This window comes from Mastigoproctus giganteus, chromosome 10 (genome assembly GCF_048544385.1).
Source record: "Mastigoproctus giganteus isolate SK-2022 chromosome 10, ASM4854438v1, whole genome shotgun sequence".
NCBI lineage: Eukaryota > Metazoa > Arthropoda > Arachnida > Uropygi > Thelyphonidae > Mastigoproctus > Mastigoproctus giganteus.
Window position 1 is genome coordinate 148,408,075 of NC_143584.1, and position 67,738 is coordinate 148,475,812.

At 38.7% G+C, this 67,738-nt stretch overlaps 1 protein-coding gene across 1 annotated transcript; it reads left to right on the plus strand.

Moving 5' to 3' along the window:
- The first annotated feature begins 7,816 nt into the window (after positions 1-7,816).
- LOC150079353 (5-hydroxytryptamine receptor-like) lies at positions 7,817-30,637 on the plus strand. The gene is made up of 2 exons (XM_090382627.1): positions 7,817-9,460; positions 30,113-30,637. The coding sequence occupies exon 1, from the start codon at positions 8,112-8,114 to the stop codon at positions 9,285-9,287; it is 1,176 nt and encodes a 391-aa protein (XP_090238753.1). The 5' UTR covers positions 7,817-8,111; the 3' UTR covers positions 9,288-9,460; positions 30,113-30,637.
- Positions 30,638-67,738: the final 37,101 nt, after the last annotated feature.

Consider the following 67,738-nt stretch of genomic DNA (forward strand, 5'->3'; position numbering starts at 1 on the left):
AGATCCCAATTGGAACAAGGGAGGGGCTAATTGTGTACTTGATAACTTGCCGGATTGGAGTCTGAAAAATAAATTAAGGGTGTCCTCATTTAAAGCTAAGATGATATTTCATCGAAAACTAGACCATAATAGACCTCCGGTTGTCAACTTTAATGGAGTATCATTACCACTTATTACCACCCATAAGCATCTTGGGATGAAAAATTATCATTCTCACCACATCCAGAACCTTTCCAAAAAAAATTAAAACTCTTATGGTCACGTGGTTCAGAATCTTCGGCAGGATTGGGGTTTAAAAAAGAGAACTCTCAGAACTGTGTATTACACAGATTTTATTTCAATCCTTACGTATGTAGCCAGCATATGGTTTCACAGAACCAAACATTAAAATTCAAACCAAACTATAGCGTCCAACTGACCTTTTTTCTAGCTCTTCTAAGAACTTTAGCAGTTTCAACTGCATCTTTACAAGCTATTGCAGACTTATTAACTCTGGATCTATACCTCAGGTGCAAAGATTTTGCTTACTATATTCGTAAAGGCTATCCTCTAAGTTTTTTCTAGTAGTAATATTAGCATTAGCATTTATTTAAGCTGTCAACTTCCACAACGACAAATGGAAATTTGTTCCAGCAATCAACCACCCGCTGGCTAAAGTAAAATTTCCGTACATCTATTCTGCAACTGTGTCTCCTCAATTTGAATTTGTGCTCTCTCGTGTGTCTGGTCTGAGCAAGAATCTCATCAGCATCCAATCAAAACCTTATCCACCCCAATCACATCACCTCGAAGGTGCTTAGTCTCCAGACGCTGCAATTTGCAGAACTGAAGCCTTTCTTGGTAAGGGCACCCTCTTTTTTAATGCTAGCCCATTCGGGGCAGGATTTGCTGGTCTTCAGTTTATTAGAGACGAGATTTTCACCTGCTGGTACCCAGATTTGGGCTTTCTGAACTGCTGGCATCCACTAGCACTGCACCATCTCCAGTCGATGCAGGATTCTTTGTGGTCTTCCCCACCGTACGTATATACAGGAGACTGCTGCATCCATACAATTTGCGCTTCTTCCTGCAGATGCTATATAATACACCCATTTCTGACCATTGTACAAGTTTTTTATATCATCACAGAGAACCATTGCAGAGTTGAATTAACGTTTAAAAGCCACCTTATATACGACAGAATACATGTCACATTTCGATACAGTTGCTATGTTCCATAGCAACTGTATCGAAATATGACAGATTTTTTTTTATTTAACTCGCAAAAATAGTACAACATCCAAAAAAGCCAAGAAAAGATAACTGACTGGCTTTTGATAAGTCGAATATAAAATGGATCCACCAAATATTAAAGTACTCTCTTTTAGAAAGAACGAAGAGAATTTTAAAAGTTCTCTTGAAGTGTAGTTTGGAAATTCCAGAATGTTACACCACTAGAATCTACGTCCCTGGTGACATCCAGACGAATATCTGCTATTCTTAAACCTCGTTGACACAGAAGAACTCCAAGCGTTACTCTGTGAATCCAAATTTATCTTTTTGATCAAATGATGACTCGCAGTATGTTTGAGGTTAGTTCTACTAACATAAATATATTTATTTTGGACAAGGATGGACTGTGCCAAAGAAGATGTTGGGGGGATGGGGTGTTTCGTGAACTAAAATGATTCCGACAATCGATCAAAGGTCTTACAATCACATGAAAATCGTGCGGGACATCACAAACAGACAATGCATGCCGATTGGAATACCGAAATAAGGAAGAATTGTGTTCGAGTGTTTGTTGGCTGATCTGCGCCCGTAGTCATAAATTTGCTATTCGTCCCTCTCTCTCTAGCTGGTGTTATTCTTTTTAATGCTTATTCTGAGGCGTGGGGCCCCCAGGATAAAATGACACCAGTTCTCCACTCTCTCTGAATGCAGTCCGTGCATTGGCCATGTTGTTTCATGTCCGGAATAAAATATATACGACTGGAATTGTTGAAATCGTCCTAGACTACTTCTATTTCTTTATTTCCTCTCTTAGAAGTTTCCACGAAAGATAAACACAATTTCACAGGCGAAAGTTCGCTTCTTTCGCAATTTTCTTATGCACTCTTGTTTCTTGGTCGGGTTTTCTAAACTCCAATAAAACTATTCAAGCGTTGAAATACTTCAATTTGAGTTTATAATTTCGTGGTGTTGTTTTTTTATAATGAGAATTTAAATTCAATGATCAGCTAAGTTTCTCTTTAGGGATCAAGTATTTCAGGTCGCTGACGACTTAAATTAGATAGACCTAGTGACATTAAGAATTTGGGAAATTGGTTACAACCTATTAAGTACATCAATATATGAGATTTAATTTTTGTCAAATAAAAGTATGTGGTTTATATTTATTTATTATTACACATTTTTAAACAAACATTTTTTACACAATCGATTTTAAACTGACCACCCTTGAACTACACCTGTTTTGCATCGTGGCCAAGTTAGTCGGTCTTGGTAATAGTCGCATTGTTTATGCCAATGAATTCTAGTTTTTCATCCAACAAAGAGATAAACCGATCATATAATGCACGAAATGTCATACAATACACTGACACCTTAATAAACAAGAGTTTGTTCTTTTAGTAATTCATCAGAGGAATCTAACAACTATGAAGCATCAAGGTATTGGCGACTGCAGCTCAAATTGATTTTCCTGTTTGCTGGATTAAAAACATTCCTGTATTTAAAAACGATTCAATCCTCGCCAGAACCGACTAATAATGCCACAACGTGGAAATGCAAGGAAAAGACCTCTCGTCTCGACAAGATTCCATTCCAGGTCTTTCAGAAAATAACGAATAACAAGTAAAGCAACAAGAACTTCTAAAAACGTTGCGATAATTTTCGCACACAGTTTGTCAGTTAATTTAAGGTCTATCTGATATATGATATCGTTATATCATTCATCATTCCATATCAACATTCTCTGCGGATTTTGTATAATAACAAGTCATGGGAAACATTCGGCATTTCCTCTCTCCGAATATTTTAATCATATGCTTATTAATATTTATCTTATTTAAGGCTTTCTTGTCATACTATATCGTGCTTGGCACACAATACCCGTGAACAGTATCACGTGATGTGTGTTCAATTTACAGCCGAAGTGGAGGAATGAATGAAGCGATCTTGATAAATCTCTGCCACAAAAGATTCTCGAATATTTTATAATTTCTCGGAACCATTCTCTGTCGAGTTCTAATAAACACAAAAGTTAGTGACCCTTTTGTCTCGAACAGATTATTCCAGTCAAAGATATTTCAGATTGAAAACAAACATGCGACCAATTTGAGATTATATCCACCATAGAAAAGCTGCGTGTTTCGTACAAAGTACACCAGAAATAATCTTGTTCAAGTTTGCCTGTGTGAAGTCCGCAGAAATGACTGAAATCTCATGTTCAATTATTATACTCTGTTTACCTCTGAAAACTTGGACTTTTAAATTCCCCATAGCCTAAATTCCGCTGGAATCAAGTTCGGCTAATGTGGAGATTAAGCAATGGATAAATTCCAACCGATTATTTAATTAGATGCAAACATTTCGCGTAGTAGAGCAGAAACTGGTTGAATAATTCAAGGGTGTTCAGTTTAAAATCGATTGTGGTTTCAATTAAATTGATGTAAAGGACTTCCAGAAACTGTGTGGGTTATTTGTGAGCGTGATGTAAAAATTAAACAAATCCACCGCCCTATTGAACGAAAAATGTTTTTGTTCAGCCTAGAACCCATTTGCCAGCCAAAATGGTTCGGTTTCCATTTTATTCGGCATCCACTGGGTAAAAGCCACACGTTAAGGCTCATCTGCAGATAAGATTTGATGCACCCTTGTGATTTTATAGGGATATACGTGCATGTAAACTTGCAGAACCTCCCTCGCAGAGATCTATGGGATATCGACAGTTCAAGAAGCTATTTGTGTATTAGAAACGCTGCGAACTTTGGAGACAGCTGAATCTATCGATGATCAGACTATCTCTGATACAGCTTCCGGTCTAAGTGGAATTGGTATACAACAGCGATTCTTTTTTTTTTTGACATCTTCTAATCACGTTAATGAGAGACTTGTCTTAAACATGGAGGTCGTGTAGTATGTTTAAGAGGTTGAAAACTGCAGAAAACAGCAATAACGTTAAAGATTTGTCTGCAGTGGGAGACTCTGTAACATCGTAATGTGTAAATCTTGATCATCTGGTGGTGAAAACAAGAACTATTTTTTTCTTAAAAAGACCGCATTAAATTTTATGCCCGACTGTACAAGACTTTTCCCCATGATGCATCGTTTTAGGGGTGTTATTTATTCCACCAATATGCACTTAAAACCTTTATTCCTGAAAAGCTAGTAACTGATCACGGGTACACGAACGAAAAATGGGTGTACAACCATTTCCATCAGCACCTCCCCTAACGTTTCCCCTAATTGACTTAGCACAAGAGTTTCGCAGGCCAACTCAAGTAGCCACTGGCAAGTAAAGTGTAACGTAGTGTCGACTTCCTCCAACTTTAAACTTTCTTAGGTTTCTTTTCCAATTTCTCTGTAATTAGCGCTTCGTCTCCAAGACACTCCAAAAGCAGTCCTGTTGGCCATAGCAACGGAAGTGCTTGTCACAGATATCTCTACATGGCAATTCTCCCGTATTGCTACGGCGACTCTAATTGCCATTTTGACCTTACCATATTCTGACACTCTTACTTTGTTACCATGGTGATAACTTCTTGATTGGTAGCGTGATGCGCAAGGAAATCACTTTAGTTTTCCCTCTTAGCAAGCATTCCCCGAAACAACCTTGGCAGTTTTATTGGTCAGAAGAATTGGCATCGTTCACTAATAACGGGAGGTAACATTGCAAGCAGAAACATTTGGACCACACGAAATTGAACACGTGGTTGCCTTACAAAACGCTGAAAGGTATCCACTGCTTCCACCACGAATCTACGAATGAATTTGTAATTTCAGATATCGCAGGGTTGGGTTTAAGTGTGTGTTATGAGCCAAAGGCTATAAGGCGTCAGTGTAAAGTGTATGTAACTGCGTGTATCGAATATTCGGCTTGTCCGTTTATGAATAAAACAGCAGAGTTTCTTGGAGAAAAACCACGCAACCTTCGCCTGAGTCCTCACATTCCTGAAGTCATTGGGATGATTCGAAATTAGGCCTTTACCAGCCCGTGCAGGAGGGCTACCGCAAAGGCCAAAATACTATAATCAACAAGTTCAAATAAGTATTTGTTAAGAAGAGGTATAACGTAATATTAGACAAGTTATAACGTGTCTTTTAACAGATACCTCTACATGAAAATGCATAAATTCATTTCCGTTGAGGGAAATCTCTTTTGGATATATATCTCTCTTCATAATATATATTTCTTTACACCCAGATATCTATCTTAACGTCGCCCATACAGACGCAAAATTAGGGAAAACATTTGCAAATTAAGAACTCAAAACTGCAGGGGATTTAAATTCCTGAGATACTACAATGACAAATGCGTGATAGCACAACCATGTTCTAGACTGTCGTGAAGTATCGCACTGCGTTTACTCATTTGTCCCCAGCCAATACACCAATGCAGTCCAGACAGCCTTACACACTCTCATCCATAAGTAAACTTCATTTCCTGGAGTAATTAAGCTGCCACGCGCACTAAGATCAACCTACTCCCTGGAGTGTCACACTGATCGTTCTCACACGGTGGTATTATTTATTGTTCCCCTCAGTGCCAAAGAGACCACCTGAATTAAATTATACATTATAACTGGATGTTGAAGGTACACACAACCAACATCTATCCTTGTCTTTCTGATTGCAACGGTTCTCTTTCTCTTAGAGGGAAATTTATTGGTCGGATATAGCGTGTCATTCTCCACTGCGACTGCTCAAATTACTTGCGAAAACTATTTTCGTATTCGTGCGTTAATTTGGTATCTTTGAAGAGAATATATGAATTTTAATCCACCAAAGTGCTTTTATAATTCTCAGAATGTAACTTCGAAATTTGTATTATAACATATTTATCTTATTGTAAAATGCTTTCAGCAGATTACAATATTAATGATCCTACACGGATTCCATCGAAAATTATTATTTTATTAAAATTATATCCAAATTTCAGTATTTTGTAAGTGACCAAGGCTGGGAAGTCGTAAATATGGATGAAAAACTCTCAAAAATACAGCGAATTTTTTTTCTTAACCCATAGCAATCGAGGTTCTCTGATTGCCATCGGTTCTAATGAAAATATACTAGTAAAAACGATAAATTTACACAGCAGCATCAGAGTTATTCTCTTCCTGTAGTGGTCTCCTTGTAAACACTAAATCAAACTAAATCCATTATAGAATCAAACATCCATGAACTGCAGTGAATGTTTTAAGAGCCTCTTACCAATCTCGACTTATATGCAATTCACTCGCGATGCTTTTACATTGCATACAGTTTCCATAGCAACCTTAGGCCCAACGTATGTTCAAATGCACAAATAGAGAAAAACACAAGGGGGCAAAAATGTCAATAAATGCAGCAAACCACAGAAACAGCTTAAGACCATGAAAATTCGGTGCCTTGGCAATAAATTATAAAATTCCTCAATCTAAGCACGAAAAGAAATCATCTTCCCTCAATCCCAAAGGTGGGAATGCACGCAAAAGGAGTATCATGTAAGGGCTACTTGGATTCAAAGCAAGTTTCTAGAAAAGTCATTTCATTTTGTTTGAAATTTCAATATGAAACCAGAGTATTTGTTTATTGATAATCTACGATTCGCCTCAAATCCAAAAATAATATTCCAGTAATGGATTTCTGGGTCAATAGACATTTTTAATAAGTTTTATTTTAAATATGGTATAATTTATCAAGTGAGGAATATTCTAGCGTGGGGTTAGCGCACTTAAATCATCATTAAAAAGTTAATTCCACAGCGTGTTTAGAAAGATATCCAGAATTCGCGCTCCACAGAGACAGAACTGATAATTTCGCTTTATTTCTATAATGATCCATCTTGTGTCCACCAATGTTCTCACTAATATTTTTCCGGGCAATTAGACGATCGTGAATTACGTGTGAAACTACAGAATAAAGCACAGCGACAGAAATCCGTGAAGCATCCCCAGAGGGCATTTTGTATCCTGCTAATTGCAAGATGATTATTTAGCTAAGAGAAAGAAAAGACTGGCTTGATGAGATGGAAATAAAATAAGTGTATGTTCTTAGCTGCGTTTATGAACTTGCAGAAATAAAAGACTGCACACAGCATCTAAACGGTGACCTTAGGCGAGTTCTGTCAGCGAAGTCAGATGGTATTAAATGACGAATGAATTTCAAACCAGCTATCCAACAGTGACAACGACACAATAAAGTTGGACAGCCAATTACTCTGACTGCAATAGATTCAGGACTATTAATCAAGTCTTTGTCGGCCACGACTTACTGGAAGCCAACAAATGATTTGTTCTAATGTTCATAAAGAAAAATCTCTCGTCTCTCTTGTCGTTAGGATTGATATAGATATTCTGGATTTATGGGTCATTTTTGAAACAGCATTCAGAAGACATCTGAATACTATTCTCCAAGATTCAAGCATTTCTTATAGCTTACAGTTATTTTTGCTCAATCCACAACTATTGCAAACAACCGCGTGTATTCAGATTGTAAAACTACTCCACTAAGTAGTTTTACAATCTGTTCTGAAAAGAATTTTATTAAAAATATATTAATTTTTGTTATTAAGATTTAAATTTAAAAATAGATATTCGAGAAATAATAAAAACTCTTTTTTTTATTTCAGCTATTCGACGTTCTCGGAAACTGTCGCCCTGTCTTAAACCAGGGCCGTGTCCTTTCGAAATAGATGTCTACAATAGCTTCATCCTTTAGAGATTAAAAAGACCGCTTTGAATCATTCGTGCATGAACTTGTACATCAAAATCTACACCACCGGAATCAACACGACATGCAAAACTTAAAAATGGATTTCAAAATTCCACGAGACTTGATTTTTTCAAGAAGACATAAAACGTACGGATTTCTCAAGGAAATATTACCGTCGATACAAGAACTCGAATGATCTTACATCAACGAAAACCATGGCAAAAAACGCCACTCAGGAAAGCTACATTTTCAACAAACTGCCAAGGGACAACGCCATGCCTAATTTCACGGTAGAGGAAAGCTTGCCTCCATACACAGACGCCCTTTCTGTTGTTCTCATTGCCGTGACCTTGGGTTTCCTGACTCTAGCCACAGTCATAGGAAACCTGTTCGTTATTGTGGCCATATTACTAGATAAAAACTTGAACAATCTTAGTAACTATCTCGTGCTTTCCTTGGCAGTTGCTGACTTGATGGTAGCTTGTCTGGTGATGCCTCTAAGTGCTGTGTATGAGGTAAAACAAGAGTGGATTCTGGGACAGGAGTTATGCGATGTCTGGACTTCGTGCGATGTTCTGTGTTGTACAGCTTCCATCCTCCACCTACTAGCCATAGCGATGGATCGCTACTGGGCCGTCACGAGAGTGGACTACGCTAGACAGCGGAACGCCAGGAACATCTACTTGATGATCTTCATCGTCTGGGCGGTGGCGTTGGTCGTTTCGGTGGCTCCGATCTTCGGCTGGAAAGATCCCAATTTCCGACACCGAATCGAAAAAGAGAAAAAGTGTCTTATAAGTCAGGATGTTGCGTACCAGGTGTTCGCCACGTGCTTCAGCTTCTACCTGCCGCTTATCTTTATCCTTATCCTGTACTGGAGAATATATCAAGAGGCACGCAAGAGGATTCGACATCGACCGGGGGCGAAAGCGGTGCTGTTGATCCAAAAGCCGCCCCCTCGAAGGTTGACTCCTCCTTCCAATAGCGACATTCCCTTGTCGACGAATGAAAGTCTCCCTCCTTCTGTTAACGGCACCGCGACCCCTCAACAAGGGGGAGTTGGACGTCTCTTGCATCTGGCGAAACGGGACAAACGAGAGAAGAAACAGGAATCGGTTGAGGTAAAAAGAGAGAGGAAAGCTGCAAAAACGTTGGCCATCATTACTGGGGTGTTTGTTATCTGCTGGCTGCCCTTCTTCGTAACAGCCCTGGTGATGGCGCTCTGCTTGGCGTGTGCTCCAAGCCCTTATATATTTAGCTTCTTTTTGTGGCTAGGTTATGCCAACTCAATTCTCAATCCCATCATCTATACCATTTTCAGCCCGGACTTTAGGAGTGCCTTCAGGAAAATCCTTTGTGGGCCCCAACGCACTCCTCGACCAACTGTGTAAATTTACCCAAACCATATTCTCGTGGATTTTAAAGATGGCCCAGTTGAATCGCTCAGCCAGTTAGAAATCATCCTAATGGTCTTCGTTAATCACATCATTTCTCGTGCTATCAAAGAGTTCCGAAACTACACACCGATCTGGAAGGAAAGCGGAAAATTTTTCACCTTAGACAAGTAAGTGATTTATTTATTTATTTACTATCCAACTAAACCAACAATTTTAACGATTATTAACCTATTTTAGAAATTATCATTCCGATCTTAACTTTAGGATATTTATTGCAGGACCCTAATTAATTCTTTGATGAACTGCGAGTTTTTTTTTAAGACCTATCTGACAAGTTCATAAAAGGCGAAATGTTGGGTATTCGATTAGGTAATACAAGATGGATAAAATTGAATTTAAAATCAAGTCTCGTTTCGCCAAATGCAGGAGACGTCCAACTCCCTCTTGATGAGGGGTCGCGGTGCCGTTAGCAAAAGGAGGCAGACAATCGTTGATAAAGCTTTTATGCAACTATTTTTCTGTTGTTTTTCTTCAGATTCTCATATAAGAACTAAATTTAGAGCATGAGCAGCAGGAAAAAGTACACCAAGATGCTGAAGTTAGTCTGCATATCAGACAGTCATAAATTCCTCGGTATTCGCCTGACAAACTACATTAAGATCGTTCTCTTGTCGGTCTACAATAACTATTTTTTCTTATTTCTCTCTTCAGAATGAACCGAAGCAAAAATTCCAACGGTGCATCAAGCATTGGTAAATGGACATAAAGGAGACTTTTCTTGGTGGTCGTAAAAGACCAAATAACTATAGAACATCGTATTATCCCATGGATAGAACGAGGACCAAATTGGTTCAAAAAAAAAGTACGCATCAGATGATAGCATAAACTCCCCGGATGACGTGTCTCGCAATTTTAGTAGCATCGTCTCCAGAAAATGATCAATCCGAAATCGCATCTGATTTCAAAGTTAACATATCACCCCATCAACTGTACACGCATGCTCAGTAACGATAAGCCCTTTGGCATTTTCCTTCTAAAGGAAAATCCTATAAGTATGAGAGTAAGAAATCAAAGGCAGCTTCCTTTGCGAAAGAGTTGCGAAGGTTACAGAGTACCGAAGATGAGGATAATGAGATGGATGCTGGGTAGATCACATAGAGGGAATTTTGCTCACCCGAGCATAAAATATTCCGACGATTTTTATCTTGAACGCTATCTGGAGAAGGAAAACTTAATTCGCAAGCTACCTCGGGCCAAATTCCGAAGAATAGGAAACTTGAATTATCGACGAAACTTCCAAGATGTCTGAATACCAGGAAGTACAAGTACACGGTTTTATGATCGTATTTACTCCATAAGAAAAACTACACCGGAGGAGGGGAAAAGCCCTTCGATATAAAGAAAATGCGCCCAGGTGTATATCCCTTTCATTAATTTTTCTGGAGACCAAAATTAACGTCCAATTTCTGAGAATTATATTTATTTATCTTACTTCCTATTTATGAAGCCCACTACATCAATAAAATCGTTCCAGAGAATTATTTTCTTGGTCCCCTGAAGAAACCACACCTTTCCTGCAGTTGGCAATCGAAAAACGAGATTTACTGACTTTTAATGTAGATCTAGGACGTGTCCCCGCTACACACGCCCTTTGTGTTAGTCTCCACTAAAGGACATCGTAAAAGATCTCCCGTTCTGGAATGGGTCCCCTCTGCGTCATAAAACAGATTGTAATGAAGCGAATGCAATTTATGTCTCGCCAATTACCAAGAAATAGCGATTTCAGAGGGAATGTATTTTTAACAGCGCTTTCTAGACAGGAAAAAAAATTAATGCAGTCTTGTATCCGTCTATCACTTTAATACTGAAGAAACATCATAACCGAATTTGCTAGGATACACTGGAAATAGTAAAAAAGAATGTCTTTCAATTGTTCGGTTAAGTTAAACCAGAATTTGCTTTTGAATCTGTGTGTATAATTAATAGAAATGGAATCAGTTTGTTCTTTTAACAGAAATTGCACGTCGAAAAGATCACCATAGCAATTTGGACATCCGAGTGATCCACTCATTATACCCAACCCAATTCATTATGCCCAACCTAATTCAGAATGATATCGATTGGATAATCTTCGATTACGAAGCCAACTTGGTAATCTTCAAGAGCAAATCAGGAACACATTCAGACACGCGCAATGTCCATTACAACAGAAAGGGTAGTCGCGCACTTAGTGGCTAATATTTCTCTGTTCTTGGCCATAAATGAACGGCTGTTCCTTGGGGAAATAAAACTGATTTATCTCTTCAATGGGCAGAAGAAGAGGGTGGAGGCTTTGCCAGCCTCTGGAGAAAGACACCAACTTAATGAATGAATACTGCGCAAACTTTGTTTGTGGCTTGGCAACGTGCCAGTTTGGCATGTAACCTTGAGAAATACGATTGATTTAAGCCAGGGACGACAGACACCTTAAAGCACACAAGCAACAACAGCGAGACTTTCAAACGCCCTCCCACGAGACGGTACACCAGATACATTTCTGAAGAGGAGAGAGAGAGAGAGAATCCTGTGTGAATTAATTGCTCTCGTTTGACCCACAGCGTGCACTGATAAGGGACATTTGTATCCTGAACACTTCGTGGGATGGGTAAATATCGCACGTGATGTCACAGAACGCAGCTGGAAGCCCATATTTAATACGCAATCATTTGGCCTTTGGAATTGTAAACCTGCTTTTTTGTAAAGCGCATTAAACTCTTTTTCTTGTACAAAGAGGGATCCTGCAGCGCCTGCGCCAAGTGTGTGCCACTTCCATTAAGATGGGAGGCAAAACGTTGTTCCAGTAATGAAGGCTGGGGTAGAAATTCATCCTAGTAAAGTCTTCGTTGCCTCGCTTAAGCACCCAAGGGAACAAAGTGCTAAAACTTGTCTAATTTAGAGGCTATTACCAGGTGGAGTACTAAATAGGCCAGACTCCTATGGGAGGTCATAGTTAATGCGCTGGAAATTCCTTCGGAACTTTTTTCATTCATGAATGGAATTATATGATTTTCAGATTGGGTGTTACGCTTTCGGACTCAATCATTTCAAGGTAGCCCTTTAGAGAGAAAGATTTTGTAAGGATTCGTATTGCAGGGGATTTTCTTGAGAATTGAATCACTGAAATACAGAAATTAAGTACAATAATCACTGAAATACAGCTTCCACTGAGGAAGCTGTATTTCAGTGATTATTGTACTTAATCGGACTCAAGTTCGCTAATAAGGAAAGGAGACTTATGAACTATAAGAACAGTTGCTGCTACATTTGTTTAATTGCTTTCCACGATGTCTGGAGTATAATAATGTTCCAAATGCTAAATATGGTAAATTGAACATTTTTCTTGTTTTTCCGTTTGGTTAAAGCAGGAGTCCACATTTATCATCAGTGCCCTGTTGGCCTTTTTTTTAACTTGATTGCATTTCCCTTTGGATTTTCTGTTACTGTTGTAACGTTCCAGTGATCGAAACCCTCTGGATTATAAGGACTAATGCTAGAAGAGGCTGTCATACCACGATGAGTAATGATATGACCATAATGATTTTGTTTTACCAAATATCTATGCGTTCAAAATGAACGTTGAGTGACTCGCAGACAGCTCTCACCAACTGCTGAAATTTATCCATGGTGCTACAAAATTTCCATCCACACTGAGATATTAGATTGCAGTTATTAGTTGCCCTATTTTTACACCACGACACCTTACACTTATTGAGTTCAGATACTACACACAATAGCCAAAAAAATAGAAACATTTATTGAATATCTAGTATGGTCACCTTTGCCTGAATTACAACCCATACACGTCTCGAATTATAAGAATTATCCACAGATTCCGCTAGGTATGGAAGTCTCGATCTAGATTTGTCCACTCTATCAGAGGCCAGTAAATAACTGCGAAGCCAAACTTACCTTTCCAATATATCTGGAGAATGAGGCGGCTAGACAATCTTGGCAATGCTCCTGGAACCATTCAGTTACAATTTTTTGCACAGTGGATAGTTGCGTGTTGTCTTGAAAGAGTCCATCGCAAATCCAATTAAAAACGAAGCACTGCAGTTGGTGAAGTTGGTTCAATACGACAGAAAGATATTCATTGGAGATAACAAGGCCTTCCAACGGTTTGAAGGGACCCAGTTCTTACCAGCAGAACATACCATGATATACGAGTAGCCGAAGTAACAGCTGTTTTACTTGGAAGAAGCATAATTGTGTCTTCAGTCTACCTATACTGCTTCATTAAAAATTTGTTCCTCAGCCCGAATCACTGCTAAAACTTTGGCAACCTAAATCAAACATTGTACATCGGGTAGCTTGAACAGCTAACCTGATATACAACACTTACAGGAGCTTCAAATTGATGACGCAAGTTTCTAATTTTTAATAATTAATTCAGTGAAACACACATCTTCAATTGTAGAAGAACAATTGTGTTACTGCGATCATCTCAGAAGAAATCAGTGAAAGTAGAAAACAATATTAAAATGAAAAGCAACATCGGCAGGATTAATCTAACGAGATACTTAGTTTTAAAATTTAATGATCTCTGATAATTTCTGAAACCAGGTGCGTCACTTTTTGCTCAAACCTTTCAACTTAAACTCTCGAGAGATATATAATTCATTTTCAAAGCTGAAAATACTTATTTTGAAAGAGCTTCTACTTAGCATTTCCTTATAATGCTCTTTTGTTCATCTTCTCCTACTGCCTTAGCTGGTAACAAGATGATGGTAAAATTTCATAATTAATATTTCGATTTAATTTTTATTTGTTCATTTTTTCAGGTTTGGATTGTTTAGAGTTTGAGTCTATTATCTAACATGGAGGTGTTGACTGACCAATGTCGATCGAGACCGGTTTCGGTCCCAAGCCCTTCTTCCAACACCCTGTGTGTCTGAATAAAGTATTCTGGTAACATTTAACGTTGGTCCCCACTGTACAATTTGGCTAATATCTATAATGATGGGTTTATCTATCATTTTTAATCAGAGTTTCGCTGTATACGAGGGGTGGTCAATAAAGACTTATCCTCACCTAGAAATATTTCAGTTAACGATTTGATATCATGTACATATATACTACTAAGTCTAAGTTAATGCATATTTATTTATATTTTCTAGATCCATCGGTTGCTGAACTGGAACCATGAATACAGTTAGAGGTGGTATGCTGGAGGAGGTTGAGGTCCGATCTGTTATAATTTTTTTTTTCTTTTGAAAGGCAAAGAAGCAAAGCAAATACATGAAAGCAGTCAATGGGAAGGATTGCCTGAGAGATGAGACTGAAAAAATTGGAAAAGGCAGTTGAGATATGGGCAAAGCAGAGTGCACGATGACGAAAGAACGAAGAAGACCCATCACAGCCACAAATGTTGTGCCATTGTGACTAAAGTGGAACATCTGGTTCTTGACGCTCCCCAAAAGCCTCAGAGGAAAGAGTTTTCTGCACAATTGCTGGAGTTCTGTTGAGAGAATTCTTTGATACTTTTTGAGCGAACTGTTACCACGGTTGAATGCCGAGTACATCACTATAACCCAGAAACAAAAGAGGTGAGCAATCAGTGGAAACGTTCGTTTTCACTAACCCCCCTCCTCCCCAAGCAAAGACTAGATTCAATTGTCTGCAAACAAAGTCATGTTGTTAGTCTTCCGCGGCTTTAAAAGGTATTATCCTTAGAGATCATCTCCCAAGAGGCACCATCATTATTGGGGCCTGGTACAGAAACCTTCTGGGAAAGGCAAGAGAAGCTATCAAGTTGAAGAGACGCGGTAAGCTATTCCAAGGCGTCCGCCTCCTAGATGACAGTGCTCCTGCTCATAAGGCTGCTCGTATTTGTTCTGAATGGAGACTCCATGAAAGTCGATTCCATAAATTCCCAAGGGCTTCAATCTCGTTTTACTCACACCATACTAAAAAAACTCGTATAACTAAAAAATTATTAAAGTTTCAACAAATACACTCGATGATTTCAGACAAAGAAAACTTTGCCATATTTAATAAAATTAGTATTTACCGTAGATTAACCTACTTTAGTGCCGAATTTAAAGATAAGCTGTTATTCAAGTTAAATCGATGATGATTATTAAGTCTTCGAACAAAGGATTTTCCTGATAATCGTCTCTTTAAAGAACCAATATTAGAATATAATGCAGAGACAAAAGTAGGATTAAAAGATTTTTTCTCTGCTCTGTTGGCTTTTTTAAAACCAGATACAAGGAAGAATCAATTTTCTTACCGTGCTATCCATAGACAACGATTAAGAATATAAAGACATGGATATTTGATACTAATCTACCAGGAACTCCAATTCTAGGAAACAAACCATTCTGGAACAATGCCCAAAAAGAAAGTAGGATTAGAAGATTTTGGCCAGACAAAAAAAAAACTTATTTTGTAATAAATTGAATCCATTGTCTTGCCTTGATATTAAGATCTGCGAAAGAGGATTAAAAATATCTGGATATCAGTCCACCATAAACCCTCTGGTTCTGACAAACAAGAACCAGTTAAAATGTTCAATGTTCACAACAGTTTCCAAATGCTTTCTTCAAAGAAAAAAAAATCCAATACAATATTTGTATGTAATATTGTATTGGAAAACCGGAAATCGAAACTACGGGAAACCCGGGAGGTACATTAAAAAATAAGATATGAAAAATACTTAATGCTGTAGATCCCATGATTTCGACGTCTTCATCAAGGGGTAACCGTCAGTAGGAGAGGGGGCACTTTGAACGAAACTGACCAGGGGGGGCGGTCTGTCAAGCCTCCCTTCCCCCACCCCACCAACCCTCCCCTCTCCGAGCTTGCGGTCTGCCTCCCCCCTCCCTCCCCTACCCCCGAAACACTTTGAACAGAATTGCACAGCGGGTGGTCTGGCGACTTCCCCCCTCCCCACCCCAAAACACTTTGAACAGAATTTCACAGCGGATGGTCCGTCGACCCAACCCCGCCACTAGGTGGCGCCGTCATCGAAACACTTTGAACAGAATTTCACAGCGGGTGGTCTGTCGACCCACCCCCGAAACACTTTGAACCGATTTTGGTTGCGACGGTCGCCGCTAGGTGGCACTGCCATAGAAACACTTTTAAGCTAGCTGACCAAGGGCAGTATTCCACCCTCCCCACCCCCACACACAGATGTTGAATCTTTGATTGTGATGACATCACCAATCACGTGAATCCTTCCCATGATAATGTTATTTTTAGACAATAAATTAATTAGTGCTATTTTGAATTGTTTTTACTTTAAAGTATTCATGAACAAATCAATGGTATTTTTAAAGTATTCATGACCAATATTTTTAACCAATGGTATCTTTTAAAGTATTCATGAACAAATCAATGGTATTATTTGAACATAATTAAAGTATTTATGAAGAAATCAATGGTATTTTGTGATTTGAAAGTGATTTTCAATATAATTTTTAATGAAGACAGATTTTAACGGATGACCTTTTTTGTTTGGAATACTGAACTACAGTTGCTTTCGAATAGATTTGAATAAATTTGTACATGAACATCCTCGTGAATATTGTTGTTTGCCGTATAACGAACAGTCAGACTCATTCATGGCAAGATTTCACTGGTTCTCTTTATTTCGAACACAGTTATAATTTGATTAGTGTTATTACTTGAATGCAGTTAATGTGTTTTTCATAATTATGAAGTTCGAAATTAATTTAAAATGGTTGAAGTTTAAGGGGAAATTTAAAAAGTTAAAATAAATTTACCACAGGTTGTGTGAAAATTTCAAGATAAACATCGTAACTCCCAAGCTGTATAACATTCTTACTATTCTGGTTAAAATTCTAAAATCTTCATTGCAGACACGGTTTAAACGAGCTTTTATCGGAATTCTAAAGAGACCGCACAGGTCTTTACTAATAATAAAATCTCAATTCAGATTGCATACTGTTATGAGAACAATCCATTTTTTGTTTTCCCGTATGAAGTTTTCAAGCATAGTTCCAGAAAGTGTTCAGCATTTACAGTATGGAAAAAATTTTGAGCTCCACAAAAATAGACCGGTGATGCTAAGTTTAAGTACTTAGCAATTAAATTTAACTTATTTACATAGTTTTCCACTCATCTAGTTTTATTAGAGTTCAGATTTTGTCTTTCCAGTGAGCGAAATTTTTACCCACACATAGCTGAACGAGAATGGTTTACATTAGAAATTGTATGTTACCCAGTGCCACAATCCTTGACACGTTGTCTTCCTTTTGCTGCGAATATTTTATCAATTCAGGACGTTTCTTCTCCACTTTAATAACAACAACACAAGAATCTGAATGGAGGGTTGAAAAATTCACAAAACCAACACGAGCTTCAATCCATTTGAAGATACAGAAATTGTAATGATATCAACCCCACGGCTAAAGGCAACTGAAATGCTATAATTATCGCGTGGGAGTTTAACCAATCATAAACCAGCTTTGCACGATAACAAGCAAAAAATTAAGTGACATCCACAACATTTTTTCAAAAATGTTTCCAACATTTGTGCGAAACGTAATCTGTATACTGATATGTCTATAAGCCTGGAAAACGCAAAATAAGTAGAACTCTGAGAAAAAACCCCCAAAACAGCAGTGCCATAAACCTCCGTTTACGTCATAATCCTTTGGTTTAATTCCAGGAACACAATTCCCAATTAAACAACATAGTTTTTACATAATTGTAACATGTCTCTGTAGCCAACAGAAAATACTGTAATTGCATGTCTATATGAACGCAATAATATTTATTGTGATCCTGCGATTGTGTTTTTCCCAAAACACTAAGACGTTAGTATGAACTTATTTTCTCTCTCAATAATAGTACTAAGACACAGATAAAATTCGCAAAAGAATAAAAACTTATTTCTCTATCAATAATAATGTTAAGGAACCACAAAGACACAGATAAAAGTTACAAAAGAATATTCTATTTTATTCTTAAAAAAACTAAAGAAAGATACAAAATACTTACAACTAAAGATTCCCTAATCTAAATAAATTAAGCTACTGTAACCACCATCTGTTGTTAAAGCATCGTTACTCCGATCGTGCCAGATGATGGGCACGGTGGAAGCACCGGACGTGGAAAAACCGCTCTCGTCAACGGCATAGGGATTCCGAGGACCACCAACATTTACTTCTTCTTCTTCATACTCCCTGACAATAATTATGTCCGGTGAATGAACCTCACGATCAACGTATGCCGATCCTATTGACACTTCCGATGCCGACCGTGAGGAGTTGGATGCGGATATATCACCATCGTATGAAAGATGCAAACTTGCAGAGGTTGAAAATTTCATAGACACTTCCCATGAACAGAGGCTATTATTCAGCGATAGAGATGAAAATTGGTGTAATCGATACAGGACTGCCCCGTACTAATGGGAGTTGAGCTCCGTGTTTTTGGAAAATATGTCGAGGCATTCCAGTCAAAGACCTCATAACGGTTAGCAACGTCCGAAAGGTCTTCGCAGGAATCCAAGGGAGTTGAACTCCGTATTTTCGGAAAATATGTCAAGGCGTTCCAGTCAAAGGTCTCACAACAGTCAGCAACTTCCAAAAGGTCTACGTCGTTGCAGGAAACCCACGGGTCACAACACTCTGAACTTTTATCATAACAGACACCTGACCCTGAACACATGCACAAACTGTACCTACACAACATTGTAAGGACGGAAAAAACGTGAGAGTAGCATGAAGAAATAAACACAAAACTAGCCCTTTTAAACTCAAGCAGATTCAAATGTTAACCCAATACAACCAATCAGATTGGTGGGGAAAGCTGAAAAATACTGTTGCTAAAAACAACTTATTAGTTAACGTGCTCCTTTTTACATAATTTGTTAACACACATTTTGTTGGATCTGTGAACTGCAAAGATTTAGAACATATTTTTCTGATATAATTTAAAACTTCATAAATGAACGTTCTGTTATGGTAATAGAAATGAGAAAATACAGATATATACACCTAAAAATTAACAGATTTTATAATTTTCACAACCTATTTGTAGGTGTCAAATGTATATTTTAGCCGTTAGGGGATAGCACAGCTTGGAACTCCACAAAGTTTACGAAAGATAGCCTTTGTTTGTCCATAAGATCTTCACTGAAAATGGGGAAGTTTGAGAAAATCACATGTCACCTTTAGATATTTTGCGTGTCCAACCGGAAAAAATTTGTCCCGTTATATTATTTTCAATTGCTAGAATTTGTACGAAATCGAACTTTTTGTGGCAGTTTCTCTTTCGAGATAGAGAAATTGTCCTTAAACGATTTCGCCCACCTTTCAATCCAACCCTCAGGTTTTTTATGCATTCCAACTCAAAAAAAATCACGCAAAACGACTGTAAAACGGTTCGCAACCGAATCGTTGGAATTATTGAAATTATGAAAAATAAATATCGTAAAGCTACATTGACTGGTAGTTTAAAATCAACACTTGTTGACAAGCTGATGGAGGGGAAAAAATAGCATTCAATCTTAGCAACTGCGAATGGATCCAAAACAGTTAAAAGCTGAGATTTTTAATAAATTTTCAGTTATCCATCAACACTTTGTAACCTTTTCAAAACAAACGTGAAAAAATCAACTTAAAATTCTTAATTTTAAGCATTTTCCGTGTACTATAAGATAAATTTGAACCTGAACAGCTCATTCAAATCATAAAAAACATCCCCAAATAGCATAAAACTCCAACAAATACAGCCAAACCTCGGAAAATCTAAGAAAAGTTATGCAAGAAATCTTAATAACATGTTTTTCAACATTTATTTAAGATTGAGACCCCCCACCCGCACAAGAGGGTTACGGTGTCACAGCAGATTAAAGCCTCATGATTCAAAAATATATAGAGCGTCATCACCAACTCGAGGGGATTAATAATGATTATAACGTTCTTGGGTTTTTTCTCAGAATTCCAATAAGCTTACACATTAACATGAAAAAACAACGGAAACTGTGTACAAGTAATTAATGGACCCTTTAAAATTAGAGAAAATGATCAGAAAGAGAGAAAATAATCGGCTTTTTCCCCCATGTACCCAAGGAATGTGTTTGTGAGATTTTTAATTAAAATTTGCTTACACATCACAACATTTTTGTGCTGTCAAAACATGAAATTCATTCATCACAGTAAAAATCAGGGTGGAAACACGCAAAACACTGTCAAGAGACAGAAATATAAGAAAATTAAGTAAAAATATCTTAAAAATACAGCTTCAACATTTATTCAACCCTCAGACCCCAGCCACAACTTCACAGGTTCTTAAAAACCCCCCTCAAAACGATTATGGTGTTAAGACACGCCTAAGTTTAAAAAAAATATTAACCGTTATCATTGAAATAACCACATTTTAGATCTTTTGTGTTTCCAGGAATTCCGTCATCCCTCAAAATTTCAGAAATTACACATTTGGAATCAAGGGAACATATTAGAATTAGTGAAAAATAATAGGGTTTTTTCAAATAAAAAAGCGTTTTTTTTGTCTTATTTACAATCAAAAGTTTAAAATTTGTATGTGTGCGACATATAGACAAATAACTTTGCTGGTTTTTACCTAGGAAAACAGTAAAAAGATGATATTTTTAATAATAAAAAAAACTTTTCAAAGTACTCTGAACAGTTGAAATGTTAACATTTTTTGGATCTGTTGTTGCAGCAGAAACATGAAAATACACACAACACACTGTAAAATTAAAAATGACAACAGAAACTATACTTTTATGAATCTATCGGCATAACAACTGATGAATTTTCATATGCACACACTCATACAAAAGATGAGCAAAGGTAATTTGAGACAAAAATCTTGATTTAACACAAAAACAACATAACAGATGAGGGAAAAACACCACACATGTGTTCATACAATTCTAAACTACCATATTTAAAGTGCATGTTACAATAAGAAAAACCAGCAGTGTGTTACAATAGGAAAACTCACCACAATTTTCCAGAAACATTAAGTAATTTTGAATCTCAAAGCAAACAAGAGTTCTGAAACCATGGTAATAGCAGTAATAATCACCGCTGTTACAATCATATCCTTATTGATGTACCAGCAGATACCGTGTTTATTATATAATTCGTCATTTACCAATGTAACGCCTTAGTTTATATTTGAAAAAGGAAAAATTCGAAGCAAACACATGAAAATTTAAGATAATTTTAACCGGAAGCGTATACATTTGAATCGTCACACTTTTAATTTCATTATTTCGACTGAAAATAGCCGATTTCTGCCGAAGGCAATTAGGCTAACACACAGTGTGCATGCTATTTTCACATTCACATTGAACCAAAATAAACCTGAAAAATAAAAAAACAGCTGCAGATCACCGGCTATTTTACACACGCTAAGACTGAACAACACCAACCTAAGTCAAAGAACGTTCTTTTATTTAATCATGCTATTACCATGGTTTCAGAACTCTTGTTTGCTTTGAGATTCAAAATTACTTAATGTTTCTGGAAAATTGTGGTGAGTTTTCCTATTGTAACACACTGCTGGTTTTTCTTATTGTAACATGCACTTTAAATATGGTAGTTTAGAATTGTATGAACACATGTGTGGTGTTTTTCCCTCATCTGTTATGTTGTTTTTGTGTTAAATCAAGATTTTTGTCTCAAATTACCTTTGCTCATCTTTTGTATGAGTGTGTGCATATGAAAATTCATCAGTTGTTATGCCGATAGATTCATAAAAGTATAGTTTCTGTTGTCATTTTTAATTTTACAGTGTGTTGTGTGTATTTTCATGTTTCTGCTGCAACAACAGATCCAAAAATTGTTAACATTTCAACTGTTCAGAGTACTTTGAAAAGTTTTTTTTATTATTAAAAATATCATCTTTTTACTGTTTTCCTAGGTAAAAACCAGCAAAGTTATTTGTCTATATGTCGCACACATACAAATTTTAAACTTTTGATTGTAAATAAGACAAAAAAAAACGCTTTTTTATTTGAAAAAACCCTATTATTTTTCACTAATTCTAATATGTTCCCTTGATTCCAAATGTGTAATTTCTGAAATTTTGAGGGATGACGGAATTCCTGGAAACACAAAAGATCTAAAATGTGGTTATTTCAATGATAACGGTTAATATTTTTTTTAAACTTAGGCGTGTCTTAACACCATAATCGTTTTGAGGGGGGTTTTTAAGAACCTGTGAAGTTGTGGCTGGGGTCTGAGGGTTGAATAAATGTTGAAGCTGTATTTTTAAGATATTTTTACTTAATTTTCTTATATTTCTGTCTCTTGACAGTGTTTTGCGTGTTTCCACCCTGATTTTTACTGTGATGAATGAATTTCATGTTTTGACAGCACAAAAATGTTGTGATGTGTAAGCAAATTTTAATTAAAAATCTCACAAACACATTCCTTGGGTACATGGGGGAAAAAGCCGATTATTTTCTCTCTTTCTGATCATTTTCTCTAATTTTAAAGGGTCCATTAATTACTTGTACACAGTTTCCGTTGTTTTTTCATGTTAATGTGTAAGCTTATTGGAATTCTGAGAAAAAACCCAAGAACGTTATAATCATTATTAATCCCCTCGAGTTGGTGATGACGCTCTATATATTTTTGAATCATGAGGCTTTAATCTGCTGTGACACCGTAACCCTCTTGTGCGGGTGGGGGGTCTCAATCTTAAATAAATGTTGAAAAACATGTTATTAAGATTTCTTGCATAACTTTTCTTAGATTTTCCGAGGTTTGGCTGTATTTGTTGGAGTTTTATGCTATTTGGGGATGTTTTTTATGATTTGAATGAGCTGTTCAGGTTCAAATTTATCTTATAGTACACGGAAAATGCTTAAAATTAAGAATTTTAAGTTGATTTTTTCACGTTTGTTTTGAAAAGGTTACAAAGTGTTGATGGATAACTGAAAATTTATTAAAAATCTCAGCTTTTAACTGTTTTGGATCCATTCGCAGTTGCTAAGATTGAATGCTATTTTTTCCCCTCCATCAGCTTGTCAACAAGTGTTGATTTTAAACTACCAGTCAATGTAGCTTTACGATATTTATTTTTCATAATTTCAATAATTCCAACGATTCGGTTGCGAACCGTTTTACAGTCGTTTTGCGTGATTTTTTTTGAGTTGGAATGCATAAAAAACCTGAGGGTTGGATTGAAAGGTGGGCGAAATCGTTTAAGGACAATTTCTCTATCTCGAAAGAGAAACTGCCACAAAAAGTTCGATTTCGTACAAATTCTAGCAATTGAAAATAATATAACGGGACAAATTTTTTCCGGTTGGACACGCAAAATATCTAAAGGTGACATGTGATTTTCTCAAACTTCCCCATTTTCAGTGAAGATCTTATGGACAAACAAAGGCTATCTTTCGTAAACTTTGTGGAGTTCCAAGCTGTGCTATCCCCTAACGGCTAAAATATACATTTGACACCTACAAATAGGTTGTGAAAATTATAAAATCTGTTAATTTTTAGGTGTATATATCTGTATTTTCTCATTTCTATTACCATAACAGAACGTTCATTTATGAAGTTTTAAATTATATCAGAAAAATATGTTCTAAATCTTTGCAGTTCACAGATCCAACAAAATGTGTGTTAACAAATTATGTAAAAAGGAGCACGTTAACTAATAAGTTGTTTTTAGCAACAGTATTTTTCAGCTTTCCCCACCAATCTGATTGGTTGTATTGGGTTAACATTTGAATCTGCTTGAGTTTAAAAGGGCTAGTTTTGTGTTTATTTCTTCATGCTACTCTCACGTTTTTTCCGTCCTTACAATGTTGTGTAGGTACAGTTTGTGCATGTGTTCAGGGTCAGGTGTCTGTTATGATAAAAGTTCAGAGTGTTGTGACCCGTGGGTTTCCTGCAACGACGTAGACCTTTTGGAAGTTGCCGACTGTTGTGAGACCTTTGACTGGAACGCCTTGACATATTTTCCGAAAATACGGAGTTCAACTCCCTTGGATTCCTGCGAAGACCTTTCGGACGTTGCTAACCGTTATGAGGTCTTTGACTGGAATGCCTCGACATATTTTCCAAAAACACGGAGCTCAACTCCCATTAGTACGGGGCAGTCCTGTATCGATTACACCAATTTTCATCTCTATCGCTGAATAATAGCCTCTGTTCATGGGAAGTGTCTATGAAATTTTCAACCTCTGCAAGTTTGCATCTTTCATACGATGGTGATATATCCGCATCCAACTCCTCACGGTCGGCATCGGAAGTGTCAATAGGATCGGCATACGTTGATCGTGAGGTTCATTCACCGGACATAATTATTGTCAGGGAGTATGAAGAAGAAGAAGTAAATGTTGGTGGTCCTCGGAATCCCTATGCCGTTGACGAGAGCGGTTTTTCCACGTCCGGTGCTTCCACCGTGCCCATCATCTGGCACGATCGGAGTAACGATGCTTTAACAACAGATGGTGGTTACAGTAGCTTAATTTATTTAGATTAGGGAATCTTTAGTTGTAAGTATTTTGTATCTTTCTTTAGTTTTTTTAAGAATAAAATAGAATATTCTTTTGTAACTTTTATCTGTGTCTTTGTGGTTCCTTAACATTATTATTGATAGAGAAATAAGTTTTTATTCTTTTGCGAATTTTATCTGTGTCTTAGTACTATTATTGAGAGAGAAAATAAGTTCATACTAACGTCTTAGTGTTTTGGGAAAAACACAATCGCAGGATCACAATAAATATTATTGCGTTCATATAGACATGCAATTACAGTATTTTCTGTTGGCTACAGAGACATGTTACAATTATGTAAAAACTATGTTGTTTAATTGGGAATTGTGTTCCTGGAATTAAACCAAAGGATTATGACGTAAACGGAGGTTTATGGCACTGCTGTTTTGGGGGTTTTTTCTCAGAGTTCTACTTATTTTGCGTTTTCCAGGCTTATAGACATATCAGTATACAGATTACGTTTCGCACAAATGTTGGAAACATTTTTGAAAAAATGTTGTGGATGTCACTTAATTTTTTGCTTGTTATCGTGCAAAGCTGGTTTATGATTGGTTAAACTCCCACGCGATAATTATAGCATTTCAGTTGCCTTTAGCCGTGGGGTTGATATCATTACAATTTCTGTATCTTCAAATGGATTGAAGCTCGTGTTGGTTTTGTGAATTTTTCAACCCTCCATTCAGATTCTTGTGTTGTTGTTATTAAAGTGGAGAAGAAACGTCCTGAATTGATAAAATATTCGCAGCAAAAGGAAGACAACGTGTCAAGGATTGTGGCACTGGGTAACATACAATTTCTAATGTAAACCATTCTCGTTCAGCTATGTGTGGGTAAAAATTTCGCTCACTGGAAAGACAAAATCTGAACTCTAATAAAACTAGATGAGTGGAAAACTATGTAAATAAGTTAAATTTAATTGCTAAGTACTTAAACTTAGCATCACCGGTCTATTTTTGTGGAGCTCAAAATTTTTTCCATACTGTAAATGCTGAACACTTTCTGGAACTATGCTTGAAAACTTCATACGGGAAAACAAAAAATGGATTGTTCTCATAACAGTATGCAATCTGAATTGAGATTTTATTATTAGTAAAGACCTGTGCGGTCTCTTTAGAATTCCGATAAAAGCTCGTTTAAACCGTGTCTGCAATGAAGATTTTAGAATTTTAACCAGAATAGTAAGAATGTTATACAGCTTGGGAGTTACGATGTTTACCTTGAAATTTTCACACAACCTGTGGTAAATTTATTTTAACTTTTTAAATTTCCCCTTAAACTTCAACCATTTTAAATTAATTTCGAACTTCATAATTATGAAAAACACATTAATTGCATTCAAGTAATAACACTAATCAAATTATAACTGTGTTCGAAATAAAGAGAACCAGTGAAATCTTGCCATGAATGAGTCTGACTGTTCGTTATACGGCAAACAACAATATTCACGAGGATGTTCATGTACAAATTTATTCAAATCTATTCGAAAGCAACTGTAGTTCAGTATTCCAAACAAAAAAGGTCATCCGTTAAAATCTGTCTTCATTAAAAATTATATTGAAAATCACTTTCAAATCACAAAATACCATTGATTTCTTCATAAATACTTTAATTATGTTCAAATAATACCATTGATTTGTTCATGAATACTTTAAAAGATACCATTGGTTAAAAATATTGGTCATGAATACTTTAAAAATACCATTGATTTGTTCATGAATACTTTAAAGTAAAAACAATTCAAAATAGCACTAATTAATTTATTGTCTAAAAATAACATTATCATGGGAAGGATTCACGTGATTGGTGATGTCATCACAATCAAAGATTCAACATCTGTGTGTGGGGGTGGGGAGGGTGGAATACTGCCCTTGGTCAGCTAGCTTAAAAGTGTTTCTATGGCAGTGCCACCTAGCGGCGACCGTCGCAACCAAAATCGGTTCAAAGTGTTTCGGGGGTGGGTCGACAGACCACCCGCTGTGAAATTCTGTTCAAAGTGTTTCGATGACGGCGCCACCTAGTGGCGGGGTTGGGTCGACGGACCATCCGCTGTGAAATTCTGTTCAAAGTGTTTTGGGGTGGGGAGGGGGGAAGTCGCCAGACCACCCGCTGTGCAATTCTGTTCAAAGTGTTTCGGGGGTAGGGGAGGGAGGGGGGAGGCAGACCGCAAGCTCGGAGAGGGGAGGGTTGGTGGGGTGGGGGAAGGGAGGCTTGACAGACCGCCCCCCCTGGTCAGTTTCGTTCAAAGTGCCCCCTCTCCTACTACCGTCGAAACTACAAGAAAGACAGCAAGAAGTAAGGCCTCTGACATGAAATATACGTAGGACGTAGTGGAAACTGTGAAGCCATATTGGATTTTAAATTAAGCGGTAGCAGTCAAAAACTAGTGTTATATAGGCAAGAGGAAAGAACGTAAATATCATGGCTAACCCGACAGAGGAAACGAAGAGAGACAGAAAAATGAAAAAGTAAAAAAATAATAACTTACTGGAATACTAAACAAGAGTCAAGTCGGTATACGGTATTCCAGTAAGTTATTTTCTTTTCTTTCTCATTTTTCTGTCTCTCTTCGCTGCCTCTGTCGGGTCAGCCTCTTGCCTACCGCTACTTTTTGGCATTACTTCTGCTACCCTTAATTCAAAATCCAATATGGCTTTACCATTTCCAACGCGTGTTATGTAAATTTCATGTCAGAAACGGAGGCCTTACTTCTTGCTGTCTTTCCTATGGTTTCGACGGTTGACCCTTGATGAAGACGTTGAAATCATGGGATCTACAGCATTAAGTACTTTTCATTTCTTATTTTTAAATGTACCTTCCCGGTTTTACGTAGTTTCGATTTCCGGTTTTGTTAGCTCGTTCCCATTCACTTCCTCCCTACCTATATTTTACCATGGTCTTTGGGTTCTTTCTGCTATTAATAGCAGTGACTCTGGTCCATAAACCATCTAAATAAATTCCATTGTAACCATTTTCTACAACCTCTTATTAATAAATTGATCGTGTCTCACACACACAATCAAATAACTTAACAGTTTGATTAGGAAATCGAAAAATAAATCCAAATCATGTCCTTCCACAGCCAGGTATCCCATCCAATGCATTGAGAAAACGATTATCCTCGCATACGATAAAGATTTCCAAATAATAAAAAAAATATATATATATCCCTAAAACTCAAAAATATATATATTTTAAACTCATTGAAAAATTGTTAGTATGATTTTCTGGAGGAGATCAGGTTCATTTACATAGCTCATCAAATACCTCATCTATGCTAGTTGCTATAGCAACCAAGAGATGCCCGAGCGATGCGCACCATCATTTTATAAACTTTGAAACGAAGGATTTTGGTTTCAGTCAAGAGCTTTTTATGTTTCAGGTCATAATATTTGTCCTTGAACCTTTTTTTAAATGATATACTGCAGATAACGGTCTATTATATTGCCCTTAACTTAAAATGTGACTTTTTCTTCTTTTAATACTTTATCTACTTAGACTTATAATCGCATTTGTTTTGTGGTTCTAACATCAAGTATTTTTTCGGTATTAACTCAATAGAGACCGTTGCAGCATTTTAAATTGGGAAGTTTGTAACAGGATACAACTGGCTCCATCCACGCTTACATTGTACAGTCCGATGTGATTATAGATTTTTATTTAATTTGAGAGAAAACTTTGAAGGCTTAAAAACACGTTGTTCTTGCTCAACCAAAGAGAAAATCGAGATGATGAGACAGGTTTTGTGCTGTCACAGGATGAATCAGTAACTTTGTAAAGCATCAGATCATCCGTGAACACGTTGTAACTCGACGTTGGCACACAGATGAGGGATCACTTCGGTACTGTAAAAGAAGACGAGGACTTAAGGGAGAACCTTGTGGGGCTTAAAAAGGTTAAAATTAATTAAAACATCACGATCGCGCAATAAAAAGCAATTACTAAGGAGCTGTTTAAAGAGATTCAGTAAAAAAGAAACATCATTTGGGTGAATAGAATCAAATGCACCCAACGCATTCTATCAAGATTGGTACTTACAAAGTGGATAAATAGGACGAGTCTTAAGGAAGTGGCTTACAAAAAAAGAAAACGGTGTTAGTAACCATCGATAAAATTCATCAACAAAATTAAAAATATTGGTGCAGTTCTGTTCTCTGATGAGAACTATTTTAGCCTACAAACAGACGCTGGAAGTTATTTAATCTGGACACAACGAGGAGAGAATGCGCGACCATCCCTCCAACATCAGCGAATGAGAGACATGGTGAAGGCGGTGTTCTTGTTTGGGAGTGGAATAATGATCAACGGCAGCACCCCTATTCGTGTTTTTATAAGGGTACCATAACTGCGCAGAAGAAACGAGAACAGATCCTGGAACCCCATTTGCGACTTTTTATGGGTGCGGTTGGACCAGATTTTCTTTTCATGCATTAAAACGCACATAGAGCCCAAATGATGGAGAAATATCTTGAAACAGAAGACATCCAACGACTGCCGTGGCCTGCACGATCACCACGGCACGATTAAGTCCGCTTAAATCCAATCGAACATGTGTGCGAAGCCCTTGGGTGTCGCATTGCACGCCAATAGCCAACTCCTCGGTCACTTGGTGAGCTAAGGTGGTTGGACGAATGGGGATTTGTTGCCACAGAGTCTTCTAGACACCCTTATATCGAGCACGATTCACTGCTGTCAGGCCTATTTAGCCGTTGAAGGGGATCAAAGGCCGTACTGATGTCATGCGACCTTTTTGTTAATTCTTATACAACTCCTATAAATGTCCTTTATACCTGTCTGAAGTTTATCATTTCATCGCTATTCTGTGGCATACCATTCGGCAGCAGTTCAGCAACAGAAAATTGGCATTAAAATTGATAGCGCTCTTATAATCCACCATCTTAGTTGCTGACAACAGAATTTGAGTTCATTCAAGGTTCGATAATAAAAGTAATTTTCTTTTGATATGTCTTAATGTCAAGTCTGAGAAGATGATGTTGCTTTATATGTGTAGTCTATACAGTACTAAGATACGTATATATATATGTTTCTTTTTCACCTTATAATGCATCGAAATTATGGTGAATGCTTATTTAAATGTATATTACTCTCCTTTTTCTTTAACCATTGCTCACAGAATTATTTAAAATACAACTAGAGTAATAACTGATTATAAACGTTCCATGAAATTCATTTCGGTGATTACCACCATCTTCCAGAACAATTTTCCCCCCTTAAAATTGCCATTTGTCTACTTTTTATATATATTTGAGCTGTTCTGCAATAGATAGCACTTTAACTAAAACTTCCTGCAATCTTTTCATAGCATCTCCTCGTTTTCCGTACCATTACCTGGATAAAAAAGAACAGATAGAAGCAAACTTCTGGGGCTCCTTTTCTAGATCGTTTCCTTTCTGCATTTTGGCAGACATCCACAAGTGTATCACGAGGAAGAGGTGACAGCTCCACGAGGAACCATCGGAGATTTCTCTGGGCAAAAGCAGACCCGTATACTGATGACATGAATAGCCAACACGTATGAATGCCTCCGCTAATGTGTTTCCCTACAGCGCGTGCTGTGTGAGAGTGTGTGTGTGTGCTTCGAAGAAAGTGGACTAAAAGAGGATATCGTCTGTCTGATTGACGCGATCTTCCTGTAGCCAAACACCTTCGCTAGAGACTAGAATAAGTGCCTCTGACGTACTTCATCACCGATCTTGTCTGTTTCAAAGAAATCGCCCGTCAAAGTGAATATCTACATCGCTGGATTCGAAGAGGATGGTCGACTGTCATATCAGCTTTTATGCAACTTCTTTTTTTTTTTTGGATTGCATGTTGTATTAACCTTTCTTCTCCGGACCGAGTTAACTTTGCTGATACTTTTCAGCAGATTCTATTTTTCTTTCAGTTTCTGTGAAACATCACGATGTTCATGTTGTACAAATACGTCCAAGGTACGAAATAAAAAATATTTTGTTTTCTATCCTCTCTTATTTTACAATAGTTTGCATAATCGACGAGAAGAATCCATCTAAATCCAGCCCGAGGTTTAAATACTTGCTCAAAATGACTACTAATATTTTGGGTGAGCGTATAAAGCATCGGGGGTGTTCATCAGCGAGACAAATGTGTTCTTCCCTTTAATTTTAAAAATTTTATACCGATGTTGCACAAAGAAATGTCGACTTTCACAAAATGGGAGACGCGGATCCTCTATATGCTAATTTTATCGCTCAAGAGACGAATGGGGTCATAAAAGAATGAGTACGATCTGCTACCTCCTTCCCAATTCCATTAAATGAGTGTATCGTTAGTTTTAATGGCTGTTTGTGTAATCTTTACGTGGATTAAGCTACATGTGGTTGAATAAGGATGGCAAATCGTATTTGCAATCGTGGTGCCAGATTCGGAGTTAGCCAGCTGTCCAATGTCACAAAAAATCCAATTACTCAGTTGCTACACCAGTTCTGAATGGCCTCATTTTGTAACTTATTGAATGCCTCTGGAAAACAAAGTTAATTTTAAATACAGAATTGAACAAACGAGTTTAATCCGATAGCTAACTGCTTCGTATGAAGAAGGCGAGGATTTCGCAGTCGCGATACAATCCTCTTCTCAATCTCATTCTGTTTTAAAAAGGCAAACATTTTCTGGAGCAGATTTATTCTTAGAACTTTAAATGATACGCCTCTGATGAATCTGAGTTCATTCACTCTCTTTCAAAGACCGAAAATAAAACGCATTCTTCAAATATTGCTGAAAAATAAGATAAATTTATTGACAAAGCTCGTAAGAAAGCTTTAGGAAATCCAACGATGTAATTAACTCTAGAATAAATATACTTGCAGTGGACAACCCCAATTCACTTTCATTATTTTTTTGCACGTGGATCTGAAAGTCCCAGCGTGTAGCTAATTAAACTGGTTACGAGTATCTGACTACTCTTGTCTTTTATTCATTTCACAGGGCGTTTAGGTTTCAAGTTTGACTCCCCCACTGCTTTTTATGATTTAAATATTTTCATTCATAAATTGCTTTTTCAATATTTCCTACTTATAAACATGGTTAACGAGTTGGTATTTTTTGGAAGTGGTACAATAAACAGTACGTTTATTACAAATAAAGAATGCGTTTACGTTTCAAGAAGCGGTCACGAATTCTCTTCATCAGAGTGACAATATGGAGTAAGTTTCGCCTGATAACTCGTAAAACATCTGAGACTTACATCATTAACGTCGCTAGTGACTATGAGAGAGGTCGGTTGAGAAAGTATCCACTTAGACAATATAATTTGGTTATTTTTTTTCAGCAGCTTCTGTCCACGGTCGCTGAGTAAGGCCACTGAATTAATTGGCTCCATACAGTCATTCTAATGATGCCAGTTTGCGATTAACTTTTCCTGTATACGATGTCTGTTGTGTTAATTACTATCAGCAACGTAAAGAATAAGAATGATCATAATTTTTCATGGAAAACCGTACTGCTTGCTATTTCTAGCTAAGCTGCGAAATTCATGACCAAACCAAGCTGCATCATATATCAACTGTGCAGTTCACTTGTGCGCACGGTGTGACCTTGGCTGTAGGTCAAGTTTATGCCTGTTCACTTTTGAAACAATGAACGTGACACACTTGAGGACAATGGCTGCTCTTAAATTTCGTTTCTGTCTCAAGCAAACATCAGATGAAGCGTACGAAATGTTAGAAGAGGCTTATGTGAATCTACTCGTCCATATAGCAGAACTCGCAAGTGGATGGAAGGGATTCAATCACAAAAATCGGAGGTTCTCCAACCACTGCTGTCACCACATAAACAAACTGGCAGAATTGTTGAGGATATCAGTAGGAAGCACGCAAGGTATTCTCCATAAAAAGCACCATCAAAAGGACCATCAAAATATGGATGATTAATAAAGGAATGTAGTGGGAAAAAAATTATGATCATTCTTGTAGAAGATATCTTCAGAAAATGTATAATTTTACACAGCGATCAGCAACTATTGCTCTCACGAAAACCGAGTATGTTGTTGTAGTAGAATAGAATTTTTGCTGTCTGTAAGTAAAGTCCTGAGGTCGATTTTCCGTTTGCTAGACAAAAAACCCCAGTTTCCACCACGTTGTTAAAAAAAAACCAATAAAAATTCTTCACGTCATCGACGAGACTCCGACTTTCAAGAGCTCAGCTGAAAAATCCTGAAACCACCCCAACGTGTAACTCCCATATCGAAGTTCAAGTACCACAATGAGATACATCAAATATTCTAAACACACAAAACTTGAACGCGAAATGGAGCTTCACTCATTAGCATCTGTCAGCCCCATCAGTTTCTCTAAATATCTGACACCCTTCTACGTGTCACTTTCGAACCTGGTGCTCTTACCTGCTTCATCACAACGAGCTGATCAATACAACGTATCTCAAATCGCTTGGCCACAACTGCTCATTAATTAGTGGAAGATATCTTCGTATTAGTTAAAAGCCCATCAACGAATCCTAAGTGATTACACCAATTGTGTGTTCGCTTTGTCCAATAATAGAAACGCAAACCTTGCATTTCTATCATCATATCTGTCCAAATTTCTTTACATCAAATAATGGCACGGATGGAACTTGGCTTCCCCCATTATCGAGATATCAGTGCATTCTTCTTCAGTAAGTAGAGAACCCCCTAATTATCTGCAAATTGATATCAGACAGGTAGTGCGCGTAAGTGGTAATGAAAATCCCCCGGATGGCCAAACTCAATTACACTCTCGGGAAAAATCTCTTCATTGAAATTCTCGATGCAAACGCGTGGATCAGAAGAATACCCCGAGATAAAACATCGTCCCTTATTACTTACAGGAAGGATTTTACACATTATAACCTCTTTGGTTCTTAAGTTTCTTAAGATAATGCACTCGGCGTGAAATATTTATAAACAGCCTCATAAAGTAGATTTTATTTCTAAAACTGAAGCACTCCCTTGGGTTTTAAGAGTGGAGAAAAAGTGGTTTTTAAGCTTGATTGCTAACAAATTACACTTTAGCAAAAATAAAAATATCATTTTCACTTTCAATTATCTCTCCTAAGGTGACCCTCGTCCCAAAGGATTAACCATACCCACTTTAAGAATAAGAACTTGTTCGCTATTTAAATAATTCTTTCTAGTTCAGAGCAAGGAGAAATATAAACTTTGAAAGATTCGTTTAAGTAATCAGTCGTACAAACATGGGGTTCCAGAAAGCGAAGGGTACGTTTATCTACCTCGGATGAGGTTTAAAAATATTTGTCTTTTCATCAAAGGTTTCGGGGAATTGCAGAAGCGAACTAAGACATTCCCATGACCTTCTTATATTCTTCGAAAGATGAGAGAGCATTTCTTTTAGAAAACCTCGAAGTTAGGCAGTTCCGTGCAATGATTAATTAGATCAATTAGCTTCTTCCAACTTCATTAATCGTACCTCGTGGTGAGGTTTATTAAGTTATTTTTAACAACAAAAACAAGCTAGTTCGGTAGAGAAGTGTTTAACTCAACACTTACCAATGTGATGTCTAACTGATGCCTTCAAGACAGGTCAATATTTGAAGGTTAAGCAGTTAGTTTATGAAAACTTAGTCGAGTTTTTCCTCCAGGAGAACTCGTCATTTCAAATTAACTGCTGTCCCTTAAAACATAAATACGCTAATTAAATAAAACTTTATTTCTACCTGTTCTGAAAGACTTCATTAATGTAATTTCTTTAATGTTCTGCCATTCGTTGGGATTATCTGTGCGTGTGTTCCAAAGCTTCCATGGGTCGTTGTAGTAAGGTTTTAGGATCATCAGCAACTAAGGCCATATTTCTCCGTGTATACTGTTTGTAAATTGGATGGGTTCTCTGGTTGATGTTCTGTTTTCTGGGAGAAAAAACCATGCTGCCTAAGACCAACCAACTCATTGAAAAAGGTCCATAAAAATTCCTCACGTCTTTTCCACCCGCAATGGGGAGGACGGTGATTCCACCAACTGTACTACCCACGAGGGATTAGTGATTTAATCATGTCAAAAGACGGATAGAGATTCGGAAAGAGTGCCCCTATTCCTCTTCTCAACCTCCAAACACCACCTTCCTTAAGAAAAAAGATTTTTTGTACAAGTTTCAATAATTTTAAGAGTGGAAAAAAAAAATGCAAGTTTAAAGTATTTCAAATAAAAATGACTCAATGAAAATTTAATATCTCGTGCGCAGTAATATGTTTGTACTTGTTTCCTAGCTAGATTAGATTTTAAGATTTTTAATGACATAAGACGTAAAATACCGAGTACATCTCGCCATCTGGAGCAAAACGAAATATGTTTTCTTCCTTACAGTTAATGGACTAATACTCATTAGGAAATTCTTTATGTACTTCGAAAGAGTTATTAAATATGCAGTTGAGAAAGTACAGTCAAAGCCACCTGTTTCTTTTAGAAGCAAACCATTCCAAAGAACTGCTAGAACTCCAGATCTATTAATTCTTCAAGGATCTCGAAAAAATATTGATTAGGGAACGTTGTAATCAATTTGCATATTACATTTAATTTATGACCCCTAGTTGCACACACTGCGCCACCTATTTACCGAAAGTTGAATTATAGTTACGATTTAATTAAAGAGTCAGAGTGATTTACTACCCTTTCAAGATGTGTTCATTGATTTTTAAATATTATCAAATGAAGTCTAAATGCATACCATTCTCCAAGATTCACATGTTCCGAATAATGATGGTAATTATACCTTACATTTTTCTTCTCTTCCGCTCTGATGATTACTGATCGAGCCTTTCCCCCTCCCCCCCTTTCAAAATAGACGCTGGAAATGATTCTATTAAAATAATTACCTCTCCTTTTGAAGTTTCAATTTAAGTGCAAACATCATATTAATTTCCTTGAAATTTTTATATTCATGAAAAGGAAAAACGAAATTTGATATTTTTTGTCTCTTTATGAATCTTTTCCTTCTTGCCGTCTTTTATTCTTTTCTTTCCATCATTTCAAAGTCTTCTTAAGCTTTTCATACCTTTCTATCCATTTCCTGTTCCTTTGCAACTTTTCCTACAGCCATCGCAGCTTCGGATCTCCTCCGTGTTGCGAATTATTAGAGGGGGAAAAAAAGGCCTTTGCCACGAAATCGATACCCCTACATTCAACAGGGGTGGATTAGAACAGCCCCCGTGGTAAACAGAAGTCTTTAAATTGTTAGCGTCCGACCGAGCGATCGTTAGCCAGTGCCACGTGCCTTGTCATTCGACAGTTCAACTAGTGGAGGTGGGATAATTTGTATCTTGAGGTCATTATATTTGCCACTGCTGGGAAAACCTGCCTCCGATAGCTGGGGCAAGACGTCCCGTTTCTATGGTTACCGCATCACGGTTTTCTTCGCTGATTTTGCGTGCGGCTACGCTTAAGAAAGAATTTCGATGCCAGCCGAAGCTATGGCATTACAGGTGATCGGATGAGGGCACAAACTTAACGGTTATGTGATTAAAGTTCTATTTTTGCGCTTTCTCTCCACTTGAACAACGGCAGAGAAAAAGTTGTTCGATACAGATGCAACAGCGAAAGAGTTAAAAGAAACGGTCTAGACTAACCAGATAATAAAGTTCTCGGAAAGCTGAAAGTTGCTGATGCAACAACTGAAAATCTGTTCTAGCTTGCAAAAGGAACTTCCCAAAATGACGTATTTGAATACGACGTATCGTATTTAATTATGATGCAATGACGTGTTTAAATACGTCATTTTACATCATTTTTTTTAAATACGTCCATTTCGAAATTCGACGTATGTTACATATTTAAATACGTCATGTCGTATTTAATCGTGACGTGTTCAAATACGTCGTTTTACATCAAAATTTAAATACGTCAAAAAGGTATTTAATTATGACGTATTTAAATACGTCGTTTCACATCAAACATGCTCGCGCATTGCATTTTAACCCAACACAGTTACATATCGTATCTCTATTTCCCTGTTCTTGTCTTAAGTTATAGAATTTATAAAAAGGGATATTCAAAAATACCATAGTTATTTAAATTTTTATAAATATTTTAATTTGAAATAACTGAATTAGTTTTATAGTATTGTTTTCAAGAAAGTTTGCATATTAAATTATTTAAAAAGTCTAAAGTGTTTTTAATATTTCCTGAATTTAAAACGACATATTGAACGTCTTTTCTTGAAAAAGAAAACTAAATCGAAAGATCCTTTCATAAGCTTATATAATAATTCTAAGACAGTAGTCTCTACAAATTCAATGAAGCCATTACTATCTGGCAAAATACGCGCGACACGTGACATGTAAATATACGTCAACTCGTTTATCAAGCGCATAAAAGCCATCGCATTAAACTATTTTGAATGTTATTGACGCTGTTAATGACGTCACTCTTTGAGGTACGCCCTCTAGATTATTTATCCTCCAGTTATTGCTGAAAAATTAGATGAAAAGTGCGGGTATTTGTAAAGAATTGAGGGAAGGAATTGAGTTGGCAAATATCGTTAGATTTTATAGAGCAAATATGAGATATTTTAACTTGACGCTGTCTGATTGTCTCGCTTGGGAAAAAGTAATCAAGTCTATGAAAATGGAGTTTGCATGTCCATAAAACAAATTCCCGGCCACTTTCTTAAAGAAAAGAACAAGAAACTAACTTTGCACGCAATCTAAAAACTGAAGTAATCTCTTAAGGATATTATCATTTCCGGACTTTCCTTCCCTAGCGACATTAAAAAAGGGACCCCTCGGGGATACGTCGGTTAAACTCCATTATTTATATAAAACTCGGTAATAGTAGTAATTCATTTTCAATTTGTTTCTCGAGGGTTGGTGCACGCGTGGGACCACTTAGTCTATTGGTATTTACGGTTAAGGTTGTTTTGGTGGACGAAGAGGAAGGGTAGGTTGGTAAGAATGATTTATTTAGCGATGACGTCATCGCTAGTATACGGTTTTTATAAGATAAAGGCGTTTTCTGGAAGAATAAACGAAATATTCATTTTAAAATTACGTAAACATTTAAATTATTATCTTACGACCTTTACAAACTTCTGCCTTAGTTCGAAAAGACTAATTACTGGCTCCACGCTCAGAGCGCGCGCTTTCTATTAAAGTCGTATCTCACGAATTCTACAAAATTGACTTCATTATGCAACCGAGTCTCCATCTCAATTAATTTCTGTCCTTAATATACCCTTTTGTCCCCTAAATAAGCAGTTTTAATAATGGTTAATGTACTTTGCTGGCTGCCATCTTTTAAGCAGCACTGATAAATGAATCCTTGTATAACAAAGTCCATTCGCAGCAGTCTCTGGTACCATTACGTGGCTGTTTATCTCATTGCGGAAATATTCATTTGCATTGGACGTCACGTGATGTCCTGATTAATGTTTTCTCGGCGGAAATAAAATTCTATTGAATGCCGGGAATGATTTACCACATCATTTTTCCAACTTTCTGTACTGAATACCCAAGATATAAGAATTCACTATTGTTCACTCGTTAAAATTTCGATCTTTGGATGGTACACCGATCTTACATACACAGAAAGCCTAATTGAAGGAGATAGGTATAGTCCAATAATGGGATCCTTCACCATGACAAAGTTCACAGAGAGTTCCCTGTGACAGTTTCTGATTAAAAGGAATATTAACCATCTTGATCCCAACGCCGTGTTTGTCAAACTTGGCTACGAATAACTTCTGGATGTTTTCAAACGCAAATATTCATTGTCTGAGAACAATAATTGAAATTTCCCCATCATGTTGAGTCTTCGTAATACTAGTATTTGTACCTCAATAAAAGCTGACGAGTGAAAACCAGTTTTCAAACATAACAGCCTATAGGGTTATCTTTGAGAAAAGTAGCATAGTTAAGTTGTCCAAGTATCAACGATTTATCTTTCTAATTTTACACGGTTCGCATAACCCAAAGCTAGCCCAAGATCCATTTTAATTAATTTTAGCATATTCGAACTTTTATTGGAAGAAACTTCTTCCAACGCATTGTAAGACAGTTGCGTTTGTTAGCTGCTGTTATTGTAAAAGATACAGATTACCGATAGTGTGAGAGTATTAGCCGTAATGAAATAAAGCTCTCCATTGCAATCTGACGTTCAAAGTATAAGAGTAATCGGCTTTTCCGTTAGTTCGTTAAAGTGTATTGTGTTGTAGCCATGCTTCAGATAAACTAGGGAGAAAGTTAAGGGGGGTGGAGTATTGGAAAGGAGGTCTGTTAATACACTTCAAGTTCAGTAACTGCATCGCTAGACTCAATAACCCTTCTTGTCTCTTTGTAAACTAAATGATTGGTAAACTGTGATCTAACTGCAGGCGTAAGGTACACACAAGGCGAAAGCGGACAAACTCTGGGTTTATCTTAGGCACGTGTGCCAGTGGTAGTAGAGATCTGTTTACAGCTGGTATCAATAAATACGAATCTCTTTGGTGTTCAACAGAGCAGAGACAGCGTACACACAGAAATTGTAGTTATTATTGAACACGGTTGTAGGATATTAGTCAACCTGGGATCAAAATCTGGTAATAGTCTGCAGATCACTCATCTGGAAATCAGGGACTGTCAATGGGCAATAGGTTCTAGCCCATATTAGGCCACAAAAATACAATCCTCACAGCCTATTTTCAACTGATCATTGAGTTATAAGAAGGCGAACTATTTGTACTAGGGAAATCAATTTTATTAGGTTGAGAAAGTTACTGGGTGAATGTCCTGGTCTATCTCCTGGTCAATGACCTCAAATTATGGATAGAAAAATCTAAATTATGGTACTACAAATTCATTTCAGTCTACCGTTTAGATTTTGTAATAAAGACATCGAGGCTTAACTGTTTTTTTTCTCAAAATTGGACTACATGGGACAGCTATACTCAGAGCAATGAAAGATATAAGGTGACCAAAAATAGTGCATTTTATTTTCACACAATACAAACGTTGAAATGACTTCGGTAACTTTAAATCCATAACATTTCCTTAAAAGGAAAAAATCTAGTCCCGATAAATCAGAAAAACAAAGCAGCATAAATTCCTGTCTGGTTCAATTTGCTCAGTTCCGGTGGTTACATAAAATTAAGATTTACAAATAATAGGATCCAAAAAAAGAACAATTGTATTTCCAACATACGTCTCTCCTAGGTGCAATTTAAAATATTTCACGTGAAACAATCTAGGGGGGGGGGGCATCTAGCAGCCTTAATGCAGAAATTACCTGCATAGCAGTTCACACTGGGGTAATTACTTTAGCAATCTTCGGATGAAGCCCTTTGCGCACAATTTTCTTGGCTGAAAGCATTACGTGCGGTTCGAAGGATATGATGGTAGGTGGGGGTTCCGATCATTTGCAGTAAACGATGCACATCTGGTCTTCTAATAAGATTTCTACAGTTGTCCCACACTCACTCGGAATATCCGAAAGGAACTCAGTGGTGGTTTTTTGAGTTAGATCATATTTGCACCAGAAATCGTCTATTAATGTGTTACCTTAGAGTTGAAATTAATATAGTTTGATAGCTCAGGATAGAACCATAACATATCCCTCTACATTTATCCTCCTATCTTGATACGCCTTAGAGATGGAGGGATTGTAAACTAAGATTCTAACATTTTAAATCAATATTTCTAACTTATAGAGAAATCTCAGGTTATAAATCCTGTCCTTTTGAGCTAGATGGATTGATTAACCCACTTTTAATGATATGCAGAGAATGGAAAAGATAAGATGGGTTCACAAACAGAGAAATGGTGGCAAATAGGATTGGTGTTTGATGGAATTATTCGAAAGGCAGAAGAGAAGTTAAATGTGCTGAGGGGATGACGATGGATGTGATGGAAAGAAAGATAAATATTATTATTGTATTCGTTCTCTATAACAGTTTAATAAGTGCTGTGATAAAGCAAGTTTTATCCATAACTTTTTGAGAAGCATGTACTGAAGTACTTAAAAATTCTTCAGCCGAGAGGCTCAACAGCAATGTCTATTAAACTATCTAGATTTATACACACACACAGGTAACGGGCAGCTGGATGGGCAAGAGATCCCCCCCCCCCTCCGAAGTAATCCCTTTATTCCTCAAAAGACATGTATACATCAAAGTCCCTCGCATCTCGTCTGAGCGATAAATGTTACCAAAGTCCCAAACAAGCTACCAAAACAGTGGCAAAGTAAATATTTAATGTAATTTGCGCGTTTTCGCTCAGGAAGCCTTACTGAAAGCAAAGTTTGGGGAAGTTAATGCCAATAAAGGTATGCGTCTGAGTTTATCTGTTCATTAACCGTCTTTACAGGGAGTTGAATTAGAAACGAGTAGACATCTTCCCCTCCCTCTATCTTCAAACTTCAGCAGCGTCTTCTTAATTGTTGGCATGGAAAACGCTAAGTGTGCGCAGAAATATCGATTTTAGAAAAGAACTGAAGCAGAACACAAGTTTATGAAGGCATCCAAGTGGAACACTGTGATTAATAGGACAGCCAGGTTAGTCCGCTAATATTAAGAATCCTCACTTATTGTTTGCCCTGAGCAAAACGAAATTTCAGAATTCTTTGCCATAAAACGACCTTCGTGCGAACTGCAATAATCTTAAATTTATGACGATATTTAAGATTATTATCATAATTTAAAATATGGTCAGGTTCATAAGTTGAATTGAGACTCATTTCGGAAAGCCTGAGAGAAGAAAACAATAGATGGGTCGCAGGCAATTGAGCATTTTAAGTTTCTACATCTTTCTGGAACTTATGTTCTCACTGTCAGCGCTAATATCGCCAACTTTAGTTTACATAAACTACAGAAACATAGCTGTGAGAAGGATTTACAACCATCAATGGTAGAGTTAATAGAATAAGTGATGGATGCTGAGCGAGGACTGGGACCATTCTATTGAAGTACGCTCAAGAATTGAACAAGCACATGCAGCCTTCCTTAAAATGAAGAATCTTCTATGCCGCAGTGATCTTGCGCTTCCTTTAAGAACAAGAATATTGAGATGTTTTGTCTTTTCTGTCCTCCTTTATGGAGCTGAGGCCTGGACACTGACACAGAAGATCCAGAATAAGTTAAATGCTTTTGAGATGTGGTGTTACAGTCGAATGTTAAGAGTGTCAGGGATTGATACGATGAAGAATCCGTTCATGAGATGGATGAAGAAAAAGAAGAAATAACTAACACCGTTAAGGAGAGGAAACTAAAGTATTTAGGACATTTTATGAGGACATCTGAATGACAAATATATTGCAATTGATAATCCAGGGCAAGATCAATTAAAAAAGAAGCCGAGGGGAAAAAAGGAAATCTCGGTTGGAAAACCCTCAGCGAGTGGTATGATCAGAATAACAAGGGTTTGTTTAGGGCTTCTACCTCACGTTTCTCCATTGCGAGGATGATGGCCAACCTCTGCAAAGAGACAGCACACTGAAGAAGAAGAACCCAACTTCTTGTATAGGTATAGACTTGTCTAAGTATACTACACTGGTGTGCAAAACTTAAGGACCAACACTATTTCTAAAGGTTACAACCACAAAATCAAACGAAACAGCCAGTGGCGACTTGCATAATTGTGGCCGTTCAGTAGAAAGCTGTTGCACATGCAAAAATTTGAATCGTGATGAGAGGGCTCACATAAACAGATAAAAGCAGCAGTTATGTCAAAATTATCGAATGGTGAGCACGATTGTTACAGACGTTCGATTGGTTTCATACAGTGCTACAGACAACGAAATGGCCAGTAGACAACATCTGGATGACTTCACCCGTGGTCGAATAGTTGGGAAGCTCGAAGTGCGAGGCTGCAGAGTTCGGTATCGCCCATAGCATCGTCTCACGTGCGTGGTCGAACGAAAAAAGTACAGCTGTTCGAAGGACCAGTGGTGGTCGTCCACGAAAAACAACGCCCAATGATGACCGTTACATACTCCTACGGGCTAAGAGGGACCGACGCCAGACAGCGGGATCCATTGCAAACCAGCTGCACAGGACATCGCGGTTTACTGTGGCCAGGCGACTCCACAAAGGTGGACTGTTTGCCCCACGGCCAGTACGCTGTGTCCCTTTAACACCTGCCCATCGGAGACGCCGTTTACAGCGATGCATCGAACACAAGGACTGGACAGCAGCGCAATGGGGTAAGGTACTCTTTACTGATGAGAGTAGATTCAGTCTCAGCAGCGATTCTGGAAGTCAGATGATCTTGCGAGAGGTTGGCACACGGTATCACCCCGCAAACATCAATGAAAGGAATCGATATGGCGATCGAACTGTTCTCGTCTGGGGAGGCGTTATCTTGGATGGATGTACACAACTCCGGATACGGGAAGGCATACTGTAACCGGTGCACGCTACTGTACTGAGGTAATCCTTCCCCATGTGCGTCTGTTCCGAGGTGCCATTGGCCTCGAGTTCATGTTTATGGATGATAACGCCACACCCCATCGCACTGCAGCTGTTGATATGCTTTTGGAAACTGAGGACATTGTTCGTATGGATTGGCCTGCCCGTTAAACCGATCTAAATTCCATCGAACACATATGGGACGCATTAGCATTAGTAGAGGCATTTGATGCAAGAAAGCAAGCTTATGCAGCATCAGCCAAAAAAAAAAAAAAAAAAAGTAACATAAATAAATAAAAATAACCACTTCCACTTCACCCCTCTGTTCGTTCGAAATACCTGTCCAGCTGAGCCTTAAACTTATTTAGGCTATCAACTTCCACGACAAGGGATGGAAGTCTGTTCCACCCACCAACCACCCGCTGGCTAAAGGCAAATTTCCGCACATCTATCCTACATCTGTCTTTCCTCAATTTGAATTTATGCCCTCTCAGGTGATTTTTCTGAGCTAGAGGAAGAATCCCATCAGCATTGAGCATGCTCAAACCATTCAAGGCTTTGTACACCTCTATCAGATCACCCCGCTGGTGCCTAGTTTCCAGACACTGTAATTTGCAAAACTTAAGCCTTTCTTCGTAAGAGAACCCCTTTGTCCCATTCACCAATCTAGTTGCCCTTCTCTGTACTCGTTCCAGCAGCTCTACATCCTTCCTGAAATGAGGCCTCCAGGCCTGTATACAGTACTCTAGGTGTGGCCTGACCAATGCCTTATACAAGGGAATAATCACCTCCTTATCCCTGCTAGAAAAATTCCTATATATCATTGACAATACACCATGAGCTACTCTTGCAGCTCGTCTGCACTGCTCAGAGAATTTCATATCTGCCTGCACCACCACCCCCAGGTCCCTTTCATTCTCTACCACTGTCAGTGTAGTACCACAGAGTTGATACGTTGCTCTGGGGTTGCTGTTTCCCATATGTAGTACTTTACATTTGTCAATGTTAAACTTCATTTGCCACCTCGAAGCCCATCTGCTCAACCTTTCCAAATCCTGTTGCAGCAGCATAGTGTCAGTAGTGTCCTTGACAACCCTGCCAACCTTCGTATCGTCTGCAAACTTGGACATTAAGCCTGATATACCATCATCAATATCATTTATAAATACAGAAAACAATAAAGGCCCCAATACTGAACCCTGAGGGACTCCACTAATAACATTAGTCCACGATGAGCAGTGTCCATTGATTACCACTCTCTGTCTTCTCCCCCTCAACCACCCCTTTATCCATAGCAGCAACTTGCCTCCAATGCCACACTGCTCCAATTTGTGCAGCAGTCTTCCATGTGCAACAGTATCAAAAGCCTTTCTAAGATCCAAGTATATAATATCAAAGTTATTCCCTGCATCCAGTTCTTTTGTGACTGCATCATAGTATCCAATCAAATTGGTCAGGCAAGACTTCCCCTTAACAAAACCATGCTGTGTCCTAGCTATAACTGAAGTCTTGTCTAGATGATCCTGCAGTGCTTCTTTCACCAGTGCCTCCATTAATTTTCCGGGAACAGAAGTTAAACTCACAGGTCTATAATTACTTGTGTCAGCCTTTGATCCCCCTTTGTGAATTGGGGTCACATTTGCACACCTCCAGTCAATGGGTACCTCCCCTGAGTCCAAGGAAGCTCTCATAATTATGGCTAAGGGTTTGCTTACCTCCTTTGCTGCCTCCTTTAATATAACTGGATAGATCCCATCCACCCCAGGTGCCTTTCTTGTGTTTATCTTCAACAATTTCTCCTCCACTTTGCTCTCAGTTATTACAAGATTCTCTAGCTTACTGCTAGAGTTGAATACACCTCTGGCATTCCCCTCGCTGAATAACTCCTCATGTGTGAATGTCGATGCAAAATATTCATTTAGTTTGTTAGCTACCCGAGCAGGGTCATCAACAGTTGACCCATCGATCTCAAGTGGACCAATCTGATTCATCCCCTTCCTTCTAGAGTTTACATAAGTAAAGAACTCTTTGCTGTTTTTCTTCGCATCCCTTGCCAAGGATCTCTCGTAATCTGCCTTCGCCTGCCTAACCTCCTTTGTAACTTGGTTACAGATCAACTTGTATCTATCATAGGCTTCTGTGTCATGTGTTAATTTGTAAGTATCCCATGCATTTTTCTTCTCTGCCATATGCCTCATTAGTTCATCTGACAACCATTTAGGCCTAAACCTTGAACAATATTTCTTAGTTGGTATGTAAAGCCTAGTAGCTTCCACGATAAGTTCTTTGAATGCTTCCCATTTTGAATTTGCTGTTGGCAATATCATCAGTTGATCCCACTGTATAGAATTTAAATACTGTCTCAGTCCATTGTAGTCGCCTTTACGAAAGCAATACCCCTTCCCTTTACCCCTAATGGTAGTTACCTCTTTGAGTAACTCCCACTTCAGCACACTGTGATCACTGCCACCAAGTGGTTCATTTATCTGCAGATTCTTAATGCATGAAGAATCACTACTGATAATCAAATCAAGAGTATTACTCCCTCTAGTTGCCTCCCGAACATGCTGATGTAGAAAACAATCATCCAATAAATCCACAAAAGCCTTGCTACTGTGTGAGTGACCAGCCCCCAAATTCCAGTCAATATCTGGGAAATTAAAATCCCCCATTATAAGACTCTCTGATTTACTGGCCCACTCTATTTCTCCGAACAGTTTCTTATTATACTCATCAGAGTCATTAGGCCTATAGCACACTCCTACTCTCAATTTTGATCTCCCAATGCTTATGTCACACCAAACTGACTCAACACTGCACTGTCCAGCGATGTCGACTGGCTTCACTTCCTTGGATTTTATGTGTTTTTTAACTAATAGTATAACCCCTCCTCCCTTCCTATCCTGTCTATCCTTTCTGTAGACATTGTACTCCACAAATTCCAGTTCTGCATTTCTTATATCTGTGTGACACCACGTCTCTGAAATCCCCACAATATCTGCCTTTGATGTTTTGAGCAATACCTCAAATTCATCAAATTTATTTACTAAACTCCTAGCATTGGTGTACACACAAGTATACATGCACCTGTTCTTTTTCTTAGCTACCCTAACACAACCCATGTGTTTACTTGTACCCCAATGATTCCCAGCAGTCTCTGAAATATCCTGCATCTTATTTTCCAGGCTGCGGCTCATTCCAATAGAAGCAGTGCAAGAATCACTTTCACCTCTGCCAGTGGCTACTGTTAATCTATTAGTCCTTGTATCCCCCCAATCTAGCAGTTTTCCGACCCACCTAACATTGCCTCGATAGCATCAGCAAACATTCTTGCACCCTTTCTATTTAAGTGTATCCCATCCCTGTAGAAGCAGTCTCTCCTGTTAACAAGTACAGACCAGGCTGAAAAAAATTCTACCCCTTGAGCCCTGCACAATCTTTCCAGGGCCGAATTGATTGACAGGGCTCTCATCATATACTCCCTCCTATCGTGTCTGGGCAGAATTGCAGACACTTTCAATTTCAACTCTAATTCACGGCTTTTTTTCATCAGTGACCTGTACTTGTCAAGTAATTCCGCCGGTCTCCTACTCTTAATGTCATTAGTGCCAACGTGTACAATTATATCACCTTTTGTGCCCTTAAAAGATGATATCCGCTCTACAACGTCATCAACTTTTGCCCCTGGCAGACATACCCTGGTCCTATTCCACCTATCCTTTTTACAAAGCATGTTTCCCGTTTCCCTGACAATAGAGTCACCAACAACTACTAGTTCCTTTCGGACCAGCGCATTCTGCCTTACGGGTTGCCGCTGTGTTCCGCGATGACCAAGTGCAAGCTCTGGCATTGGTGTGGGCAGCTGAGAGCTTGATGGGCCCCTCACTTGTAATCCTTCGAGGGCATCCACCCTATCCTTCAAGCTCTCATATAGGCCCATAACAACGCTGAGTTGTGGCCTTATCTCCTTACACTCCTTGCATCGCACACACACAAAGACATCCCCCATGGCAGTATCATGTCCCATACTTGACTGCTCCGCAAACATCAAGCAAATAGTGCATCTTACAAGGCTGTGATTCAGAGGACAACTGCCCCCCTCAGTTCTCCCCTGGGCCACAGCATTCCCATTAGCTTGAGCCCTTTGCTTTGCTGCTCTGGTTTGAGTCATGATTTAGATTTACTTTCAATAAAATTTCAATTTCTGTACAAAATTAAATCCTAAACTTGTATCCAAACACAGTTATAACGCTATATTTATGTTTCAGTAACGAGTGTTATCTACGGAATATTTACGTTTCAGTAACGAGTGTTATCTGCGAAATCCCTTTATATAACTTTCGTATCAAGTTATGTATTAATTATTTGTTTTTACTAATTATTTATGTTACGTAACCTAAGTGGTTATATGTATAATTAATTATGTTAAATAAAATTAATTATATTACGTTTGTAATCTAAGTCGTTATATGTATTTATTTAAACGTACAATTTAACTGCTAACGAAGTTCAACTAACGCTATCTAGTACGGTATATCGTATCACAAAGGCGGGAAAATTACGAACGGTTAGCGGAGTTGAAACACGTGGAAACCTTTACCGATACTTTTATGCAATTACAAGGCCGAGTAAAGAATAAATACACCAAATTAATCAGAAAATCACAAAATAATGTTATACTACTAAATTTAAATCAAAAGTTTTAGAAAAACAATAATTTCAAATCAATAAATAAGAAAAATCCACTTAGCGGCTTGGAACACGACCGTCTCTAGTAGCCTCGTCAGCTCTGGGGAGATGCCTAGCTGCACGTCCACACCCACCAGAAAATGTTCACCAGCTGAAGATGGCGCTGACAGAGGAATGGACGATGTTACCGCAAGAACTTATCAACGACATTGTTCTAAGTATGGACAGGCGGTGCAAAGCCTGCATCGACATTAGGGGTGGCCATATCTCTTACTGAGGACCCCCTCTTCCCTTTGTTCCATCATTGGCAGTGATGCATCTGTATCATGTCAGCCAGTGCTATGTTGCCATTTTTGAATCAAGTCCCTCTGTACCGTTCCGTTTTGTTTCCGTTGTTGTGTTGTTTCCTTCATCATCTCTGTACCTCACGGGGTTCCTTTGGTATGCTTTTCCCATATCCAGGCCACTCCTATGAAAACCTACTGGTGAAAACCTGACTGGTCCTTAAATTTTGCACACCAGCGTAAATAATACCCTATACATCATTGCTACAATTAACCACAGTAATTGTACAGTCTATGAGACAGAAATCTTCGAAAGAAACTCCCTAAAAATAAAACATCATAATTGTAAGGTTTTTTTTTTGGATAATCGGAAAAGATTAATTCTTTATAAATCTTCTATTTTGGTTAGGGTTGAGGTGTGAACGTCCACAGCCGTATTGTTCCTTATTATTAATAATTACAAGAAAAAAGAAAAAAATTATGCATTTTTTAATCGCTTGCAAAGACAGACAATACTTCTCACCTATCGGAAATAAATAAGAACCTTCTTCAGGCATTTAAAACTTTGTTTTCCAAAATGGGTAGAAGAATGAAGGAAAGAAATCCTACATGAACTTAAAGCTAATACATCTTTATATTAAATGTCCCGCTCTATATTTTCTTGGAAAGAAACTGAGCTGGTAACTAACTTAATTCAAAATACTAAGACAAACATATTTTCCCTAAGAGATTGTAAAGAGTGATAGATTTTAATACGTGCATACTATCAATGTCTTTCTCTCTCTCTCTCTCGATTGGAGTAAAATGAAATAGATTGTCTCGAATTACTTTGAACCACAGGAGCTAAACATTTATTATGATACATCGCTCTGTTTTAAATTCCTCGCCCTTTCTAGAGACGAGAACCCTGCCTTTGTCAATGGCGCTGCTGATGACCATGAGAAATTTTAAATAGTTTATTGTCAACGGGCAGCCAAGCGACATAACTTCCTTTACGGCCCTCGCTGTAATCCCATCTTACTTTCGAGTAATAAGCAAAGAAATGTGAAGGCTGGGATGCCTCCTATTTGTATGCTAATAAGACGGTGTTGCTTCTCTTTCACGTGCAGTCTCTATTGACTCATATTTTATGAGAGGAAGGAAACCCAAAGTTCTACTGGTGTTTTATAGCGTGTTTTATCACATTAATCATGTTTAATACGCTGAACTCCATTAATTGAAACGACTTTTATGATTCCCTCATGATGGCCAGCATGGTAATGATGTTGGAGTAGCTTTATAATTTACACACGGTGCGTCATCCTCAGAGGATGTTCGTCAAGCGTCACTGAGCATCAGATTGTACTTCGAGAGTTATACCGATTAAAAACTCTGCCAATAAATTTGTAAAACTTCATAAATAGAATATAATAATTCGCACTTGTCTACATCTGGAGATGATAATTTTAAACAAAATAAATACGATTTTTTTTAGTAAAAATTGAAGAGAAATATATCTGAAACAGAGTAGGTTGAGGCAGCCATATTGTTTGGCTTTTAGCAGGTGAAAGCGTACGTTTTTCTTAGGTAAAAATGTTCTCCTTAAATTTTATTAATTGGCCATTAATTATTTCATAATCAACTTTCTTCTGCATTCATTAAGGAGGGCAATATTAATTGCAAAATAACTGGAGTTCCTACATCCATTTTTTTGTTAAAGAAATTTAATTAGACCGGGTTTAAGACTGATTAGAGGCACGGAAGATAAAGTCCTTCTCAGGGGAGCTGCAGAGCTCTCGCCAGCCCCCATTCCCAACCATTTCTAGGGGGAATCTTGCAATTACCACGAATATGTTGCGGTTCTTTTCAGAGAACTTTGAAAAAGTCCAAATTCTTCTAAATTCTTCTAGTTTTCGCGTAAGGAGCCAATGGGCTAATTTGGCTTATTTTTAAATTATATTAAGCGCTTTTAAGGCGTTAGAAATTCTCATAACCAATTTGTGGTAAGTATTGTTCGATTCGTTTTGACAAAACTGGATTCTTGTTGTTGAAATTTTTTGTTTAGAAAAGATAAATAGTAGCAATTAGTTGGAAGACTTATCTTTCGAGGAAGAAGAGCATGCTAACGTCATATAGGGATGGCTCGAGACATCTTTAACTTTATTCGAAGTTCCAGCTATGGCAGGAAAAAAAAAATCAATGTGGTTATACCCGTGGGTGTTTGTTTTTGTAAATATAAAAATAAGCCGATAGACGTGATTTCTAAACACAGAGAGAAAAAAATCCTTGTTGCAAATATCAAGTGAATTTGGTCAACGCCATGGGAGATTTATTTGTTCGAGAAACATGCACGAGAAAGGCTATCCATGCTGAAATATCTAAGAGGAATGATCTAAAGGGGGATGGGGAAGAGAGAAAAGGAACAGAAGGCATATTTCAGCCACAGGGGCTGCTTGCTATTTATGGACACTGCCTCATGATGTCAGCACAACAAAATGCTTACTAAAATAAAACAGAAATATAGCAGAGAGAGAGAGAGATCGAACGAGAAAACGAAAACTGCTGGTAAAAGAAATAAGGGAAAAATGGATAAAATATTTTAAAGAACAAGAAAAATATATAAACCTACTATGCAAGTGATTTCTAATTGGCAAAGGTGTCTGGAATACTTATAGCAAATACAGTTATAAGTACGTATTATGATTTTAATTTTTATAAATTCATTTTTGGTATCAAATTTTAAATTTGAAATATTAAAATTAGCTAAATGAATAAATAAAGTACAGAGTTATATTAATGAATTAAGAATAAATAAATAAATTACCGTATCTAGTACATACACCGGGCCGCTAGTTTTTCGTATACCTCAATCTAATTGAGAGTAGCATTTCATTGGCCACAGAACAGCCTTGGGTCACTGGGTATGGATTCCTCGTGGTGGGACAGAATTCCACTGAGATGCCGACCCATGCAGACTCGATCTCATCTCCCAACTGTCCAAAACTGGACGACGGCAGAACCCTTCCGCTAACAACTCGTTCCACTTTATCCCACAGACTCTCAGTCGCGTTGAGATGCGATGTCTGAGCTCACTAATGGAGCGTTGTAAAGCCACCATGTTTCTGGAACCACTCTTGAATTATCCGTGCTTGTAGCACAACCAAATGTCTTGCTGAAAGTAACCATTATTAGATGGATAAACTGTGAGTGTATGCATCTGGTGGGTAACAATGCTCAAGTAGAGTTGTGGCATTCAAACCAACGTGTACCGGTATAATACTATCCATCCCATCTCAGCGCTTGACTACCCTGGTAATAGTGTTTCTCATAAGATGGCACTCTTTTTGACACTGACGCGATGGGTCCATTGATCGTACTCCTTTCGCCATACTCTGGTTCCGAGACCAGCATGGGACAATTGGCACTAGCCAATTGCCGGACCAAGCGACCTTCTTCCACTTCTCAAATGCACAGCATTCGTGTTCCTGTGCACACTGTACCCGTAACTGCTTATTCATAACGGTTTCATACGGAACGAACACGTGCCACTGTCTCTAACAGAGGGATCGGTTCCTCAGACGACTGGGGAGGGTATAATTGATAAACTAACCAATGACCGCCTCAAGTACCCACTCAGTAGGTACTCTCTTTCCATAAGGTTAGTGAGGAGTGAGAATCCAAGTGAGTGGCGTTGCACTGCCTGTTGTTTTTCTCTCCACTTTAATAATTAACTGTTTACGATAACACAGTAAGGAATAAATATATTAATAATAATATAAATAAATAAAAATCCCTATATATAATATCGCAGTATTATAATGGCAGAACCGTGCAAAGAAGCAAAAAAAACTAACATCTGTCAAAAATAATAATAATAAATAAATAAAATGTTTGGTTACCTTGAAATTTTTATTGACTTTCAGAAATTTATTCAATTCCACTTTACATAAGTTCTCCGAAGCTTCAAGGCCCCCGTTGTTCCAGTTTTATATGCAAGAAAATTTGTGTACTTGAACACAAATTTTCTTGCATATAAAATGTAAATCTACATTCTGAGCTGCTTGCGATACCATATAAAGAGAAACATATTCCTCGTCATAACGTTTACTGAAGCCTTTTATAGACTCAGACGCCAGAATCAGATCTCCACACAGATGGCCAATTTCCAAATTTGCACTAACAGAGCCAGGAATAAACGAGTGGATACCATACAGCTCTCAAGGCACGATCTAACCACTGATTTGTACACTGGAATATTTTTATGTACTGCCAAAAATTCCTGGGCTGAACTCCAGAAGATGGGTACGCCCGAGTCACGGCTTGGCTGAATTCGGGATGGATTCAACCAAAAGAAAAAAAATGGGTTTTTAATAAGACTTTCATTTTTGGCTAATGAAATAAAAAATGGTTATGTTACGCCACTGATGCGGGACGGATTCAAGCAAAAGAAGCCACGCCCGTAAAGTGGTATCCATGTTCTGGAGTATAGCCAATTCCTGTACATCACTGACTAAACCCAACGCACCAATAATCAATCTTACCGTTGCAATGTATTGTACTTCTTATTTTCAACAACCCCATCCACCTTAATATCATCAGCAAATGGTCTCCCTACCTGCAGGATTCGACCTTGTCAACGTGACAGCAGAATTAAATTTGCATAAGATTTGCTTTTCTCCCACTCGTGACTTAAATTGCTCGGAGTGTTTTTCTAACGAGCTCATCAAGTCGGAAGTGGTTCCTAACATTATTCCGCACGACTAGAAAACTATTTCTTCTTCCTCTTCGATCGATTTATTTTTCTCAAACGATTTTAATTTTCTCTTTGCTGATATTCGCAATTTTCTCACTTTCCAGAGTGCCCAAAAACCTAAAATATCTTTGTTGATTTAACAAACCACTTATCAAATTGATACAGTTAAAACCTCAGCTTCACTCTAAGCTCATTTCTGCTTCAAATTTAAAGACATTTATATTTCATTCATAAGATGACGTCGCATATGCAGACTTATCACACACATTCGACTCAGTAGCTCACAATCCCATGTAGGAAACTGTTTTTTATGGCTTCAGAGGTCCCATAAATTGGCCCACTCCTACTTAGACTATCGGGAGTATAGCTTTAATCAATAGTACCCGCCCCTTTGTTATTCCTTTAGTGTTGGAGTCCCTCGGGATTCTCCTTAGGTTCACCACACGTCAGTCTTTGCCTCAATGACTTAAAAGTACTTTAAAAGAAATCGGACTTATGATTTTTTCAAACGTTAGGTGTTAAAGAGAATCTCTCTTTAAGGTCTTTCTCCTCGTGCAGAAGATGGCATTTATTTTCGTGTGAAACAACAAAATACAAGTGAAAAGAAATGAAGGAATCCAACCAAAACGATAGCACGTTTGGGGAACTGTCCATTTATCTTAATTCTTTGCTTTATACCAGTCGAAAATTCGTTTATCTATTGCAGCAACCTGCCCGAACACGTAAGATACTCATCCAGTAACTGTGCCAAAAGAACTTCCTAAAATATGTATCCAAGTTTTTCTCTATATCCAGCTCCTTTGTGAATGACTGCTTCATAATACACTACTCGACAAAAGTAACAGAACACGTAGAAAACGCGGTGTAACTCGTGCAGCTTGCGATGAAGCGTGAAAAAAATTTGTTATGGTGGTGTACCACTGAATAACGATGAAATGGGTCAGCAAAAAACTTCGGACAGATATAAGGGATATTTATAGGGGTTGTATAACAATTACCAAAAAAGGTTACATTACAGAAGTCGATACAAGATGCTGGAAAATATGGTCACATGACATCGGTACGGCGTGTGATCCATGCACGACATAAGGGTGCCTATAAGATTCTGTGGCAACAAATCCCATTCTTCCACCAGCGCACACCTTAGCTCACCAAGTTCCCGAAGGGTTGGCGGTCGTCGTGCAATACGACGCCCAAGGGCATCCCACACATGTTCGATAGATTTAAATCTTGTGATCGTACTGGCCACGACGGTCGTCGGATACCTTCAGTTTCAACAATACCCCTGGACCAACCGTACCCCTAAAAAGTAACACAGAAGGTTCGAGGATCTGTTCTCGCTACTTCTGCGCAGTTACGGTACCCGTATCGAAAACATTAAGAGGGGTGCAGCCGTTGATCATTATTCCACCCCACATGAGAACACCGCCTCCACCGTAAGTGTCCCTTTCTCTGATGTTGAGGGATGGTACCGCATTCCTCGTTGTCTCCAGATGAAATAACGTTTAGAATCTGTACGCTAAAACGAGACTCATCAGAGAACAGAACCGTACCCTCCAAGACGGGGCTCCAAGTCACATGTTAATGGCACCAGTTTCTACGAGCTCTGTGATGGTTTGGGGTTAATGGGATACAAACCACTGGCTTCCTTGCCTAGAGTACACTTGAATTGTGCCTTCTTAACACAGTCCCGTTGGAAATTTTCACCTCTGGCTGCAGCAACCTCAAAAGAGTCGACGACAAGACACCGTAGGATTCCGTCCTGCTGTTAGAGCCAGATAGCCGTCTGTTCTGGTTGACGCAGCCCTCGGGTGACCTCTGCCAGCTCTTCTTGTAATGATTTCTGTCTCCTGAAACTGCTTCCATCGTTCCGAGATGACACTGCGTGATACATTAAGCCAACGTTCCCCTCCCATCCACCTGCTCGGCTTCAAGTCATCCAATGTACAAGCATCTGAAAGAATCATCTAAACGACGATGACGTGCCATCCAGGGTACTCGAGATGTGGCTATCCCACTGAGCAACTGCAAAAAACGGTAATGAAGTGATGTGGTCGCAGCCCGTGTTTTCATAAAGATGAATAATTTGCATAATGTTCGGCTCTGTAAGATGGTCAGGTCTATAATTGCCAAATCACTCTTATAATCTAATACAATTAATTAAAGTCGGTCAATCACAGTTTTATCATTCTGTCAATTTAACTAACTACACTCATTGGCCAAAAAAAAAAATTAGAAACCTTTTGCAATTAGCGCGAACAGATACGAGGGTGGTTCAATAAAGAATCGCCCTGACCTAGCTGCAGAGGTGCTAGCCTATTGATTCTTGGCACAGGTTTTAGTCCTCTAAATAGCCACTGTGCAGATTTACACATTTTTCCCATCGATGGATGAGGCTACGGATACCGTTTTTGTAGAAGTGGTGAGGTTGGGCTTTGAACCATGACTCTGTTGCAGAAAAGAGTCTCGTCGTCAGGTAGGAAGTGGGTCTCCCGAAGAAATGATTTGAGGGAAGGAAACAAGAAGAAATCCGATGGTGCAAGATCGGGCAAGTAGGATGGATGGGGCATTATTTCATAAACACAAATGTCTGCTTGTGTTGTTGCAATTTCAGAATTGTGAATTGGGGCATTGTCTTGAAGCATTCTCACACCTTTGGACAGCATGCCACGCCGACATGTTTTGATTTTCTCCCGTAATTTTGTGAATAAGTTGGCATAATAGGCACCTGTAATTGTTCTACCTTTCGGCAGGTAATCAGTCATTACGCCTTTCTCATCCCAAAACACTGCCAGCAAGACCTTTCCTGCTGACACTTGGACCCTTGCCTTCTTGGAAGGGGAGGAATCATGATGTCGCCGTTCCATGGACTGCTTTTTACTTTCAGGGTCGAGATGGTGTATCCAACTTTCATCCTGAGTGATTAGACGAGAGAAAAAGTCTTCCTCATTTTTTTTTTTTTTTTTTTTTGGCACAGGGCTAACAACTCTTATGATTTCTACTGTCGATCAGCCTTCTGTAAACCGGTCAATAATCGGGGAATCCATCTTGTACTCAATTTCCGTAAATGGAGTTGGTCATGAAGGACTGTTTCAACATAGCTCACACTAATCTTCACCTCTTGGCACAGATATCCGGCGATCTTCCATGATTAACGACTCAACTTTTATGATCGTGCTGTCATCAATGGCTGAATGGGGACGACCTGGAATGGGCTCAGATTCTACCGATGTCCGACCACACCTAAACTGTCTATGCCAGTGCTTCACAATGCCATAGGATGGATGGGGCTTCATCCTTATATACAGCAGCCATCTCCTTGTGGATTTCTTTAGGAGATTTCCCCTTCAAGAACAGATACCTAATTACAGCTCTGGCTTCAACTTTGTCCATGATGCTACTTCGTCACACGTTCAGCTCTGTCAGAGAAAAACAAATTAAGACAGAGGACTGAAAGTTTACACCTTCAGTACAGAGATACGTATGATGCTACATACAAAATATCATGACTGTGCGATATGTGGAAGTAGGTGAGGGCGATTCTTTATTGAACCACCCTCGTAATCGTACGGTATGCAAATGAAAGTTTTCACAAAGTTATGAGCACAAGTTCCTTGATATCAGGTATATACTGCAGGTTTTCCTGGACTTCTTAGGCGATCTGGACATGTTGAAGACAGGTAATTGATCTTTGCGATTTTTAGAAAGGTGTTATTGTTGGAGCATATTTATCAGGAGCTTCATCAATTGAGAAGACAAATGAAATCACTCGTTTCGAAAGCAACCATCTGACAAGTATACAATGAATGGAAGACAAAAGGAGAATGCAGCTCTTAAATGAAGAAATTCGGTACTCCAAAGACTAAGCTGCCGTAATTTAACATGAATTGTAAGACAGAATGGAAGGTCCAGTATGCGACCAATGACCGAAAAATTCAATTCAGATAAAGAAAGACCTATTTCCAGCAGAACTGCGACGGGAGTTGAAGATGATGGAATTTGGTAGTTGTGTGTCAGTATGAAACCATCCACCTTGCAAATGCTGCATCTTAATGGTTCAAGGAATATTCCCAAGGTTTCCAACTTCAACCTGACTTCCATCTTTAGAATTAAATTCAACTGACGATGTATGGGATATGTTGGAAAGGGGAGTTCGGCTTCGCAGTTCTCTACTGACTCCAGTACAGCAGCTGATCAATATCCTGAATAAAGTGATCAGATCTGAAGCCAGACATCCAGAGAAATCCAGGTACTGGATTTCTCTAGGTGTCTGGGGAATTACAGTCCGTTTTCATCTAGTGAAAACGGACTGTAATTCGGGCAAAAGGTATTGAATAAAGGTTTCTAACTTTTTTGCCAGTGAGTGTAGATTTTTCTGTATTCCCAGATTATAAAGTCAAATAATAATATTATCAATATATTTTAAAATATTGAAACAGTTTCTTCATTAATTAGAAAATTATCGTCCAAAAAAATTCACAACGAAGATTTATTCCCTCAAAGTAGCCTCAACCACACATCCTTTTCTTAATACTTTCCTTTTGGCACCTATTCCTACATTCTTTCACTCTCATCTACCGTAAGGTGAAAGACGTTTCGCTATTTCTTTACCTGCTTTTAATTTCCTCTTTCGTGTTACATCCTGTAATTAGGGTTTCATCAAAGCTCGGCGAAGAAAATAATAAAAGAACTGCAAAAAAAAAAAAAAATGATTAATTAAGCTTTAATTACTAGCAGACATTGCGGAGAGAAATCAGTGAGGCAAGAACATTGTATGTAATGGTTAATTTAATTGAGGAATCCTCGCTGTTGACTGTTGAAAGTGGCGCGGTAAACACTGTCTGATTCACTATTACGTGCTCCCTGTCCATCCACTCCACTGCTGTCAGAACAACGAAGGCCATGTCACATCAGTCAACAATAAGAACTGGATAAAAGCTGTAATTCACGGGAGGTTCCTCAACAGTGTAACGCATTAATGACAGATTCGCCTCACTTTTTATCCTCACTAAAGCCTGCCCTTAATAACTGATAAACGAGGAACACTTTACTGATGATTGTTTTGAAATACTCGTTAATTATAGTAATTAGATACCTTTCATACTTTTCTGACCGATATTAGTATTGGTAGATTCTATTATCGGGAAATTAACCTAAAATTATCTGTCATTACAAGATAAGAAAGAAAACAAAACACACTACGTAATGAAATTATTGCAAATGATTTTAATGCGCTTTAAAATATTAAAATTACCAAGTTTGATAAATAGAGTAATTCCTGAAGAAATATTTGAAATGTGGTGTTCATTCCTCAAGCACGTAATGTATGGTGCTGCCATCTATCAATACGAGTAGTTACTACATTCTGTACACTTGAATGCGTGTCAGTTTTGCTTATATATTTTGCATACTGGACTAGGAACACAGAGAACAATATTTGGGAGGATATTGGAGGGGAGGGAGGGATGTTAGCCTCCACTGTATACTTACAGGTCGGAAACAGAAATGCATTTTTTATTTATTTATTTATTTATTTGCAAATGGGTAGGGTTTAAACTTTTGGTTGGGTAACGTAGATTCAACTCGGTTTCCAGTATGAGTGTACGTAGGGACGGGCCGTCCCGAGTGTGAAGGGGTGTACTAGACCCGGGCACCAACGCTCAAAGGGCGCCTGAAAACCTGAAACTTACACATATGAAGAAAAATTTAAAGGGGGCGCCAAAGTTCAACTGACATCCGGGCACCCCATACCCTAGGAACGCCCCTGAGTGTACGTTACTCAGTATACGAAAGAATTTGGTGAAGAAATGAGAAGCAGAGAATACAAGTAGCTTCTAAAAATTTGTGAATGATATAATGGAGTGAGGGGTTCTTGGGGGTGTGAATTAAGAGACAGAAGTAGCAGTTGTGAAATTGAAAAAAAATAAATAAAAATGAATTTCAGCAGAATTTTCGGTTATATCCCAGAACATGGGTACGACTTAGAAAGCGTATCTCCTTTTGCTTGAATCCGTTCCGAATTGGGCCACGCCCGCAACTTAATTACCCGGATGTACCCATGTTCGGGAGTTCAGCCGAATTTTCTAATATTAGTATGATGTTCGCCCAATATTTTTGCACGTACTGTAAAAGATAATGCAGCATGCGGTAGGTATCTAAGCATTGCATGTCCACGAGACACATTCCTCGAGATAAAGGAAATGATAGCAGATGTTGGTGCTACGCATTATTTTTCTCTTCTTCCGCCATAGTTTCCTACGCATATGTTTAATATTCACCGAGTCTCAAAACAGATGGGCCCCTAATGTGTTTCCATTATCCCCATTGCTCGTTCACCCTGGCCTGGTGCCAACAAGACTAAACAGATCAGGTATATTTTACAGTAACATCCCTTGCCGTCCGATGCATCTGCTAGTTTTAAAGTACCACGCTTTCCAATTCGTGTGTCCCTCTGGAGCGAAAGAATCTATAAGACATAAAGAGCACCCTCCCCCGCTGTGTTTTATCACTTTCTTCGTGACGGCAAAGAAAAAGCGTTAATCTGACAGCATTGTCCTTTGTAACTGTTCCAACTCGCTAATAGGGTCATAACGCGGTTTGTATACTCTAGCGAGGAATGACATTTACTATGTGACTTGAGTTATGAGTCCTATTATAATCTGTAACGCAGCAGTTAGGATAACGAGCCCACTTTACTCGGAATTTTAGTGTCTGAGGTGAGCTCCAAATGAGAATCTTGTTGGTCGTTGCCCTACCGAACATGAATACATTCTGTTCTTTACAAGGTTAATTTTCCAAGTTAAATCGAAAGACATTTTATTAATCACATCCACAGAAACGCTCTTAAATTGCCCAATAAAGCCTTTCTTTTTGATATTTTAGTAAAAAGAATAAAATACAAGTTGCGGGCGAAAAATATTGGTCTTTGAGAAGGCTGTATGCAAATTGCTTGCGATGCCACACTAATATGACAGCTTTTGGTTGTCCTGAGAATCATTCACGCTGAAAACATTTTAATTATTTCAACTTTGAAGAATTTGTCATTATGCAAATTTCGTCTGAATCATTCTACACCACGTGTATGACATCAAAAAATAATATTATAAGTTATTGAATGTGATTTGAAACAAAAAATACATACCTTTCACTGATGTGACCTTTTCACCTTGATTTGTTCTTCAAATTTGGCACTAGAAATCAGAAATGTCCACGTTACACTAAAACACGAATTCTTTAGCACCATTAGCTAACTCCACACATGGAAAATGTAATTCTAAGGGGCTTCAGCCGCAATGCATTCTGGTTGCGAACAAAGCAACTCCTACAAATGTGGGATTACGTAATTTCTATAATAGCATTAAGGTTATATTAATTATTTTAACAATAACCAAGATTTCATTTACAATGAATGAGAAGGCTGTACTTATTTTCGTTTAGCAATGTCAGGTGGAAAAGCCCAAATATTCAGGAAGTATTCTGGACGAAAAACCCGAGTTTCCGGGAGGAAAAAACCATGCTGCCCTCGCTTGACACCGACTAACTCAGCCACGTTGTGAAAAAGACCCATAAAAATTCGTCCCTCCATCGACATGACTCGAACTCAGCTCTTTTTCACCCGGTGTGGGGGTGGACGGCAGTCCTACCACGAGGGCCCCCATACACATCTTGACATGGACTCCACAAGGTGTTCTGTGGTAGTGTCACCCATGCGTTGCACAATGTGTCCAGTAATGCCCGCACACTGCCAGGAGGATGGGCGTAGCATTGAATGTCCTTTTTCAGAAGGTCCGAAATGTGCTCAATTGGGTTGAGATTGACTCAATGTTGGGGGAGGGGGACAGAGAATTCATTGGCATATTCCTGAAACCAGTTAGAAACCTACCGGGCCTTGGGGAATGGCGTGTTTTCTTGTTGATAGACGGCGGAGTTGTTTGGATACACTCTCATCAGGAAAGGGTGTACTTGGTCGGCGATGATAGAAAAATAGGATGTTCACACGAGCTTTTGATATTAAAGTGTGGTGATCAGAGGACTGATGGCATGACACAAAAATAGTTCCCTAAGCCATAACACAGCTTGCGCGGGTATCACAGTGGGTTCGAATCCCGTCGATGACGCGAGAACTTGAATGGGCTTTTTTTACTCTGTGGTCGAGTTAATTTCAAATTTCAAATTAAGTTTTTTTTTTTTTTTTTTTTTTTTGATTTGGTAGTTGTTGGCGCATCGGCTTCTGTGGCCATATTGCACCTCCCAAGGTTTTTGCAGTACTTTGATCCAAGCCCGAGGCGGGAATCGAACCCGCGACCTTTGGGTTGCCGGGTAGGTACTTTACCCACTCGGCTAGCCCGGTCGGCTTCTCGGCTAGTTAGTCGGTCTCAGGCATAGATAGCAAGGTTTTTCACCCCAGAAACTGGGTTTTTTTTTTTTTTTTCGCCCAGCAAAACAGGCAAATCGACCAGAGAACACATGCAATTTACAGACACAAATACCGGTATATGTAAGAAATTACTGGGTAACCCTAATATTAATAGTTTGATTTTTGAGCCATAACACAATCGCCTCCAGACTTCCAAAACCAACAGTGCCATGGCTTCGTGTTTCTTTTTAAAATGCATGCGCCTATCAGCGTGAAAAAGTTGGAAACGGGATTCATTAGACCAAACTACAGGTCTAATGTCGGTGGTTCTGTGTTGGCGCCGTTTCTTGTGTGTCGCAGTGAACATGGGTACCCGTGACGGCCGTCAACTGCCATAGACCAAATATAACGTCTGGCACATAGTCCATGTGGATATTGGTCTCGCTATTCCTACGTTGAATTCTGTGGCGAGCTGGGCCACTATGCTGTGTTACTAAACGAGACACACGACGCTCACCACGGGCGTCGACCACTCGTGGCTGACCCACGTGTGACCTTTGGCTCGTTGTTGAGCCAGTCACTGTATACTCGTGGCACCATAGAACAGGAGCTCTTAACCATGTTGGCTGTTTCCGAGATATTGGCACCTGTACGTCTTTCCCCCGCAATCGTTGCACGTTCGAAGTTGAAAAGATCTTCCTGGCAGAACTCAAACACTTGTCGCTACATATGCGAACTACAATCTTATATCAGCAATTATCAACAGCGGTCTTATATCAGCAGTTAACAACATGCTCTTGTGTATACTGGCACCCCATAGCCTTAGTTGCTTTGGCGCTTAACATATCACTTTAGAGCGCTTTCTTGCACACTCCACCATAGGTACACCCACGGGAGATTGAAGGGAGCGGCTAAAGTAAAAGAAAAAAAACACATAGTGTATGAAATAAAACAATATACATTGAAAGGACAGAATTCATGGGATACCTGGTTCCTGGGCAATGCGACGCTGTCAACCCTCTCGCTAGTGGACGAACCCACCGCTTGGCAGGTATATAAGTACACCGCATTCATAGATGGTAATTCGATGTCAGTATGGATAAACATCGTGGGTTAACCGACTTTGAAAGAGGGATATATAATATCTTTATTGCAGGCAGTGAATGGTTACATGATTGTAACCAAGTATGTAATCAGATTCTTAAGGCCGTTGACAATGGTTTTAGAAGCAGAATCAGGTCGAGCGGTACCGTTGATCCGATAGAGGAGCTTCAAATCGTCTGCATAACGAATAAATTCTGTTCCTGGCACAGAATGGGTGGATGGCAGCCGTAAAAAGGAGCCCTGAAAGAACTCCGCCCTAGGGTACACCTACACAGACTTTCCTTGTGAAAGATTTTTTATTCACAGTCAAGTGAAGGACCCTGGTCGTAAGTAGCGACTTCAAGAATTCCAGTATATTGCCTTTTATCTGGTATCCGTCCTCACAATGTTGCCGGGGGATGGATGTCTATGCTGTCGAATGTAGACTGGATATCCAGATAAACAATTGCTATCTCAGCCCTATCTTGTAGAGCCCCCCAGAATGGTGTTGGTGGTTTGCACTAGGTTGGGAATGGTGGAAATGCGTTTCAAGGCATAGTGAATGAATGATGATTCACATGGCGGAACCTGGTTGGTTAGGATGGGAAGAATGCACTTCTCCATGACTTTGAGGAGACATGAGGCTTTCATTATTGGCCTGAATTGTGAAATTGATGTCGCTCCTTGTGTTTTGGAGATTGGTTGGACAATATATTGATTCCAGGCTGATGGGAAACTTTGCGTTGTGAAGATTCCATTAAAGATACCTAGGAGTGCATTAATGATGAAAACATTAACGCTCTTAAGAATGAATTGTGGGACCCCATCATATCCAGTGCAAGACGTTGGTGGGATATCATTGATGGCCTGGATATTCTCTCTTTTTGTGATGATGATGGAAGCGAGGACATTTCGCTGACAACTGCTGTGAATGCTCTTAAGATCTGACGCTGACTTTGGCTTAAATCTTGTGATGCAGTCTAGCCATTCGATTGGATTAAGTTATTGAGGGAATTCATCATGCCTTGCCTTAAACGGTTCCTTCCCGATCGTGATTGTTTTGTTGATGTAGGCTTTAATGTCTTCAGATTTGCTTCTATTAAACTGGGCACGGGCTCTTGAGTATGCAATGCTGTCTAGTAGGTCTGAGATTTTGCTTTCCATTTTGCATGTAGTCTTTGTTTATTCTGAAATTTAAGGCTGAAATCTTGGGTCCACCATGCTTTGATCCGACAGGAGATTGAAACTGTTTTTGACGGTGCAGTTCGAGAAATAGACTGCAGCTAGCAGGTAGGAAAGTGCAGCCCGAGCTGTGGATGACATTGGTTTAGGACTTCCCAAGGAAAAATGGATGCTGCGAAGCAGCATTTCTCTGGATTGAGGAGCGAAGGGTTAATCACTGTCTTCTTAACTGGTGCCTGATATTGTCAGGATGTCCTAGAAGTGAAGGATGATAGTGGATGCCCGACGCATGGGTCACTATCGCGCTGGCAGTACAGAAATTGCGCTATCCCCGTTCGACAGTATCAAGAGTGTATCGGGAATACGCCATTTCCGGAATAACATCTCATCGTGGACAGCGCTGTGGGCGGAGAAAGGTGGTGGATGAACGTGGCCGTCGCCGTCTGTCTCGCATTATTTCAGCCAACTGGAGAGCGACAGTGGCACAAATCACCGCCGACTTCAACGAGGGAGGTGCTAGAAACGTCTCCACCAAGACCATCAGGCGATGATTAGCCACAATAGGTTATGGAAGCCGCCGACCCACCAGAGTCCCATTAGTAACACCACGACACAGGACTCTACGCCTCAACTTGGCGAAAGAGCATCGGCACTTGACCTTGGATGATTGGAGACGGGTCTCCTGGTCCGATGAGTCCCGTTTCCAGTTATTTCGAGCGGACGGGAGGGTGCGTATCTGGCGGAAATCGCACGAAGGTATACACCCGACATATCAACAAGGAACTGTTCAGGCAGGTGGACTTTCGGTAATGGTGTGGAGCGTGTTCAACTTGTACACGTTGGGACGTCTAGAGGCATCTCTGAAAGGTTCAGGTTACGTGTCCATCCCTGCAGACCCTCTGCATCCCTTCATGGTCATCGTGCATCCACAGGGCAATGGACTCTTCCAGCAGGACAACGCGCCTCTCTACAGAGCCTTGGTGACTAAAACATGGTTCGAAGAGCATTCCGCAGATTTCACCACCATGAAATGGCCTTCCCTTTTACCGAACCTGAACCCTGGGGAGCATCTTTGGGATGCTGTGGAAAAGTCCGTTCGAGCTTTGGATCCTCCACCCAGGAATGCGACGGAATTATGGACAGCGGTGCAGCAAGCATGGATGGAAATACTCAGGAAACGCTTTCATGAACTGGTGGACTCAATGCTTCGCCGTGTGACTGTTCTTATTCGGACGAAAAAATGGGCCTACCCGTTACTAAGTAAGTATCTCATGATTTCTGTCCACTCAGTGTATATATTATAACCAGCAGGTTTCCAAATTTTGCTCATCAACGTATATAATTTTCGCATCACATTCCATTTCAATTACGATGCTCATGCTAATATGTAGTTTGGTAGTCAGGCCGTCTTATGGAAAGTGTTTAAAAGAATAGCACCCAGGCCGAAAACACTCCTAAGATTTCCTTACAATGCATTCAACGGTCAAAAGTTCAAAGGAAAATGTACGGGACCACGAAGTGGTCCCGTACATTTTCCTTTGCAATTTTCTTGTTCGTGTAATACTACTGAGACTACTCGCTTTGTATTTTCAATACGCAATCTGTTATACGAATATATGCGCTCTGTATCTTTGTATACCTGGTCAAGGGGCCCCTCCACTATTACAATCATCACCAATCAGTAATATACAGGGTGTCTCAAAAATACACGGCATAACTTCAGGAATGAGTTCCTCATATGTAGACAATAAAAATATTTTATATCAACATAGTTCCGGAAATGCTTGGTTTCCGAGTTTTGAAGGTCTGTCTATGACACTTAACTGTTCACATCACCTTATAGTAATTGTTCAAAATTCCTTCCTTCTGCCTGAATACAGGCCTCACATCGACGTCTTATGGACTCGCGAAGACGATGCCAAATTCCCGTTGGCATCGTCGTACCCGTTGCAGATAGTAAGGATACAGTTGGTGTTCTTGCAACATTCACCAAATAGTCGAACGTTGAACAGCCAGTTGCATTGCTATTCTGCGTGTGCTGATTCCAGGAGTGGCATGCACAACATCCAAAATCTCCTCGTCTACTTCAGGAGTCGTAGATCTTGGTGGTCCTCTGTCGGCAGCACGAGGTGTAAAGGTCCCATGTTCACAAAGGCAGCGATGGATACCTTCAAACGTTTTCCTGTCTGGACATCTTCGTTCTGGGAACCTTTCGTGGTACAGACGACGAGCCTCCAGACCATTGCAGTTCGCCAAACCGAACATAAAGTGCACATCCGCCTGATTTGAGTACATGTCGGAATGGAAAACCACCAGCTTCTGTCAGTACCTTGTGATGAAGGAAATCACCTGCGGGAGATAAGACATTCCGGTTAATAACTCGGGAACCAAGCATTTCCGGAACTATGTTGATACAAAATATTTTTATTGTCTACATATGAGGAACTCAATCCTGAAGTTTTGCCGTGTATTTTTGGGACACCCTGTATATACGAAAAACTATACATTAAGTATTCATCTTCCAGTCACGGTGATGCAGTCAGTAAGACCATTCGGCAAATGCAAAAGCTAAAGGTTACAATCTTCCTTTGACCATGATTTTTTCTACGCAATCTTCGACGCTTAGCTACTATTCGTAAGAAAGCGAGACATCCTTGGTGTTTCTTCAGGTAAATATGACGTTGTCGTGTACCCTTAATCCTTAAATCATGAAACTTGGTGGATTTCTAGCAACGTTTCTCCAAAACTTGGGAAAAACTTAGCTGACTTTAACTATTGTCAGTTTTATGATTCCCAAAAGCACAGCAAGGATTCTCTGTAATAAATGGGACTAAACGTTCTAAAAGAGAAGGAAAGAAATCACAGCTGACACTTGATTACAGATTTGAGTTCGTTTCTCGTAAAACAAAGCCACGCGCACATTAACAGAGCCAAGGTGTGTGGGAGAGTGGAATGGCACTGATATTAAGAAACCGAAGAGGAGACCTTTTTTCTAATGCCCGGTTACGTTTTCCGGGGGTGTAGTAAGCACCCTCAATCAAGTAAAACCGTACCAAATCGCACCACAGATAAGCTACGGTAAGAAATGGACATCGGATGTCGAATAAATCTTGGGTCCATGTGCCGCTCGCCATTACCTGAGAGGATTTGGCAATAAATTGTGTTGGACAGCAAGGCAGCCTACGACATGCAGTTACGATCTACTTTCCGGACAACAAAACAAAGGAAAGCTGTAAATAGTTGACATTGGTCTAAGACGTGTCTCAACCGTGACCATTAAGAACGACAGAAGGATCACACGAAGCAGAACGAAAACAAAGCGAAGGAGACATTGATTACGAGGGCCTTCTCCAGAGACAAATATGTGGCGATATTGTTAAATCAAATGACGTTGCAAAATATTTTAACTCTTTCTCTCAAATAAAACAAAAAAAGATCGCTTGAATTCACAGGATTAAAATAATAGTTGCGTTTCTCAAAATTACAGTTTCTTCCTCTTCGGCTAATGTCAGGTTTTAAATGTTTTAAGACACTGAACACTTTCTGGTGGATGAAACCTGTGAGACTATTTGTAATATGAAGTGAGTTCTAATATGTTTACGACTTTGTAAACACGATAAAACAATAATTATCTGGTTTTTAAAACTTTATATTGATCTTAATCTTGAAACTTTATTATTATAAAATCTTAATTGTTTAATGTTTATATGTTTCATTATACTATTATGCACTAGTATCAAAAAGTTAAGTCACTCCAGATTGTTTAAATTTTTGTAAACCTGATGTTTTGATGCAATTCAATATGACACATTTGAATGTTTTAAGCTCCAAAATATGCATATCAGGTGAACTATAAAAGTGCTCTCTTATTACAACAGCACCACTCCATCAACACTCTTATTACAACAGCACCATTTGACATTGAAACATGGCATTGCTAGAGACTCACACGTATTTTTCATTTTCATTTTACAAAACGGTTTTTTTCTTTTTTTTCACAATATGGGCGAGTTAGCCGGTTTCGGACGAGGGTTCCATGATATTTTCTTTCGGAAATCAGGTTTTTCTTCCAACAAACAACAATCCTACCGAAGCATATATTCAGACCTCATAATATTAGTTGCTTGGTGTTAACACACGTTCCACGTCTCGTGAAAATCCCATCTTGACAGAATGGTTTTTATTGGCTTTTTAATTAAAAGTCAAGTTAGTCAGTCTCAGATGCATGTTTACGATTATTTTTTTAACAAGGAAACTCTGGTTTTACATTTCGCAAAGCAGTCAA

Coding starts and splice junctions, on each gene's coding strand:
- LOC150079353 (XM_090382627.1), top strand. CDS start 8,112: ATGGCAAAAAACGCCACTCAGGAAAGCTACATTTTCAACAAACTGCCA.